The sequence below is a fragment of the Crocodylus siamensis genome, chromosome 1, assembly GCF_052110815.1.
Source record: "Crocodylus siamensis isolate JL-2025a chromosome 1, ASM5211081v1, whole genome shotgun sequence".
In the NCBI taxonomy this organism is placed as follows: Eukaryota; Metazoa; Chordata; order Crocodylia; family Crocodylidae; genus Crocodylus; species Crocodylus siamensis.
This window is the reverse complement of record NC_143395.1, coordinates 283,871,403-283,943,491: the sequence shown is the minus strand read 5'-3', so window position 1 is coordinate 283,943,491 and position 72,089 is coordinate 283,871,403. Positions and strand designations below refer to the sequence as shown.

At 41.4% G+C, this 72,089-nt stretch overlaps 1 protein-coding gene across 1 annotated transcript; it reads left to right on the top strand.

The window, feature by feature from the left end:
- Window positions 1-57,200: 57,200 nt before the first annotated feature.
- PILRA (paired immunoglobin like type 2 receptor alpha) lies at window positions 57,201-67,713 on the top strand. The gene is made up of 4 exons (XM_090031657.1): window positions 57,201-57,317; window positions 61,172-61,531; window positions 63,530-63,630; window positions 66,242-67,713. Exons 1-4 carry the CDS (start codon window positions 57,266-57,268, stop codon window positions 66,419-66,421), a joined length of 693 nt encoding a protein of 230 aa, XP_089887783.1. The 5' UTR covers window positions 57,201-57,265; the 3' UTR covers window positions 66,422-67,713.
- Window positions 67,714-72,089: the final 4,376 nt, after the last annotated feature.

Here is a 72,089-nt window from a genome sequence, read left to right as displayed (position 1 = left end):
CTGTGCAGTAAATTATTGCACAGTAAGTGGGAATAAGCCAGCATCTACACATGCAGGCAAACTGAGACAAATTTACTCCCAAATCAGAGCAGCCTTCCATATGTCCCTGTGGCCACTGGGGGTAGCTCCAGCCTCTGGCCACATGGCTGCCAGTAAGGCTGTGTGAAACACCTGTGTTTTGTTTTGGTTTCGGATTTGGCATTTCAGAGGGACAGTGATTCATTTCAGTGTTTCAAAAACTGTTCAAAGCAAATGTGTATCATTTGCTGGCAGCAGCAGCCTGCTGTCATTCTGCATGCAGATCCAGGGGCCCACTCCTCCCAGGAGGAGTCTGGTACAGCCTCGCAGCCCTCCCATCGGGCATGGGCCCCCAGATCTGTGTGTGGGATGACAGCAGACTGCCACTGCTGGCAAATAATATGCATTTGCTTTGAACATTTTGAGGTGCAGTTTCATAAATACTCCTGCACCTATTTCCTTGATTCATGGCCTCAGCAGGGTCTACCATCTCTGCAAGTTTCACCTGAATCAGGCACAAAAGGACAAAGTTATAGGCAGTTTTGTGATAGGCAGTGTTGAGTTCTTCCCGGCGCTTAGCATGACCTGCTCGGCAGACTCAGGTGCTGGCGCTGGCCCCAGCTGGCAGCGGCAACATGTTGTCATCTGCATACTCTGGAGTCAATGAGTGTGGAGTTTAAAAAAAAAAGCCCCATTGTCACTGGTCAGCTACAAATGTTAATATCAGAGCAGTCCTCTACCTCCCACCGTTTTCTCTACAAGCTCGCTTCTGAAATATCCAAATCAATTTGGAAAGTTTCTGAAACATTGTGGATGGCCCATTTCATTTTGCAGCTGTTTCATAGCTGTTCTGGAGGCCTGCATTTCATTTTACATTTGGTGTTTTGACTGTCAAAATGTCCGCATCTGAAACAAAATGAAACAGCTGCCAAAATGTCTCACAGCCCTCGCTGCCAGCACTTGGTAGCTGTGCTGAGACCAGAGGCAGCTGCCAGCATGTGGTGGCCATCTTAAGGGCTCATCCCCCCGCCCCCCTTCACAGCTGTGCCCAGCCCTCCCCTGCCTTGGAGCCCCATGCCCAGCACAGGGCCAGTATGCAGCAGCTTCCTCTTGAACCACCCTGGCTCTCCATGCTATCCCTGCCCCTGCCCCTGCCTCTGCCCCTGCCATTGCTGGTCATGGTGTTGGTCCTGCTGTCCTCACCTCTGCCTCCCTCCCATGTCCCAAGACAGGTGTGCACCTGCCAGCTGGGCCCAGGGCACTGGCTGCAAAACACTCTGGCTGACTTCTTCCGGCACTCCTTGCTCCAGTTCATCTGTCTCGTTGCCCACCCTCAACACCAGTCCAGGACACACACATAGGAGAAATAGTACAAACTTTATTAACAGAACAAAACCCCACCATTCCTCTCCCCTCAACAAACACAGTGCCCCCCTTACACACAGTGTCTCTTCACCACCCTCCCCACCCATCTAGAAAAAAGAACCCACCCAATTTTCCAAGACACTTCAGGTGTCTGACCCTGTCTCTGAATTCACCTGTGAGAGGTTCAGGGGTGGGGCCACCCAGGGAAGCATCCCAGTACCCAGGGCATAGGAAGTGGTACTGTGGGTCCAGGGGCCACAGTGGAGTCCAGGGATGCCTGAGGTCAGCAGGTGCCACACCTCAAGGGAGTTGCTGGGGCTATGCTGTGGAGTGATGGGTGGGAACCACGGGTCCTGCAAGGCTGAGTTGGGGGGCGTAGGCCCAGCCTCTGATGGGTGGCTTCAGCAGCACCATACATTGCCACTCCAGGGCCACCAGCTCGGCCCTGTGGTCTGCATATGCCCAGAGCTGTGCCTCCTCCCAGACAGCCTCCTGGGTTAGGGTCTCCACCTGCCACAATCACAGGTCTGCTACCCAGCCCTCCATAGCCACCACCAGCCACTGGAGCAGGTAGATACAATCAAGAACATGGCAATGATGTTGCTGGCACCTCTGGGTGGCTCCAGCAGTGGGTGGTGGTGACCTTGCAGCAGCAGTCCTGTGGGCCCCTTCAGTATCTTCCTTGTGTCCAGATGTTGGCCCTGCAGAGGCAATAGACATAAGGCTTTTGTGAGAGTTTGCAACATTTGAGAGATAAGATGCTCAGCTCCAGGACCCCTGCGCTTCCTGGGCTCAGATCAAAGGGCAGCATCGTGTGGTTGCTCAGAGAACATGGTAAGTTGTCTGGGCAGGACCTGGGCCCAGGTGGGTCCTGAGCCCTCCATCCGCACTTGGTCCCCAGAGGCTGGCTTCAGATTGCCTTCCTCCCCCATCCTCTTTCCAGGGTGGGCCAAACCAGGCTGCTGGAAGTGCCTGTTGCTGCAGCCCCAGCCCCTGCCAACCCTCCCTCTCCCCCTGCAGTTCCACCATTGTCCTCCACTGTCACCCAGCCCCTGGAGCCCAAGCTCAGGACACATGGGGCTCCTGGACAATGGGGGTGAGGTGCTGGCCATGCCCCTGCCCTCCCCATAGGGGGCCTCTCCCGGGAGGTATCCCAGGGCCAGCCTTGCACTGCAGTGCCACTGCACCTCGAGTGTGCCATGCTGTGAGCAGTGCACAATGGCCTGTTTGTGCAGGTGAAGGGCTGCCCCAGCCAATGTGCCCTGCTGCTGCTGATTCTGCTGGTGCCCTGGGCACAGCTGAACTCCTGCTTTTGGACCCTAAGCTATGACAGCATGGGGGGCAAGCCTGGCCTGCTTCACGACTTCTGATGTCACCTGGAGGGCTACCTGTCACAGTGCTACATGTTCCTGCCCCTAGCCATCAAAGAGGAGATCACCACCAGCACCGACTCATTCCTCAGCATGTGAGAGGCCTGTGCCCACCCATCCATGGAGACAGCCTACTCAATAAGGTTCTGACTTGTGTCCCACCTCCCTACATGCTGTGGGAGGAATGGGGCTGGGCAGGGTAAGGAGGTTGGGGGGGCAAGGGTGGGGACTGGGTCTGGGAGGGCCTAACCCCCAGTTTGGGATTTACCATGGTCTGGCGAGGCTGAAAGCTCAGTGCAGGGCTCCCAATGCCAGACAGTGTCCATCTGTGCCCAGTGTCTGCAGCCTGTGGTTGGTTGAGAGTTGGCACCAGCCTGAGGCCCCCCCAGGGAGAAGCTGGTACTGCTGACAGCTGGTGATGGTGTGACCAACTGTTCCTCATAGGTGGCAGTGGGGCAGGGCTGAGGTCAAGGTAGCTGCTGACCAAGACTCCCCAAGCTGCCAGCGGGCAAAACACCCAGGGAAGAGTACAGGGCAGGGTGCTGGAGGTCCGAGGTCCCATCCGCTGGTGACAAGCGGTCTCATCCGCTTTGGTGATGAGTCACCAGAGATATCAGGGTGAGGTGTGGACGCAGCCTCCTGGGGCACCAAAATGCAGGTCAGCTCCCACATGAAGGGCATGGTCCCAGGGGCCACACTGGAAGAGTGAATGTGGCTGGTCACAACCACCCACTAGGCCTGTAGGGCCTTGGCCTTCCTGTGGCACCGATGCACCAATTGGGGGTGGCTCTGTGCCCACATCCCAGTCTCTAGGACCTCATAAATGTGGGCATTTGAGTACCTGCCCTTGCCAAACTGCCTCAGGACCCCCTTCCGACCCCAAAATACCATAGGGGCATGCACCTCCTCCTAGGTCCAGTTTGCATCCCTGAGGCTGTGGAGAGTTGGGTGCATGAGGTTGGGGCCAAAGCTGGACATGGGAGAGGTGATGGACATTGTCCCCACACTGGCTGACTGGGCCCTCATGCAGCTGGCACTAGTGAGCTGGCAGCAGTATCCCCAATAGAGGCACATCAAGGAAGTCATAGCGTTGTGGCCAAGGCACTTCATCACACTCTTGCAAAAAGAGAGAGGTGGGGGGGTGACTCAGCCCTGTGGTGACTAGCAGTAGGCAGCAAGTATTGGCCCTGGTAGCAAAGCCAGCAGAGCCAGCATCCCCAGTGGTATCTCAGGGCTGGTCAAGGGATGCAGCAAATTGTAGCCCTTTGCAACCCTCCCATGTGGCCAGGCAGCAGCTCTGGATTGGGACAGATCTGGCAAACACAGCCTGCAGGCTGTCCAGGGCAGAATACAGGGTCTGCTGGGCTCCACCAGGGAGCACAGGCTCCTGGAGGCTCCTGGAGTGTGTGCCCCACAGAATGAAATGGCTGCAGGCTTTTCTACCCTGCAGCTATGGACTGCCAGAGAGCAGCCTGGTCCAGCAGCAGGAAAGGAGGGTAGGCAGGAGCCCTGGGGCTGGGGTTCTAGTGGCTCAGCAAACCTACCTGGGAGGCTACCACATTACTGTGCAGTAAAGCATCTACATTCGCACAGTAAATAATTGGGCACATCACACACTGTGGTGAAGTGCCTCGTGTATGTGTCTATGGCTCCCTTGCCCTGTGGATGATGCTGCTGCCAGCCCTCTAGGGTCAGCATCACAGGGCCGGCCGGCCTAGTGGCTGGGAAGACCTAGCTGGGAGGCTCCCACTTTACTGCGCAGTAACACGTCTACAAGTACATTACTGTGCAGTAACTAATTGAGCGTAAATATGATACCTGCATACAAATTTACACCCACATTGCCGCAATGCACCATATTTACTGTGCAGTATGGGCATACACATGTAGACATGTGCCTGTACTGTGCAGTAATTTAGGTTACTGTGCAGTAAATGTGCACATCTAGATGTGCCCATTGTTATTAACATTATATTTCAAGAGTTTTCTCCTTACTTGTCTTAGTTATTTTGACTGCATATTTCATGGTGATGTGTTTTAGCTCCTGTGTTTCTGACAGAACAGAAGGAGAGGTAAAAAAAAAAAGACTGACCAATTGAGAAAGATTCTTCTTTCTATCAGATTTGCTTCTCCTTGCTCTGACCTCCAATTAATCATGCATCATGATGTGCTGGTTGCATTACATAGGATCTAGTTTTCTTCCTTTTCCAATTTCAGTATTTCCTCTCTGCTTCAAGCACAAATATTTTCAAAATCATCCCTTGACATAGTTGCTTAAATCAATTAACAGAACTAATATCCAAACAAGAGCCTCCATAGCATTGGGGGACATATGTTAACCCTCCGGCATAATTTTTAACAGGTACTTCTCCCCAGTAATATTTTTTTTCTAGAAACTGTCCTAAAAGTAACATTTGTAATACATTTAATCTATAAGCAGAGTTGAATAGACTATTTTATAGCCTTTTCTGCCTGAAGCACTACTATCCAATGGTAAATAGAGTGCATAACACTGAATAATTAGTTTATCTTAATCTGTCAGGAGAATTACTGCTGTGACCTGTAGGCCTCAAGAAACTCACAGAAACATTCAGAATCATTTAATTCTTTTTCAGGTTGTACAAAGAAACAGGATAATGCTTCCTGAAGTGTGATACATATTTCTAGATGACACTGGCCCAAAACCCTACTGTGAGGTGCCTATCTGTTGTAAAAGTAAACTACAATTTTTTTCTCAGGGACCATTGTGTGCAGTGACTCTTGCAACATATGCTTGCTTTAGAGAATTGACAAAAAAGAAAAAAAACAATCTTAACAAGTATGAGTAGGAATCTTGGTGTTCGAACAATTTCTACCTTTTCAAAGAATTCAATCATTATTGCTTTGATAGGTTAATTGTAGTTTTACTTTGTGAAGAAACTAGATATGGTGACTCTTAATTAGTATGTGTTTCTATTTGGATCTCCTGACTTAAGTGATATAAAAAGTGGTAGTGATGATTTTACTCTTAGTGCTTCAGAGATAAGGTAGCTAAGTGTTTGTCACTTGAATTTCACTTGAATTTTCCATCATCAACATTTGAGTTTATTACTTTCTAACTGATAGTTTTTTGTGCCTCTTGACTACTCACATTTTCCCCATAGTCATTTGAAAACTCTAATGGTACAGTAGGGCTAATTCTGATAGAAAAACTCAGTACAGACCTCAAAAGAGAGGACACCTTAACATATGATACAGAGGAAAATTCTTTGAGACAGTATTTATTATTTTCTGGCCAGCCACTCAAATAGGGTCAGAGTCAGAAAAGATCTCATGCCATCAAGTTTCAGGTGACAGTAACCATTGATTTAATTGGAAACTCTAAAAAAATTAAATACTAATAAAATGTCACATCAGTTAAAAGGACAGTTATCATGCATACAGGCATTTACTAGAGATAAAATACCGGAAAAAAAAAGAAAACTCTAGGAAGCAGGTCACTGTAGATGACCCAAATTCTCCTGACATACTGTTCTGCTCTACTGGACATCTAGACTATTATCTCTAAGCTTCATCAAATTACTGATCACATGCTCATTTTTTGTCATCAAAACTGTACCTGATAACTGCTGATTTGGATCTGTGTTTGTGGTTTTTTACATGTCATTGGCAGTGAGACGGAATGGCCGAGTATGCAGAGAAATAAATGATGCCTTGTGCACCTACTTCTTTGCTTTGTGATTTGGATGAAGAATTAGAAAATGGCTTGTTACACAGAGGGAATGCAGTTGTTGTTTACCTATCAATTTGCTCAGTTAAAAAGTATCAAAGTGCCGTAAAAATGTAATTAGAAAACTTTGGATAGGACTCTGCTCCTTTCTACTTTTCCAAGCATTTACACATCACCTTTGTATTTGCATTTATATGCACTCATGCTTGTCAGGACTTCAGCTCATAATAATTTTAAGAATAATGATACATAGCATGTAATGTATATTATGAAAAAATGAATTATTCTTTAAGGAGTTACTTGTTGGTTGGTTGCTTTTCCTCGTGTGGAATCCATCTTGGACTATATATGACAGGGGAGAGCAAAGGGAGATAGGCAAAGGAAATATTGCTTCAGACCTTAGCCAAAGCTAAAATCGTTTAATTGAATATAATATTCTCCATTAGAATAACAATTCTATTGCTCATAATACAGAACTCTCAACCTGTTGTTATCAATTATTACAAGAGGAAAAAATGATATATGAGGGGTGGTTTTGGAATGAGGCTTTGTGTTACCCAGGTGTAGCCTCTGTTTTTTTGTTTTGACTGCAAAAATGGGAGGCCTTAGGGTGATGAGGCTGATCGTGTCCACCCAAACTCTTCCTCCTCATGCCTACTTACGTATACTAAAGGTGGAAGTTTGCTTAGGAGGCTGCTCTGGACTCATCCCAGTCTCCTACTTTGGAGGTCTCTGGCTCTGGCTCTGATCAGACACTGGCAACTGGTGTGCAGCAACCTTGTGGGAAAACTTCCAGCTCTGGCATATGTTTGCACATATGTGGGTGGGACCTGCTCAGTTCTGTCCTTTCTGTGGCCTGCCATTTATGTGGTAGATTCAAGTCCTTAGAGTTATTATGCTCTGCTAGAGGCCTGTAGTGGACCTTGACAAGGCTTATTACTAGAACTCTTAAATAAAGTCCTTTTCCGTGGTTGTCAGGGCATATGCAAATCCCATCACCTAGCATCCATCGTCAACCTTGTGAGTGAGAAAAAAAATATCAATATATATAAAAGTCTGGCTACCCTGCCTTCATCCCTGATTGAAGGCCCCTGACAGACATTACATTTAAGTGATTAACTGGTAAGCATATCTTCAGCAGTGACCTGGCCACACAGTCAATCAATTAACGGTGTGATAAAATAAGGAATAAGCCACAACGTTGTTTTGGGCAATAACTTTGTAGCTAGTGCTTATTGCATCTTTAATTGAATGTCAGTGCCCAACAGCTGGAACCTATGGGGGTCTTGGCTCTGTAGCATATGATTATGATACAGAGGCTAGGAGGCCCCTCAGCTAATTGGGTCTCCCAGCCAGGGAACACACCATATGCTCCCATCCACAGGACTGCATGTAGTGCTCCCATAGCTTGGAGCAGAGCTTGTTACTTGTCAGCACAGGGTGAAGTCCTGGCAATATGGCCCAATGGGATCTGATGCAGGATCCCACAATCAGGTCCTGCCATGCACATGTGGCACAGCAGGAAGCACAATTGATAGGATCCTGCATCAGATCTTATCACACCTTTAACTTTAACTTCTGTTGGGGTCTAATAATTCATCTCAAGTTATGTAGGCCTGATATATGCAGCATGATTGAAGAAAAAATTTGGTGAAAGTAGCAGTCATGTAATAGAGATGGATATAAAACTTTAGTGATCCAGTAACCGAGCCTCCTACTTTCTCACCAACATTGAAGCAGTGTGTGTGTGTGGGGGGGGGGGAGGGGGAAGGAGGAGGGGAGTTATTAATTATATTGGGATAATACATCACAGATATGCATACCAGATGTACAAATGGCAACTTCCAATAATATACTTCAAAATATTTGATTATATTGTAAATGACTGCTTAATATACTCCCTTCCTGGAAGAATAACAGAATTTCATAAGGCATGTCCTGCAGCTCTTGAATGATTATCAAAGCTCTGGTCTTGGATTATAATTATTGATATTTACTGGATAAGAAAGAGGCTAGACTGTAAAACCAGTTCCTGCCCTTATGTCACTCCCTTTCTGTGCAGTTTCCAGGATCTATTCCAAATTTTGTCCTTTTAAAATTCACCCAGTGTGTAAGATCAGCAAGATTTTTATACACACACATATACAAGCACACAAACACACACACTTCCATGTAAATGGCATGGCATCATCTCATTATATCAAACGCTATTTGATTTTCACTGTCCTTCAAAATCTACCTGGAAATTGTGGGACTTCAAATCTACTTCATTTCATACACACCACCACATATATGCAGTGTTCATCTGCAGAAAGACCAAAGGCTATGTCAGAACACTTTAACCTCTATGGACACTCCATTGCTGACCTCAGGCAACAACATTTTGAAAATCAGTTTGAACAGGAAATTGTGGAACAAGAAATGATCCACAGACTAGATTGTGTTAAGTATGGTTTAAACAGGAAGTGCAGACAAAAGTGACAATTTTCACCTGATCTGGCCACATAAAGTAACTTATAGCTGTGACCAAACACATGTGCTCAGCTTAAAAATGGCTGATTGGGTGAAAATCTGACCCCTCATTATGTGAGGTATTAAAGATGTTACAAAATGTAGCATCTTTTGTAATTTGTGTCTATGGAGCTCCCAGCCTGTCGCTGTTTTCAGAATGGGCAGTTTTCACCCACCCCACTCTTCAACACCAGCTGGGGAGCCCCAAGAATGAGCTCCCTCTGCTGCCTTTCCCCACCTCCCATTCTGAAAATTGTGAGCCCTGGGCATTGCTATAGGAACCTGATTGCAGGCTCCCAGCTCCCCTTCCCTCTGGAACCAGCAAACTTCTGTTTGCTCTGGGGTAAGGTTGTAACTCAGAACACTTTGCAAAAATCATTCTGTGTTATATCTGGGAGCTGCACTTCTGTTTGCAGCCAGGGACTAAACAGGTTAAATAGGGAATTGTTATCTCATTAACTGGATTAGCTTTTGCAACCCCTTTGTTCCTATGGGTTCTTTGCTTGCTTGCTTTTCTCCCTGCTTGTCCCATTGCCCCCCTCTCTCTTTCCTCAACTTTTGAATTCAAATCACTCACTGCACTTTATATACTGATCTAGGCTGTCATTTCACAGCATCTGATGATGTGAACTCAAGTTCATGAAAGGTTGTGCTCTATATGTATTCTTACTTAGGAAAAAAGAGTGTACTAGCAAAATCATATACCAGTGGCTATAACAGAGCCATTGTAGAGCCTTTCTATAACATTGCTTATTAAAGATTAGTAAATAATTCACAAACATATTATACATCCAATAATTAACTTCAATATATTTCATTAAATTTTAAACAAACAATATTATCAAAATATCCTGCTTTATCTCAGCTCTGGATGAAAAGCATTAAATTAAAATGCATTTTTCAATTAAAAACAATATTTTTTTTCAACCAGTTCTCATATCAGAATAAATTGCAATTCATGCATGGATGAGATTTCAGGACATTTAGAAGAAACAACCTGAGAAGAGGACAAACAACCAACGGATGAACTCGAGCTTGTCTTATTGACATTACTTGATAGATTATAAATTTTATATTGTACTTAAATATCAGTTTTGTAAAGATGGATGTAATGTATCCTGTCACTATGAACACCAGTTCTTAGTAAAAGGTTACAATTCCCTATTTTCACGCTTTTTAAAAAAAAAATCTTACTTTGGTTCAGATCCCTGCTATGACAAAGTCCAAAACAAGAGTGAAAAGGTGTTCTGCAGATGGTTTTGTGCCCAACTGCAGGTCTAGGTAGAAAATTTTGAAGACTTTTTTTACCTGCATCCACCAACAACAGTCCCCAGTAAAATGTCCACTAAGAGGAAACAACAAAAATGATATTTCCTGGTTCTGACATGCCTTCTTTTTACCTTGCTCAAAAGTTAGGTAGGGATCAATGGTCATGTCATAGGCTCCCCACAAAAGTGATGTTGAAAATGTTGCTTATTTTTCTTCATGGGCAAAGGAATTGTCTAGGCTTGGGGATTTGTATCTTTGCTTAGCTAAATAGAAGTGTTGATAAAATATTTAGAGCACAGATGTTTCCCAAGCTTCCTTCCTGCTGGTAGAAAGTTGCCTTGTCAATATAAATTTAGCTTTAGTGCCTTTGAGAGTTGAAAGAATTTGATTTCTTAGTTTTTGTGTAGCTGAACTGATATGCTCCTGGAATGAGAAGGATTCTGCTAGGCCAATGAAAATACAGAGTAGACCCACTTATGGCAGTGGTCCATCTCCAGTTTATATCACTGGAACTGAAAGCATAGTCTGGGCCATAAACTGTATTTCTGTAAACTCACTACTTTTCTATATTTTCTTGCATTCTTTCCGTTATTAATTTTTTTTCTCTTTTAAAAAGTCTCATATCAGCCTCTTTGAGACATAGTGTCACTTGTCTACACTTGACAGGATTAACATTCCATCTTGCTGCTTTTAAAATGAATTATCCCTACCATCTTGTAGAATAAAAATATGTACATGACCCTGTTGCCTGAAGCTTTGGATTTATTTTCCATTACCTTTTTTATGTAAATAAGTGACCAACCATTCAATAAAAGACAATACATACTGTGGGTGCATCTGCACATGTGCTTTACTGCAGAGCTGACTAAATAGCTCCACAGTAATGAATCACTCTCTACATGTGCACCTGTTTTAGTACTGTCTGGGACAAATACTATCCTATAGCAGAGTAATTTTCATTGCATCAATGCACGTGTAGATGGTGACCAGGGCTGGCTGGGGCACAAGGCTGTGACAGTGTGAGGTCTGGCTAGCCTCACACTGTAGCACCCCCATGCCCCGGCCAGGCCATCCACTGCCCTCTTCCATGACCTGAACACTTCTTTTTGTAGGAATCATTTCATAATTGCAACACGTTACACTATCCCATAATCAAACTGCTGGGGTGGGACCAGCTGTTTGGGAAACCTCATATCACCAAGGTCATAGAGCACCTGACAAACATTCCTACAAATAATATGGAGATGGAGGTCATGGGAAAGGCAAAGATGTTTTGGATTTGGAGAATCTGGAGAAAACAGAAAAGTCTTACTGAACTACCACTTCTTTTTTTTTTTTTTTTTCCTGGATCCCTTCTCCTAGCAAAGTGTATTTCCCAAGAAGTAGTAAGTTAATGATGATAGAGGGATTTTGAACTACACTGCTTTAAATTTATGATCTGCCCAAATGTAAGGGATAGCAAGTCATTGAACTACTTTTGAAGCATCCACTGTGAGTCACAGCTTCTTCCTGATTCACCTACTATTCTGAGATGGAAATAAGCTGAATAGCATCTAAACTCTGCTACCCAGTGCACTGTGGTGGCAGAACAAATCTGCCTTATTCCCATATACTTCACTTGCATGGGGATGGGAAATGTAGCTACGTAAAGCCTGCTAACCTCATATACAGGATACAAGAAAGCATGGTGCTCTTTAAACTCCTTACTCATTTGCATTAGCAGACAACTAGGCAAAATCTGGACTTGTAATATTAATTACTGTATATTATAGAATTTTTACCAATAGATCATCAACATTTTCAATATTGGCAAAAAGAAAAACGATCTATAACATTTGAGTTTCTTCTTTTAAGAAGTACTAGTTATTATTTTATTTCTTGTTCTTGTAACTGCACCACCCAAAAAGCCAAGTCAGGTCTCATGATGGTGGACGCTTCGCAAAACATCCAAATAGGCAGCTCTTGCCCTGAAGAGTTTGTAATGCAACAAATTTGTTGTTATATTTTATTTAAAAGTTAAGACAGTGTCTAGTCATAAAATGTGTGAGAGCAGACTAATAAATCAACTTGCTAATATGAAGAGGTAATTACAATGCAATTTACATAAAAACTTAATAGAATCAGAAAGGCTAAATAATTTGAAAGCTACCAGGCTAAGTGTCAAACAGATTCTAAGTTATGCATATAGCAGCAGCTGTCTACATAATTTAATAGAGAAAAAAATGGTTGGATTCTAGGATCATACAATACTCATCTTCAAAGCCATGAAATGCAGATAAATTATATCTGTATATAACTGTAATAGACTGTTTAAAAGAGGTAAGAGGTAAGTGTTCCTTGGGATGATACCTTTTTTTGGGACCAACTATATAGTTGAAAATACAAGAGCTGAAGAAGAATGTCTTGAATTTGAAAGCTTGTCTAATTCTGGGAGAACTGCACAGTTGGTCCAATAAAAGATGTCACTCTAAGAAGTCCTTGCCTCTCACATAATGCCTGGATTATCTATCACAGCTACAGCATCCTGGTAACACTACTAAAAATAGGTAAATACTAGAAGTTTTTCAACTTTTTAAATATCAGATGATGAAAAAAATCCACTACTAATTTAGTACTAGTACTGAATTATAGTTGGCGTAATAATTTGGTTAAGAGACTATCAACTGTAGGCATGTCTACACATGCACATTCACTACATGGTAACCAAAATTACTGCACAATATGCGTGCACATCTGTATGTGCACACCTGTATTGTGCAGTAAATATGGCAACTTATGCTGATTTGGGCATAATTTGATACCTGCAAATTTATGACCTATTAGTTACTGCACCGTAACACTGTGTGTGTGGACTGACTTGGGATTAATGTTAGCTCCAAGTCAATCTACACACAATGTTAGTGGACTTTAATGCCTGTATGTTTAGATGCCGACCTATTCCCACTTACTGCACACTAAATTTAAGCTGGCATAAATGCACATGTAGACATGTCCTGGTAATATGATACACAGAGAACTAACTTCTGCTGTCTGTTGGGTTGGGTCTACACAGGTACAACTTGATAGACTAAAATTGTGCCATTCTGTTTTTACAGTGCTATAAATAAGAGCAAATTGTGACCATCTGAATTTAATATTTTTTTAAAAAAGTAGAGAGAGAGATCAATTTCTAGATATATTTTTACTGATATATTTTAGCTACTCCCTTATCGCTGTAACTATTGGGATGCAATACCTTCAACTAGAGGACTTTATGGACTCTTTGTTTCTGCATGATTCAAGAAATCATTAGGTTAGGTGATAGTTCTTCTCATTGTAAGTCACATTGCCAGGGAGGTGAAGGAGCCTCTCTCTGTAATTTCTTTATGTATATTTTATTTCCTAAATTTATTTTACACATTGTATAATGGTTTAAAAGTCCATACCAAATGAAGGCAGATTCTAATCAAGAACTTCAGTGGGTTTTGGATTAGGTCTTAAACTTGCTGAAAACCTTCCCATTAATTTAAATGTGTTTTGGGTTAGAGACTTTTCTGTCCCTTCACCTCTTCCAGTGAAATGCATTTTTTTCCGTAACACACATGTCTTTCTCAGTGCCCCTTCATATGGAATACCCTCTTGACTATAATTTACTGAACTCTTGTCCCAGTAGATTCCAGCCCTTTTCATTAGTGTTCCTAGGCTGTCACAAGCTCCTCATGCAGTAAGCTCAGCTATCACACCATAACACAAAAAAGTTGTGCCCACTTCTTAACTGACAGTAAGGTGTTTTCAGTGGTAACTAGAATATTTCCTTATGTCTTATGCACTTTGTTCCCTGTAGACAAAAAAACATATATTACATATATATAAATATATTACATATATAACATTAAAAAATTTCACAAATCATTCCACGTAATCCTAATATTATAAATATTGAAAAAAAAAAACCCTAAATAAATAAAATGATTGACTGCAAGATGAACATGGGCCGGCAGTGTGGGGAGGCAGTTAGGAAGGCCAACCGCACCTTGGCATGCATCCACAGATGCATCTCAAGCAGGTCCAAGGAGGTGATCCTCCCCCTCTATACGGCACTGGTCAGGCTGCAGCTAGAGTACTGCGTCCAGTTCTGGGCACCGCACATCAAGAGGGATGTCGACAGCATGGAGAGGGTCCAGAGGAGGGCCACTCGCATGATCAGGGGACAGCAGGGCAAGCCCTATGAAGAGAGGCTATGGGACCTGAACCTGTTCAGCCTCCACAGGAGAAAGCTGAGGGGGGAACTAGTGGTCATTTACAAACTGGTCAGGGGGGACCAGCAGGCATTGGGGGAGTCCCTGTTCCCCCGAGCACCGCCAGGAGTGACTAGGAATAACGGTCACAAGCTGGCAGAGGGTAGGTTTAGTTTAGATATCAGGAGGTGCTACTTCACAGTCAGGGCAGCTAAGATCTGGAACCAACTTCCAAGGGAAGTGCTGCAGGCTCCTACCCTGGGGGTCTTTAAGAGGAGGCTCGATGAACACCTTGCTGGGGTCATTTAACCCCAGTACTCTTTCCTGCCATGGCAGGGGGTTGGACTTGATGATCTGCTCAGGTCCCTTCCGACCCTAGAAACTATGAAATTATAAAAAAAAAAAGCCCAAATCCAAAACAACCCACTCTAATCCTCTAGATTCCTTTTTCTGTTAAGAACCCTAGCTGTACCCAGAAAAAAACAAGAGCCGTTAGGTTCTTAAACATATTTTGTTTGTTTTTAGCATACAATATGTTACTATAAACCTTTATCATAAAATGACCATTCAAAGGAGAACTAAATACACTGAACCATGGCTTTGCATAGTATCATCTCTTTCTTTGTAAAGATCTCAACTTGGTTTCCAGTTTGGGCATATTCTTTGTCTCCCGACTTGCTGCAGAGCCCTCTATCCAAGCTTTGAACAGTGATTATTCTCTGTACAGAGAAACTATTTTCTGTAGACCTACTTCAAAATCAGCTTGTTAATCCTGAAATTAAAAATACTGTTTTTCCCTCACTCATGCAGGTGTGACGCCTACTTGGTTAGTTGAAGCTAAATAACTGACAACAAGATCTCTCTCCAGAGTTCTCTAATCTGATGTTCAGAAACTATGCACTATCAGTAACTTACAACCCAAAGGACTGGTTACATGTGAGAGCATAACATAACAGGAAGAGCAATGGGTGTAGCAAGATAAGACGAAGTAGTCAGTGAAGAGCTTCCCTTATATTTTAACACAACAACCTAATAGTCCCTTTGTCTGCTATATGTACAATCCCCAGGATCTTTCCTTCTTGGTTGCTACTTACTTTTTCTTGCTCAATAAATCGATCAATCATCACATGGCTGTTAGGTATGCTCCATAAATCATTTCTGCCCTCTTGGCCTAACTTTAAATCGATTTATACCCTAGCATCTCATTCTCAACTCATTTACAGCAGTGTAATTTCCCCTTCTTCACCTTCATTTAAATGGAGTTGCCTTCCTAATGAAGTTAAAGTAGAATCAGGAGTAGAAACTTGCATCTGTTTTAGTAGATTTGAATTTCCTCTATTGTTTTTAAATGATGGACACTACTTACTCTATCCAATTCAGCTATACTCAGAGGCCACACACCTAACATTTGCCAAATAAAAAGAAAAACAACATCAGGATGATATTATCATTAAATAAAATAATATGACATCATATTTAAGAAACTGCAAGAAAAATGTGGATAAAAAGACATTGGCAATTACTGGCCAGTGCTCTCACAGTTTTTGATTCAGGATTTACTATAGCCACTGGCACACTCTTCTTGTACTGCAGTATAAGGAAAATGAGTGATAGGGGTTAGGGGAGAGGCATGTGAAACAAATTCTCTCCTTATTAACAGAGTACAAGAAATCCTCTTGATAGTTGTGAAAGGAAACAATGGGATATTTCTTGTCAGATACATGAATAATGTATCCAAATCTTGCTAAAACAATAGGTATAACTGAAACTTAAAATTGGCCCACAATGCCCTTTTATAACTTATACCACCTCATTGTATCCAGCATATATTATTAACTACCAAACTCTACAGAAAAACTCCCTTGTTCTTTTATACTGCTGGATAGATCCTGAGAACTGAGGAGAGATCAGCTTTTATAACCATACTTAAGTTAATGAAGTCATTTGTTACGTTACCCGTTTGAAGGTGAACCCATCACATGGATGAAAAATTGATGGCCAGAGATAAATTCATTGCAACTGATCCCAAAAACACTGTGTAAGGAATGAATTTGACCCATACCTAGCAAAAATTCTAAATTAAATCTCTTGCGCACTTTTTTTAGTCTAAAATTATATTTCATTAAGATACAAGCTAAGGAGATTTAATTATATGAACTTTTTACTTCAGCTATATCCAGGTGATATCAGTAGTAGCTAAAAGATTTTCTTCTGCATGATAGTGAAGGGTGGCTTATGTGAAGTTGGTGATCTTAAATGTCACTTGAACAAATGTTGATATCAAACACAGCATGAGAATTAGCATTTACAAGTAATCATAGTAGAGAGGCAAAGGAGTCCTTTGCCTATGATTACCTGTGAATGCTAATTCTCACATTGTATTTGTGATACCAACATTTGCTCAAGTGAAATTTAAGATCACCAACTTCACATAAACCACCCAATCACTATCATGCAGAAGAAAACCTTTTAGAAGAGATTTAATTGAAATTTTTTTTATAAGCATGGGTCAAATTCATTCCTTATACAGCTCTTTTGGGATCAGTTGCAATGAATTTATCTCTGGCTGTCAAATATATATATATTTATACACACACACACACATCTAGAAAGGGAATTACTCTCTACCAAAAGGTTACCTCACCAGGTAATGATTGAAGAAGATAAGGTTTTCTGTTAGGAAGCCTTGCCCCGTCACTTCTGCTCATTTACTTGGGGTTTTTTTCTCTGGGACTAATGATCTAGTACTTTTAAATAAATTAAAATCACCAAAAATACTTTTTGTTTGTTTGTTTGTTTTTAAATTAGAAGGCAAGAATATTCACAAGATGTAATACAATATCCATTTGCTCTCAGGACAATGTTTTCAAAAAGCACATTCATTAATTATTTAGAGGGTATTAATATCTTAAGGCTGAATAGAAATTAAGAGGTATTGGTATGCAAATAATTTAGTATCAGATAAAAGATAACAGTGTTACTGCGCATAAGCTAGTTCACAGTACAAAACCATCTGAACCCCATGGTAAGCAAAAACTAAACTGCAGTTGTTTAGCCCTCATGGAAGAGGCAAGTGGAAGCTAACTTATGGCAAAAGTGTGCACATGCATAGAATAGCTGATGTATGGTAAAACTATGCGCCTTTTAATCCATGGTATATTGCGATTTTACCCTTAGATTCTTATCTTAGCATTCTATGATCAAAATGGAATTTCCTATTATAGAAAGAAATTTCATTTCTAGGTGGATGCAAACTTTTAAATTATAACCCAAAGAAAGAAGTGGTGCCCAATATATTTGGTATAGCTGAACTGATTTCACTTTGCTTCATATCAGCTGTGCTGAGATGCCAGACAGGTATTGCAATGGAAATATATCAAAACCCTTTCCCATAGCTCTGTTGTTCTGAACTTTAACAACAATAACCCTGTCTCACAAGATTCTTGCTGATCCAATTTGACTATGAATTTGAGAGATCAGAATAAAATTAGTTTGAATGCAGGCACTGTGTCACTAGTTAGTTGCATTTTTTTAATGAAAGTGACTGAATTCATTTAAGGAATTTATTAAGATATCGACTTGTTTAGTGAATCGTGCTTTATGAACAAATGCGACTAAGGTCTGGAACCTTTTGTAAGAAGGAGTCCCAAGTTGCTTTCCAGTGAGAAGTAGCTGATGAATTCTTTTTGTTTTGTTTTTTGGAGGCTTGAACATAAGATTGTAGTGGAGCCAGATGGAGTTTGTAAACAAGGAACCTCTCACAGTGCTGTACAATTATTTTGTTGTTGTAATTTTGACCCAGTTAACATCATAGGGAAAGACCCACCACTGATGGAAATTAACATAGCTCTTTTGAATTTAATAGCACCATGCTGTTCTGCACTAGCTCAATAAGCTAACAGCATGATTAGTTGATTGGATTTTGAGGCATCATTTACAAGATTGCTGCTGATGCACTTATAGGGAAACATACCTTTGGTCGTTAGTGCCTCATTGAGCAGTAGGGGTATAGTCATCCTACATGAATATCGATAGGGACTCAAGTCCTTGAAGATTTCCATCTGGGTCACACGTATGTACATGCACTATTTTATAAAGATATGGTAGGAAGAAAAGGATAATCAATGAAGAGGAATCAAAGTGATTCATCACAGCAGAGAGGGAGGAAGTTTTTCTTGGTAATGTGACTCTGCTTTCAGATACAACAGTCCTTCCCCCACCTACTCTGGTGTCTCATGCTACCACCCTGTCTTTACCTGCCACACTTTTTTGATGATAAATATGGATTTAAGAGACTGTACTCAGGGTGCCAAAATAAGTCCTGGGTGCTTCACTCTCCTCATAGGCTGCCTTGGTCTAGCCCAATCTCTTCCTTGAATAAGACATTTCTGTTCCTGATTCACCGTAGCCACCTTGTTATCCTAACGTCATTCTACACCAGGCCTTCCCTGGTCCTACCTTGATTCACCGGGCTGGGTCATACTTAGTACATCACCAGCACACCTAACCATGGTGTTGCAGGTCTATTACCCTCTGTAAGCCAAACCCCTCAACAGTGCTTACAGTACCTCTTCATGGCCTCTTACCTCCCTTTCAGCCATGTTCATGTCTCCCAGGAAAATGGGACTATAAACCCACAACAAACTCATTCTTGTACACACATCATGGAGCAGATCTTTTACTGTCTGTACCAGCTGGCTCCCACCAGCATCCTGGAGTACCTTAGTTCTCTGTACAGCTCTCTCCTCTAGCAAGATCAGGGCTAGTGTGACTTCCTAGTCCTCAAGTCAAGCCTGTATACCCACTGACTCCACCAATTTCTGTTCACTTAATCTTTGCTCCTCAAAGAGAGGCACAGTGGGGGTTACTTTACCTAATCTGCAGGTTCTGCTCTCCACTGCCTTTCTCCCTACAAGCAGTCGTGCAGCTCTGCTCTTTCTTCAGCAGTGGGTAGGGGTTTCCTGTTACATCCATCTCCCTCACAACTTTACAACTTTTAGGCAGCAATATTAAGGTCCTGTGAAAATCCTGCACCTTGGAGAAGGCGGATGAGTTAGGTGTAGGGCTTACTAGATGCTGGGAAATCATTTTTAATACATGACTTCACCTACTTGTTCTTGGAAAATGTTGCAGCTCTCTCCTTGTAGCCAGTATACACTGGCATCTGTATCTTAAGCAGTTTGGAAGTTACATATGTGTTATGCTATAGATGGGATGATATTATTGGGCTGTTTTAGGTAGTGTTTTCTGGTTACAGTCTGATGACTTCTAGATGAGAAAATCATGGTTTCTAAACTAAGCAGAACAGAAGTAGTCTATATCATCACTAATAGGATAAGTGCTGAACTGTTTCTTCCCCTTGAACTGATCCATATTTCACAGTAAAAGGCAATGCCCCGCAAGTGGTATTAATGCTATTGAAAAAAAAAGGAAAAACTTGACTATTTTATGCAGACTATATTTCTACATATACACCACATATCTAGCTGCTGCTGCTCAGTTATTAACTATATGGAAACATCTTTTTTTCTCTTTATTCTGCCATTCAGAAAGAAGGTGAATATTTTATTCCAGGGCATGTTGTATGCAAGAAGATATAGTAATCCATAAACAACTTTGGGCGCAAAGCGGTAGAACCCAAGGCTTTCTTCTTCCCACATCAATCACATTGTCTCCTGCTGCTCTCCTTCTGGTCTTATGCATTTTTCACTTTGGACTACCTGGTGAACCAGGACACTTTCATATCTGTCTAGCACATAGCCTTGTAGTTAGAGGGACTTCCTGGGAAGTGGAGGAATGAGGCTCAAAATCTCTCCAAGCTGAAAATAGATCCCAGGCTTCCCACTTCATAGATAAGGAGCCTAACCACTACATAATAGGATGGTTTCTTCTTTTCTATCTCTTCCTTGATACCTGCATGATCTCAGTTTTAAACAATCACTTTACATAATTTTTAGCTAAGAAGTTTAGTATTTATAGGGAACATCTTCATGTTCATTAATGCACTTTTGGTAATTCATATTAAATCTAGTACCTCCATTGTGAGATACTAGAAAAAGGTGCATTAGCTTGTTTTAATGTGCGTTAGCTAAAGAAAATGGGTTTTTGTGATACTTTAATGTGCATCAAAATAAGCCAATGCACATTAAAGTGCACATGTAGATGCTCCCACTGGGGTGTATGTCTCTCTACATACTGCAACTGAATCTAGTTATACTAGAAATCTAGGGCACTTTTTACACATGGTCCAGCATTGGGGAGGGGAGCGCTTTAATTGGAGTGGCTCTGAGATCGACTCTAATTAAAGCACTGCAGCATCTTATCTATCAGCATCCTCGTGCTTCAAAATGGTGGCAGGGGCACTTGAACTAAAGCTCGTTTGACAAGCTTTAATTCAAATGTCCCTGCTGCCATTTTGAAGTTCAGGAACATTAATACACAAGATGTGGGAGGCTGCTGGAGTGCAATAATTACCACCTTCCAGCAGACTGAATTAATCAAGTCTGCTCCAACATGTAATTAAAGAGCATTAGAACAACCTCTGCACTCATGTACAGGTACCTCTAGATGGCTTCTTTGCTATTTTTGAAGCATACACAGGAGTTCAAGTATAGACATATAGTGATCCTTTCAGACCAAAATAGAGGATCTTGGCAATTTGTGGCTCCTGGCATGGAGGAATCAGATTGTGCTGAGTAATGTAGACACTTAATGTCTATTTTAGACGTTGTTAAGGTAAAATAGTATCTGGGCTTGTATGGCTTGTATATGGCTTGTATCTCCATAATTAGTCTGCTACCTTCTCTATCCACAAAGTGATATAATAGAGTAGATATATTCTGAAAGAAGGCAGCTAGAAAGAAGTATGCTTTTAGCAACTCTTTTATATAAATCTCTCTCAAAATGGAAATGAGTTAGGTTTTGTACCACAACTTTTTAGGAGCTATTTGTTTGCTTTGTTAGAAATGCTTTTCCTATCTAATTTGTTTTATATAATGTTTAATTTTCCTCTGTTTTCCTTTTCTTTGCACACACCTGAATTATATCATACCCAGAGATTGCGTGGGTAAGTCACCATAACAACAGACAGCATAGGAATCTGAAAAAAATCAGATCTAGGTAGCATAAGTGATGAAAAATCTTTGTTTTGTTACAGAGTATCTGTTCAGCCATGAAATAAACAAAGCTAAAATTCATATACACAAATAGACAGACTTGCATATGCAGCATCCATCCTAATATTTATATTTTGACTATAGAATATATAATGTTTGTAATATGAAAATTTTATCTGCAAAGTTTGAGAGTTACTTTAAACACAAATAATGAAGCCATAGTTGAGTTGTCAAGATCATACCCAAACCAGGGTTAATAAAGCCTGAACCACTGCATTCTGCCTTTACTACAAAGTAACCTAGAGCTGGAAGCAACCTAATCCACAAATGTCTCTCTTCATTACCCACCCCAATCTTCCACACCTGTATAAACAAAACTGTACAATTTCCTACAATCCTTAAAAGGAAAGCTTGTCTCTTAACCCCCAGAACACTGCCAGACTACCACTGCCATGCACAAAACACCCACCTCTTTCTAGTGGTAAGCAGCCATGTCTCCCTAAAACCATTTTCTCTATCTTCAACTTCTGATATCAGATTTGTCCCCGATCATCCCCAAAGCCAAAAAGCCCCACTGTTAGTTACCTCCACCACATGGAAGAACACCTGGTGTCTTTTTTTTTTTTAGGTCTCTCAGTGGGATATTAAAAAAATCAAAGCCTCATCTCCTGTATTTTTCTTGCTACTCCAAGAACAGCTCTGCACTGTCACACCCTTGCTACTAAATACCATCTTAAAGTATTTGCAGTCAAGCTAATGGGCCTGTAGTTGCCTCAGTCTCTCTCCCTCTTTTCTCCTTTCATTATACAAATATATGTAACATAGAGCCAGAAGACTCCTATTACTTCACAAAAGAAACAGCAGCAGATAAAGCCCTGGCAGATGAGCAGGTACTAGCTGCAAGATGAAAGGCCAAAAAGAAATGCTACTATCTAGGCAGTGGGCTGCCCATTTATGTAGAAGGGCACACCTGTAGCCAGTCAAGGTAAGCCACCTGACCAGAGAGGGAAAGGGCTTAGGGAGCATATAAGCCTGGTCCCTGAGCCAGATCAGGTAGTCTGACTTTGAAAGCTGCAGGTAAAAGAGCTTCTGGTCATGAAGGTGGCAGGAGACTTGAGAACCTGTCTGATTCCACAGTGGCCCAAGGTAGAGGGTGAAGTTTGATTACTAAGGGTTTTAATCAAAGCCAGTGTGTGTTGTTTTCATTTTGGGTTTTATACTGGGGGACTGGACTAGGGACAGTATTGGGATTCTCAGGGGTAAAGAAGGTCCCAGTAGTGTGTGAGCAGGGTAGAGGTGCCCAGGCCAATGAGTTTCTATGATCAAGCAAATGCTGGCCAGCAGCATCTGTAAAGTATGGGTACAGCTACTGAGGAGCTCAGAGACCCCAAAATGTATGCCTTAATACACTATGTGCTAGAGAGACACTTGTAAGTGGATGAGGGCTCACTCTGGGACACCCCCCCCCCCCAGAAGCCTCCCTTTTCCAAGGTAAATAATTACTCCAGGGCATGGCTTGGAGGAGATCCCAGGTGTTTGGAAAAGGGAAAATATAGTGTCTATAGAATATAGTGTCTGTAAGAAAGGGAAGAAGGAGGATCCAGAAAACTACAGACCAGTCAGTCTCACCTCAGTCCCTGGAAAAATCATGGAGCAGGTCCTCAAGGAATCCACTTCTAAGCACTTGGAAGAGGTGATTAGAAATAGCATGGATTCACCAAGGGCACATCATGCCTGACCAACCTGATTGCTTCTATGATGATGAGATAACTGGCCCTCTGGATGCAGAGAAAGCAGTGGATGTAACATGCCTCAACTTTAAGAAGGCTTTGATACTGCTTCTTACAGCATTCTTCCAAGCAAGCTGAAGCAGTATGGGTTGGATGAATGGAATGTAAGGTGGATATAAAGATGGCTGGATAGTTGGGCTCAACAGATAGTAATCCGTGGCTGTCAGCTGGTGGGAAGGGCTGGGAATGGTGTATCCTCGGATGTTGAAAAAATGAAAAATAAAACATTTTCTTTGTCCGGATCAAAGTAATGATACCCTAAAATGACCTGGGTAAAGCAAATCAAAGATAACCATCTTTTGAATTGGCATAATTTAGGAATACTTAGCCTGGTTTAACACACTTTAACACGTAAATGGTCCAATTTTAAGTACCTTTTGGGTGGTTTAAATGTACCCTATAATAGCTACCCTATATCAAGAAAGGAAGGTCTCCTGTTGTACAGTTCAGCACTCACAGTACACCACTGTGAGTCAACACTTTGTCTGACATCACATAATGTACTGTAGGACATAATGTACAGTTGATTGATATGACAATGAAACTTTCCTTACTACAGCTGCAGTTCAGATGATTGTCTGATGGCTCTTCTAAGTGGACAATACACTCTATTTTCCCCATGTGACTTGGACAATATTTGGCTCTTTATATTTTATACAACTTTATGCATAAAACAATAGTTTAGTAGCATCTCATTTGTGATGCTGATTTTTTTACATGATAAGGGAAACCAGAAGATGTTTTGCAAAATTATTCAACTCTTCCGAAGTCAGGGGAGAGGCACTTGAACATCAAACAAAGTTGAGAAGGATTTCTTTTTCAAAGAACTTTATAATGCATTGATGTTTTTACATTAGATTTCTAAAATGTTACTGTAAGAATCTCTTCAGTGAGGTGAAAATGAGAATTTTTTTCCCACAAATATTTAATAATACACAGTTTTATTCGTAGGTGTTTTCGTCCCATTATAACTTTTTTTATACATGTTGTGCATAAATTTGTCACACTAAATCCAATGTCTTCTTATATAAACTAATAAAACTAGATTTTATGTGGAAAAACAGCAACAGATTCAATGCAGCTGTAAACAATCAAACCTCCTTCTGTTTAAATTTGATTTTAAACTAAAATACAAGGGAGTTTTTGGCCTATGAAAGTCATGTGTTTTGTGTACTTAATCAAATGTAACACTTTGCGTTGAAATGTAAAGTTGGCAGTGAGAAGTCATTTTTTACCACATATTATAATTCTAATGTAATAGAAGCTGTCGCACTTCCAGTTGTGTGTCTGGCTGTCCATAACACTTGGGGCCAACTGTGCATGTGCCACCCAAAGCCTTATTAACAGACACACAGGCCAGGTAGAGGTGAAGGTGACCAGGATGTGCTCCACAGTGCGGGAGGGAGGGGAAGCAAGGGCATAGCATGTGTGGGGGGGCATGGCACATGGCAGGGCCTGGTGTTCAGCCATAGGGTGCCACATAGGGAGTGAGCAAGGGTTGCGTGGGCAGTGCCCACTGGCTGCAACACGTAGCCACAGGATGGGGTGCACCCCCTGCATCCGCTCCCCACTCAGCACCCTGTGGCTGTGTGCCATGCCCCCCCGTAGCACGTAGATAGATGCAGAGCAGTGGCAGAATGGGTTGGTGCTGCTCTGTGTCTCCCACCCACCCATCATTCTTGATGGGCACTTTGCTAGTTATATTATCATAAACTTGCAAACCTCACTCTCTTGATATGTTGCTAAAACATTTAAATCTTGCATCACTATTGTATGTTATCTATTTTTATTTTCCCTAGAAAAAATACTAACTTAGGAGCAGATTCTATCCAGGCTGTAAGCAGCTGAAGACGAGCATAAAATGGCTGGCTTCTCTTCCCAACTTCTGCAGGAAGAACTATTATTGTGCATAGCCCTGTAGCTTGCCTTGGCTATGCCCTTCTACATGCTGTCCCTCAGTGGCATATCAAGAATGGAGCAATGGGGCAAGCTCCCTGGGCTCTGACTTGGGAAAAGCCAAAAAAATAAAAATAAAAAAGCTGCCACTGCAGCCACACAATCACACTAACAGCATGGTGGCAACCCAAAGTTGCTGCTGTCCTGGGCACCGGCCATGTCATTACACTTCTGCTGATCATGCCTAATTTCTTTCTTTCAAGAGCGAAGGAGGGATTGTATTTCTGTTTTTATTCTATTCTAGGTCTCTCATGCTACAGTTAAGTGAAAATAATTAAAACAGTATTCTTTTCTTTGTTCTGAGATCAAAAGGCAACCTGTCTCCTTTTATTTTGTCTTGGGCCATGATGATATTTTAACTCTTTAGGTACAAATTTATACTATTGTCCAGCTCTAGCTCTAGCACCCTAAGTATGTGGCTTGCACTACAAAACTGCTGAAATACTAGTTGATATTTATAATTTTTTTTAGTAAGTTTGTGTTGTTGTTGTTGTTTTTTGTTTTTAATAAGCATTGATTTCTTGAATGCCTATAATTGCAACAGCTACAATGTGAATCATTATAAAATACTAAATGGAAAACAGGGATATTACACCTCTGGGAAGAAAGCAGCTATTATAGATATTTTTCACGTATTGGGGCAGCTATATTATTCCTTCTTGTATACCTACCCCTCCTAGAAGCATCACCTATGGAATTTGTCAGTAAGAAAGCATTATCCCTCCTGGACTGTATAGTATTGCCAACTCCAAGTGTTCAAAAACCTTGAAAAACTCAAAATAATCCATCTTGGGGATTTGTTTTGCTTTTTTTAAAAAGTCATTTCTTTAAGGGGAAAAAAAATAGGTATATTTATATGGCACAAAACCAATAAATCAGCAGAACCTGAGATATGGGTAGAGGCTGTCTATGTGTATGAGGTTATTTTGTTTTCTAATACTTGAGCCTTTTGGGTATCCTGTTTTCATGATATTATCTGCAACCATGGGGGCAAGAATATCACTCAAAAATGGTATTGGAGCAGACCTTCAGCTGGCATACATTATCATCAGATCAACAGAGATATGCTAATTATGCCAGTTTATACTAGTTGAGAACTTGATGTACTATACTTGTTGTTCTTCTCTTTGGGCCATAGAGAGCATGTGAGTGATTTAATAGCCTGATTGTTACCACATATGCCTCAGAAACATGTGTTCCAGTCCCTGCTCCAACTATTTTATACAAACTAGGGACAGTTTCAACAGAAGAACTGGAGGAAAATTAACTACTGAATACCTAACAGTCCAATAGTGTGTGTGCCATCCTGGGAGGAGTGGGTCCTTTTGCTAACTCATATCAGTCCACGATTGTATTTAAATTTGGATTCATCACATCTCAGGTGAGTGCTCTAGGCACCCTAATTTCTATGGGGAATAAGAAGACATTTCATCACTTCTTCCTGCTTTATATTCTCTGTGAGGCTTTAACTGTTCTGAGAAGATTTATTATATCAGGCCTCTCAAGTAAGATGGGTGAGGGAATAACTTTCCTGCTAATCTCATCAAGCTATTTGGCACTTTCATGACTTGGGTGGTTGTGTACTGGCCCAGTGGCAGATGTGTCAAGGACTAATAGACATGTGGGTATCCAGGGGCAGATCCAGATAAGCTTTGTACACCCCCCCCCACACACACACACACTTAAACACCTGGATCCAAACTGCCAGATTTAAGGATGGGGTAGGAAGTTAGATGCATTTGAAATGCAATACAGAGTACACAGGCACTGAACAAGTACCTACATCTAGCCAATAGGAAACATTAGGTAGAGGGTGCTCCTGAACTTCTGCCACCTTCTGAGCTCAGGCCTGAACCAGTGCTGGAAATTAGTAATTTTGTCATCCCAGGATCCAGAATACCCAAAAGACAGCACCACTAATAGTTGTGATGCTCACTTTTTGCATAATATTGTATTTATTCAGGTATCGCATGAACTTTTTTTCCTGACAGTTAGTCATCCAAAATCAGGGTGCATGTCTTAAGCAAGGAAATTGGTTTCCATGGTGAAAAGGAGACAGGGGTATAGTGGAAGGATGGCAGGGGGCTGTGTTTAGCGCTGGCTTGGCCAGGGCTAAATCCAGTAGACTCCTGGTGCAAGATCAGAATCTTTTTGTCAGCATCATTTCTCTTCCCACTACCACAAGGCTGACAGTTACAAGTGTAACCTTCTTGCAGCTATTGTTGGTAGTTGTTGGCTGAGCAACTGGGGAACAGGGGGACGTGTTGATAATGAGACTCCAGCCCTGCTCCATGCAGTCAGAGAATTCAGCCCCAGTTGAGCTACTGCCATGGCAGGGAAGACTCCAGAAAGACCTTTATTGCTTCATTTCGTCTTCTCAAACCAACATGCATGTCTTATTGGGAGTGTATGATATGTGAATAAATAATAGCTTAGTAACTAAAACACTAAAGGAAGTTGTGGGACACTTGAGTTTAATGTTTAGCTCCAGCCTTGATTATAGTCTAGGCAGAGCTGGGGGGATGATCCTTTCCCCAGCCCTATCCTGTAGAAGCTGTTCCACTCTGTAGAAAAAAAAGTTTTATGGGGCCAGAGAAAAAGGTACACCAAGCAAGAGGGAGTATGATTGTAGTTTAGTGACATGGACATTTACCTGAGAGAAACTCTTGTGCTTTGGTCCTAGTCCATGAGCTGCTTTTTACATTAAAAAAATTAATGGATCAACAGCACCGGGGAAAATGGACCAGGAATCCAGAGTCCCCCTTCCCAAGTAAGGGAAGAGCTTTAGAGGCATTTCTCATCTGCTCACACCATCTGTAGCCCTATAATTCTTGCATCCTTTCTGAAAAGTGGCCCAGCTTCAACAAGCTGCAGCCATGCCTATAGCTGAAAACCATGGGGGTACGGCAAAGTTTCTAAAAGGAGAGATGAAAGAACTGATAAGGACCTAGTATGGAGAGGGAGCTGATAGTCACTGCCCAAAGTAACTACAATGAGCCAGAGTACTGAAATGATGTTAGGAGCCATGAGAACTTTGTAGATAGGGGAGAGAGGCTTAGGAAAAGTGGAATGGGTGGTTGACAAGAGTCTGGTCAGGGAGATGGCCAGATTGAGCTGTTAGGGGAACTGAAATTTTTGGGGTAGGGCAAACAAGATATAAGACCAACAGAAATTGGGTAGGATGGCAATCATACCTAGAACATGGGTATCAAAGAATAAACTTTTTAATAAAAGACAAGAAGAAAGATGAATGAGATAATTGCATTTTATATTCATGGAGGGGAACTGTATAAAGAAATGTCAAGTGTTAGCATGGATAAAGCAGAATATGGGTGAAAAATAACTCTGGCTAAAGATGGTGAACATGGTTCCATAGGTATTACATTGGGGTTTGCTGTATCCAGAGCTTCCAGGTTGGCTACAGAACTCTGTTGCAGGATGGAAGACATATTGGAGATGGTATGATTATAGGAGGCTTCCAAGATGAGTTGAATTAAAAAATGGTAGCAATAATAGAAGAGCACATGCGTTTTTTCTCATTCAAGAATACATTTTGAACAAAATCCTCACTGGAATGAGGACAGGCAATGCTATAACATGCATTGGAACTGGGAGTTGGCAAGAGAAACGACAACCGAAGATTTTCAAATTTTTGTTTTAGTACATAGTGAGCATGTTTACGTGTGATATTAATGCACTGTAAGTTTACTGTGCAGAAAAATAAGGCACAGTAAGTATTTTTGGGGAGCATGTCTAAACATGTACCCATTGGGAGCAAATTTGCTTCTGATGGCAGAAGTTCAGTGCAGGACTACTCCTGCCCTGCTTTGCTCCACTACAGCAGCCAGGGGAAGCTCCAGGCTCCCCCAGGCTGGCAGGGGGCAATGGGGTTAGGCCTGCACTTTGAAGAGGTGGGGGGAGATGTTTTACACCCCAATCTGCCAACCAAGGCACAGGGCTGGGAGGCAGCTGCCCAGAAGAGGGAGCAGTTTTCCATACCCCCTGCTGCCTGGGAGCAATTTGTTCCCAGTCAGCTGTCTACATGTGCTACTGTAGTAGCCTAATTTATTTTGCAATAAATGCTGCACACATGTAAATTGTGAAACTTTACTCCACAACAAATTAGTCCACTGAGGATCTTTAGACTTGTAAAAAATAAAAATAAATAAATAAAATAAAGTCTTGGATTAAGTGATCATGAGTAGAGTCAGTTCAGTCCATTGAAGAATGGGCAAGAATAGATTTATAACTAGCATTCTGGACTTCAAAGACAGACAAACAGAGAAACCTAGAGAATAAATTAGGGGCATCAATTGAACTCCAGAGCTCCAGGATAAAGTGCACAAGAGTCACGAAACTACTTTAAGGCAAAAGCACAAATACTGTCTGGAGCTTGCAACCTAAGCAAGAGGAAAAAATGGTAGAGAAAGGTTAAAGATCTAGTTGGATGAACAGGCATCTTAAACAGGATATTAAACATAAATAGATCACATACAAGGAATGGAAAAATGTACTGATTGGTAACGACAGCTATCTTCAAAGGTCAGAAAGTGCAGAAATAAAACAAAATAGCCAAAGGCTTAGGCAAGCTGGACTTTATAAAGAAAATCAAAATAAATAGCTAAAGGTTTTTCAGTCACATAAAAGGAGAAGTAGGAAGGAAGAAGCTGAATTGTTATACCTCATAGATATGGTAAAAATCAAGGATAACATAGATCTGGCACAAGTACTGAAAGAGCCAAGGACAAGGGTATATAGAAAAGGGTAGGATATTTAATGGGATCAGGATTCAGTAATGAGAACTGCCACATTTGAAACACATGCAATAATTAAGTTTACTGTGACAAAATTAGATGGCCCAGTTAATCTCCACTGCAAAACACAGAAAAAAATGGCACTTGATATAACAAACTCCCAAGAACGTAGATCTATAATTAATCTGTCAATTTGGATTTAGTACAAAATGACTGGAGAATAGTAAACATTGGCCTTTACTCAAGAGGGGTTGGAGCACAGGGGTGAGAGAGAGAGAACCAGGCAACTCTGAGCCTGCTAATTTTGGTCTCATTAGGATGCAGTCTTAAAAGTGATTTTTGAAGAAGAAAATAATGATACTGTGGTAAAAAGAGAAATGGAACAAACTACAACATGGTTTTATCTAGGGAAGATCCTATCAGACCAGCCCAATATCTTTCTACACAAAAACACTTGCTTTCAGAGCAATGAGGTGAAGCTAGCTAACCCATCTAGATTTAAGCAAAGCTTTGGATAGTGTGCATTACTGGATATGTCTTTTCCATCTTAAAAAGATTAAAGTTTAATACTGTAATTCTAAGGTGGATAAAGTGCTGGCCCACTTTGGCATTTGGTGTAGCTGCTTTTAGTTTTTCTTGAGAGTCAAGATTTCAGCCGTATTTAAGCAGACAATTTTAATAACTGGAACATGCACAGGATCTAAACCACTAAAACCCTGGTTATTCAAGTAATTTGCTTGCAGTAAGCTTCCTTGATCAGATCTTGGTCTCAGGTTAATTGGAGGATGACCGGGTATGTCTACACCACAAAAATTTGGACAGGGATCAGGAAGGAATTTTTACCCAAGTTTGACTGTCAAAGGTGGGGGCATGGAGAAGGAACCCTGATTCTGGTATACACAGTGGACAAACATGGAGACAGAAATAAAGTTTCACTGGCAACCCTAAATCAGCCTTTTTGGAACTTCTAAACACTTGACTCTGCAACCTAAATAATAATATTGATTTAATATAGTTTTCTTTTATGCAAAATTGTTTAAATTGCAGTAATTCTTCATCACAGTTGTCTGGCTTTGTTTGGAATTGTTTCACATGTAAAGAACCCCATAAGCTCCTGTTTCCAAGAGAATCAGATATGGAAAATCCTATATGCTAGGTTAAGATAGAAATCTATGCAGAAGGTGAGGTAATAAAGTCTACCATACCTAAATAGAAATTTTCTATGTCTCTGGGCTTTACTAAAGACTAGCGGTCCCACAAACTTGGCTACAGATGGGGAAAGAAAATGAAAAGGACTCTGTGTCTAACTACATACTCTCCCCTGAAAAACTTGAGCTATGGACAAGCATTACGTTTGCGCCAGGAGAAAAAGTCTTACTCCCAGCACAAAGATAGCCACTAAAGGGATTTTCAGCAGAAGAGAAGTGGGGAACCACCTATGCTTACCTGGAAGATTTCCCTTGCACTCTGGGAGGTTGTTTCAGAAGGTTTGGCACTGGGGAGAATAGCCCTCTATCACCCACTCCCTGTTGGGGAGAATGCCTTCTGGTCCCCACAATCCCCTGGAGGAGGATGGTGAATGGTAGGCAGCTGTGCCACAGTGGCAAGGTTCCCCAACCTTGGGAGGAGCCTTGCCACAGTAGCAGAATGGTCCCCAGTGTCCTCCCACCTCTGCTGGTTCAATGCAGAGGAGTGTTTGGGGGGGACTGGGAGACAGCTGCACTATGGCAGAAAGCCTCCCCACTGACCCCATGGGTAAAACGGTCCCTTGCACTCTGCACTCCTCTGTTTCCACCTGGAGGACTGCATAAAGCAGGATCTGCTCTCGTAGGAGGTGGGGAGGTAGCCACCAGGGTTTCTACAAGGGAAGAACAGCTGTCCTACAACTAGAAACAAATGCCTGTCTGGCCTTAGAGCCAGCCCTACGAAGATCAGTGGGAGTTGTACAAGTAGATTGAGGGCAATACTGTCAAGGTAAATCTAATAATATAGTCTGATCTAAGTCAAAGTAAGTTTACCTTGCCTAAGCTGCCCTCAATTGTTTTCTCTGCTGCTTCTAAAGTAAGTGTATTGTGGAAGTATTACATATTTTATTGATCACTTTTCATGCCTCAAAGGGTTACGGATGAACCATGCTGGCATTACTAGGAAACCTCTCAACACATCTCCAGATCAAAGGGAAAAAAAGGAAGCTATGCTGTACTAATTTCTGCTGTAAACACTTGATAAGATCTGACTGATAAAATGTGCACTTCATGTACTTCCTCAGAAAAGAGGTAAAGAAACATTTTGGGAGAAATGACATACAGATTTCATCTAAGGAGCTTGCGAATGAAGCTCTTATCAGGCCTTAAAATGTTATGTGAATTTTGCCAAGTAATAAGAGAAAAGACATTTCCTGGACACTGCAGTCTTTGGGTACTTTTTGAAAATGTTATCTTTTGTAAAATGAGAAAAAAGTCATACAGCAGGAGGTGTTTTCAAAGAAGATTTAGGTAACTTAAGGGCAAAATGTGTAATATCAAGTTTCATGGTTAAACAATCTACAAGTTCTAAGGTAAAGTTTTTATTTAAAGAGCTAAAGTTTTTATATTTGGGATGTTACCTTGGATGCTTCTGGGCCAGATCCTCTGGTCAATCAAGTGGAACACAGGGCGAGAGATAAGGTAATAAAGCTCACATGGGGAAAATACTGTGGCAAGGACAAAGACATAACTATTTAGTTAGATATGAAACAAGCTATAGTGGTTAGAGGGCTAGATGTAGAGATAGCAATTCTGCCTACCCATGTCAGTTTTATTGTTTTCTATAGCAGACTATTAAATCAATGTTTTTTTCCAAGCAACTGCCGAAAGCAGTTTATATACTAAAGCATGGAGAACCTTTGTACAGTAGCCGGGGGGGGGGGGAGGGGGGGGGCATATCAAAAGGATAGTTGGTTAAGGACTTTCATTGCCTTGGTGCTCGTTTATGTGAAGATCAGTAAACACTGGTTGTGCCTGTGATTTACAAAAATAAGTTACTTTTAGTTCTTCCAGACTGAAGGTAAAAACTGTTAGAATGTGTACCTAATGGAAATGGCAAGTATAATTTGCCCAGAATATCATTTCATGAAAGTTTAATACTCTTTTTTTCTGATGTGCAATGAAGAGAAGACATTTTGAAATTTTCTATGACAAAACATGAGAGGAAAAGGGAGAATGACCCCAGAATAGGCTTATGGTTAGGGCTCTCATTTGGGATGTGGGAAACTTCCATACAAGTTTCTCTTTATATCTCATTTGAAGCAGGGTCCTGAGCCTAGATTTTCCTATACACCAACCACTAACCCTAACCACTAGGATAGAGCCAGCATGTTATGCTCTCCAGCCCAATGAATATTTAATACTCTATGCACAGTGGTAGGGCTGCAACAGGAGAGACTGACGTAGAGGCTGAGCAATAGTTCCCCCTTATACCCTGCTTCTACCCGGGACCTGATAAGGGTTTGCTTATTTTGGAGCATTTCCATAAGGTTTTTATTTTTTAATGAATTGATGATTGTCCAGTGAAAAATACTGAGTCACAAAATTGCTGACCAGCTGTACTTAGAGTTTACTTTCCCTGCCTTCTTACTGAAATTAGAATTGGAAAAAAATTGGGGAAGAGACCTCAGGAGGTCGTCTATTCCAGAAGGCAGGATCATCCTCATCCGAACCATTCCATTCCTAAAAACTACCAAGGGTGGAGATTCTAGCACCCCCTTAGTAATCTCTCTCTCTCTCTCCTTTCTTTTTATAAACGTCCTTCAAGTATTTGAAAATCGTGTTTTGTCTTTACAAGCTGAAGAATTCATTCTTGGGCATGTGCCTGATTATGAAAGCCAAGTTTTCTACACTGTTGGATCTTTTGGTTCAGGAACTGTTTTTCAATTCTGTGTTGGTAAAGTGCCTAGAACAATAAGGTCTAGTTCATCATGGGTCTTCCAGCCACTACCATAATAATGGTCATCAGCACTGGTGGATAAGGTATAAGCAGTGCCTTAGAAATAATAATCAAAATAGAGTTTACAAAACTTGATTTATACACTGTAAACCAAAGTAAGGTTTTATACATGCAGCTAGGAAAGGGTACATTAGAAATATGATATATATAAAATGTTTCTTCTAATACTGCTAATAAAATCCATATGTGTAAGTAACATTTGTAATAGAATTACTAGCTTTCAACTTGTTTTTGTAACAATGACTTGGCATATGAGAATTTTTTTTAAATGACTCATTTATTTCTTTTTAGTAAAAATCACCATCATCTGGCAATTACATTATGGCAATATTCCCAAAGAAATTCTATCTGTATCAAAGTATATCTGCCAAAACTGCCTTGGAAAACTTGCATGCCTCTATAGGTGGTGGTTGCCAAATTAATGTGCTTTTTTTTCCCCTCTCTCCCTCTCACTGAACCTGCAACATTAATTTGATGTGTAAGAAATAAATATTTCATGTGCAATTAAGTGGAGATTATTATGGTCATAATAGAACCTTCCCATAAAAACAGATGCTCAGCCCTTTAAATTCATGAAAAGCACTTCAGAACACTGTAAACAAAATGAAACCATGGGGAAAGAAAATTTGTTAAAGACGTTCAATTAGTGAACAAAATTGATGCTCATTTAATAGCTGTGTCTTTGCTTAATTGATGCAGTGAAGAAAATATAAGTCACTATGTGTCTATATAGATTTGACAATCTACTTGCAATCATCTGAAGTTGTAGCCAATTGCAGTAACATACTCCCAACAAAATGTCTGCATGAGAACCTGAACACGTGAACACGTGATCCATAACAATGCCTTTTTATAATACTATAAAATGCTATATTGCCTTGATATATTTTTAATAGCTTTATTTTTCCTACTAAATTTACTGGAGAATATAGACCTAAATTTGCTGTCTTTTTCACATGTAAGACCTACATTCAAGAACTACAACACTGGCAGGTGCTCAATAGTTTTATAGTCTTCTTCAGCATTCCCTTATAGTTGAGGATGATTTTTTTTCATAATTGTCTTGGTTACAGTTGATTAAAATAAGGAAGATCCCACCTTACAAAAGAAACAGTGGGATGCAAGGCTGTATGAAACACTATCATTTCATTTGAATGTCTGTTTTGTTGTTTCAAAGGGACGATGTTTTGTTTCATTTTGAAGTACTGTCCTTTTCAGTTCATTAAAACTGTTTCGATGTTTCGATGTCTTGCCTATAATGCTATAATGGGGAATCTTGAAAATGCCTAAAATGTTGTCATTTCTTGCCTGATTTGGATGCAAATTGAAAGGATGGCAGCCCCTTCTGAGGACATTTAGCCTGACAAGTTCCAAGGATATTGAGGTGCAGTTTCCAAGAAACCTCTGCACCTAAGCCTTGAAAGCAAAACTTGCTGGCAGCAGCAGCCTCCTGTCATCCAGCATGCAGATCCAAGGGCTTGCATCCCCAGGAGGGCTGCAGGGCTGTGCTGGACTCCTTCCGGCCCCCAGATCTGTGCTGGATGACAGGAGGATGCTGCTGCCGCTGCCACCTGGGACCAGCGCTGGGCACAGCCCACACCCAGCTCTGGGGAAGACAGATACTGTCACTGGCCCCAGGCAGCAGTGGCAGCCTCCTGTCATTTGGGCACAGATCTGGAGGCTCACACCCGTGGGAGGAATCCAGCACAGACCCATAGCCCTCTTGGGGGTGTGGGCCCCTGGGTCTGCACTGGATGACAGGAAGTTGCCACTGCTGCCTGCGATGGGTGCTGGGCACCGCCTGTGCCCAGTGCAGCTCCACAGAGCTCAACTCAATGGCGGGAGATGGAGCGCAGCACTGCCTCTGCCCACCTCCTGCCACTGGGCTGAGCTCCATGGAGCTCCCCATGGAGTGCAGCCTGGAGGCAGGAGGCAGGAAGAGCCAGGGCTGCACTCCCCACTGGGCTGTGCTACATGGGGCTGGGGCTGTGGAGCCACTCGGAGCACAGCCCTGGCTCTCTCCTGCCTCCCACCACGGGGCTGCTTTAAAACTTGAAACATTTTCAAACTTTCGGAACATTAAGAGTGTCCTTATTTCATTTCAAAGCTGTTTCAATGTTTTTTGTTTCATTTCGATGTCACTGTTTTGAGCTTGAAATGTGTTGAAACAGCTTTGAAACGAAACACTCGGTGAAATGTCACGCAGCCCTAATGGACAGCAGTATAGTGACAAATAGGGTAGGGAGAAAAAGGCAGAGCAGAAGCTTGATGAAGGGAAAGGAATCAGAGTGGTACTTATAGAGAATACAGGGATAATTCGTAGCTTGCTTGCCAGAAAGTTGGCTCCCATTGCCTTAGATGTCTATGCTTGTCAAAGACTTGTTTGCAGCTTGTTTTACACGAGCTAAGTTGTGCGCTAACAGCAGCATATAGCAGCAGTAGCATGAGGCACAGTGCACTTACCTGAGGTTCCAAGCAAATTTTTCAGCCTGCAATTGGTCAGTCTATAGATGTATGGATTGATTCTAATGATGAAGGAGCTTTCATCATTACAGCTACATCAAATGCAGTTCAAGGAAAGCTATGAATTGTGTAGGATGCTCCTAGAAAATGACTCCTCTAAGGGGATTGACTTATTAGTGATTGGGATAACCTAACACAGTTTCATCTCCAACTATGAAATTGTATAAATGGCTTTGTGCTTTGTTCTCAAGTTTCATCAGATTGCCATGGAATCTTAAAACATTGCTTTCATGATTACTGTTGTTCTTTTAGAGGATGTATGAAGCAAGTCCCTTTTGGACTCTATATAGGGTTTGCACCTTTGCAAACATATTTGGGCTGCTAACAGGCATGCATCTAGCACAAGCCAGTGGATGTGGAGCAAGAAAATTGTTATTAAGCTTCTAAAAATTATTTTGATAAGGTTATTTCATTTTATTGTTGAACACAGGAGAAGATGAGATCTGATCTTTTCTTAGAAAATACTTAAATTCTCGATAAGATATAATGTTGGGCCTGATCAAATCGCACATTGACATATTAACACATATGGCTAACGCAAAGAAACTCTCCAATGTTTTAAATCTGTTGGGAACTCTGCCAAACTGATGTTTACTTATTTCTGTTGATGAACATTACAAACTGAGAATCCTGCTGAGGAGAAACTAACATTACATTACGTTAATTGTTTTAGATAGGTTTAGTTGCAATGAATCTTAAAGTAAGAGGTTTTGTGTCTGTGCATATAGAAAATATACTTATGACTTATGGCTTCAGTATTCTATGTAGATGCTACCTACTCACGCACAGGGTGGTTCTAGTCAATACTGGTACAAGGTAAGCTCCTGGGCCACATCCACACAAGCGTGCATGTGCATTTTACAGCACCTCAAATTCTGTTGAGGTACCACAAAACATACCCCACGCACATGGTTTGGTTCTGCGCATATTTGTAGTAAAAAACCAAATTTGGATGCCAGGAAATCCCAGTATCAAACAAAAGAAGAAGAAAGAAAAGCATGGAAAAAAAGTGGGGTGGCGCACATGGAAGCAGCATGTGCCACATGAAACCGGAGCCTAGCCAGCCACAGCCGTGTTCTGGCTGCCAGCCAGGCTCCACACACCTGAAAAACCACTACTGGAGCCCCAGGAGGAGCTCAGATCCCCGGCAAGGATTCTGGGGCCAGCCCAGGTGCTGGCCACAACCTCCCCTACCCTACCCGGAGCATTTTTCCCCACACTAACCCCATGTGTAGGGGTATGTGTCAGGGCAAAAAGCAGTGGCACAATTTTGTGCTGCTGCTTTTTTCCTCCCACAACAACCACACTCCCCTGCTTGTGGGGATACAGCCATGGAGTATACCTGACTTAGGAAGCTACCGTGTCACTGAGCTCTTCTGTGTACAGAGTGAATCATCAGGGTTCAGTATAATTTAGAATGAAGCATGCTATGGGTTCATTTGGTGGGTTGGCATACTGGGGAGAGGAGTTTGGGCTGTTAACTTGATTTGCCACTATGCTATGGAATGGTCTGTGTATCTTCTAAGCGCAGGAGCTTTGTAAGTCCTTGTTCAGGACATGCAGAGGCAATAGAAATATTTTGTCCATGTTCACTGACAGGCCTCTATAATTATGAACTCCAGTATATACTGTAAATATCTTATTACTTAGTTGCAACACTATAGTATTTATACTTTATTGATATTTAAACTTAAATGATTTGTTTTGAACTTAAGTGACCCAGTTACATGGATGTGGATGTGATATATAGATATCTACATATCATATGCACATGCTATTGTATGCATACATGTTCATGTACTGTGATATATATCACTTTCAGGTCCCCTTCTTACAGACGTAGGCTTTGTAGTTCTGATGAAGACATTCTAACATTTTCCAGAAACAACTAGGTGCCATTTTATACCATGGGGGAAGAAAAAGATCAGCATTAACACTAGTGGTAGTTCTAAGCATTGAAGACTGTCATCCAGAAGAGTAAACGATGATCTAACAGATTAAGTTTTTATGGCTTGCTATCTACAAATTCTGGAGCTATTTCAGCAGAACTTGAAACCAATAGGTTTCAAAATTTCTGGGATTTTAAAATCCCCCTTCCTCATCCTTAGACTGCCATCTGCATTGCTTATATTCTGGGAATGGTGCCAGCCTCTGTAGTCAGGCAACATGCAACATACCTGTCTACAATGCTGAAGCAAGTGATTTCCCTTGTTGACAGTACACAATCCCAATTTAGACGCTGAATTGAGACACACTAATGCAAAAATGAAACCCTTATCAGTTACTGGGAGGTGAATGTTTCCAGTTTTATGTGTCCAGGAGGCCATCAAGAAGTACTACCTTTCAGTAAAGTAATAACATCTCCCAGTGATTCCCAATCAGCAATCCAACACTTCAGCAGGTAAGCAGGCCAAGAAGGAAGTAGTTGAAGGGCGTTCATGTGGGGTAAGAATTATTCTTGTCATAGAGCAAACATCAAATGATGAGCATGAAAAAATAAAATTTAGGCTTGAGTATACAGAAAGGTTTGTGAGTATGCCCAGTTTCTGAACCATTCCCTGCTGACAGGCTGTGAAGAGAGCTAAGCTAAGGAACTATAAGAGAGCAAATGATGGAGCTAAAGAACATCTAAGAAATGGAGACAGTTAAGGAAACAGCTGAAGTTGAGGCAACAGAAAGGAGAGGATAAGAAATGGCTGTATGAGCCATGTTGATGTTAGGAGTGTAATACAATGGTGATGTGGAGGAAAAGAAATAGGATGAGAGGTTGCAAAAGTAGCACACAGTACTTCATGAACAGTAATCGTAACACCAGGGGAAAAAAAAGTGTAGTTGACAGAATAGAAATTCGTTAAAATGTGACATAGTCAAGTGTCATCAGAAATATGCACTGATTCTCACACTGTCTTATTAGTTAAGACATTTGTGATGTTATATCATTCCCGGCTGCCCAGGTTGTGAAAGCAGATGTTCCAGAATCATGCTGGCATCACAGAACAAATTGGCAGTACAAGTAGTAAACATACCCAAATTAGCACTGGAATTATCTTTGGTTCAGAACCTCCTAGTCTTTTCTGTTGACCCACTTATTTTCTACATCTCAAAAGCACATTTTTAAAAAATGCTGTAATAAAAATGTATTTAAATGAGAGAGAATGGGAAATATGTAGGACAACTTTGTCAGCCAAAAGTTTTGGATGTTGGACAGTTGCTTGCAAGTAATTACGCCGATTTTCAGTCGCAGGTGGCCCCAGGACATTCCATCTTAAAAACTTACCACAAAAAAAAATGTGTATTAATTTTTGAAGGTCTTGCTCAATAATTACACTGCAAGAATCTTATTAGGGCATTTATACACGTGCTCTGGGGTGGAGGTGGGGAGGGACTTTAATTAGAATGGCTACAAGAGCTGCTCTAATTAAAGCCCCCATAGCATCACATGTATTCAGTGTCCCCTGATTCAAAATGACAGTGGGAGGACTTGAGCTAAAGCTCATCCAAGCTTCAAGCCATTTTGAAGCGTGGGGACACTGAATAGACATGACATGGAGTCTGGTGGAGGGAGTTAATTAGCACACTCTGGCAGTCTTGATTGAGTCTATTCCAACTCATTTTAATTAGGATCCATTGGAATAGATATCTGGCACTTGTATAGGTGCCCATAAAGCCTCTAAAGTACAACTTGTAAGTGATTTGTAACTTTTACATAGCTCTTCTAAGTACTTGAAAATTGAATAATACTAAGGCTGGCTTGCCATTTTATTTTGTAGGATTCTGATAGTATCTTTGGAGTATGGTCAAACTTTGAGCATCATCAGAAAACAGTTTTGAGCATGCATTTGATGCAACTCCTACTTTAGAAATAAATAAGACACACCCGTAGTAAATGTTCTACATGGGGAGCACTTACTTGCAGTATACCATTTTATATTTTCATCACAGGGCATTCCATTCGTGAATTAACACAAAAATTTAAATGAGATTTTCTTGTATGTCAGCAAGCATTCAATAGCCAACACAGATGCTGTTCTGACCCCAGTTTATTGGAATCTGACAGCTAGTTTATCTACCATCTGCCACCCATTTGTGATGCTCACCTGGGAGAGTCAGATTGTTTATGCGTCATTATGCCAAGAGCTCCCATTTATCAGGTAAAGCACTCGTGGTTCAACAAATGAAAGCCAAGCTTAAATGCACTGGAGATTCTACTACAGTAGCTTGCAGAAGACCTTGTTCCTAACCCGGCAACTTTATAGACTGTAGCAATCTAAGTGAAATATTTCTCATCTGGAAAGTCTGATACAAGTTTCAAGGGTAATAATGAAGCCCTGCTTCTGTCTTCCAAAGATAAATCACAGGAAGCACAACAAGCTTTTGGGCCTTATGCCACATGAGGTACTTAGCATGTATTCCATTGAACATGTATTTCATGGTGCAGGACTGCACAGAGCCAGCTCAAGAATTCAGTGCAGTACCAGAGCTAGAACCACATAAGCTGATTTTTCAGTCCCAGCCCCAGCCCCAGCCCCAGCACTGCACTGGAGCCAGTTGTTAGTCCCCACCTTGGGAGCATACCAGGCCCAGTTCAAGGCTCTGGCTTGGTTTGGGGGCTAGGACTGACAGTCAGCTGATATTCACTTCTGTCCTACCCTCCAGGACTGCAGCAGAGCTGACTTAAGATACTGGTGCCGTGCAAAGGCTGGGCCAACAACCAACAAGCTATGTTGATATTATCTCTGTGGAGTGGTCAGATAATAACTGAACACATATTACTTAATATAATCTAGAGGTACAATTGTGAGGTACCCCTTCCCCAAAAGTCCTAACTTGCTATGATACGATCTCACTTTGTGTGATACAATCACACTTAGCACATGTTTTACTCTTTTTATGTGCAGACATTTGCATTTTAAGTGTGGTTAACAACTCTTAAGTGTAACGTGCAACAAGGTTTTATTAGACTATTGACTACAAAATTATGAGTTTCCTTTTACCAACTCTTAAAAAATGACCGCCAAAAGTACTGTGGTTTTTTTTCTTTTACTTGTAGTAGGCTTTAACCAGTTTGCATATTCTGCTGTGTGATTGTATCTTCCTTATCACTCAAAACAACTGGGAAATCTCTGAAATGATCTTTAGAAGTGTCCTTTGTCAGTCTCAAATACTACTGTTTTAACTTGAGATCTTAAATCTGTTTGTTTTCCCTTGACTAAAACAATGTAGGGTAACAAAGCCATTCTACATTTCATTTCTTCCATCTCTTACTACCTACTTTGACCTCAAGCAATATAAAGGGAATGGAAAAATCAACAAAATTAAGAATTCACCCTAAGAGTAGGATTAAACAAAGGCGCTTCTTCATTTGAAAATGGGGTCATCAGAACCAACTCTTCAAGAGTTTTGTCATGTAAAACAATGTTAAAACAAGAAGAAGTCTTATTTAACTTCATGTCAGATGATTGTGTATAAATTCTGGCTCTAGTAGAGGTTACCCATGCCATCACATTAAACATTTCTACAGCTGCTAGAGTCCATAACCAATATATTGTTCCTACTGTGCTATTCTCTGGATAAAATGCAACAATCCTCAGGCTCAAAAATGTATCTAGGTACTTTGTTGCATATTACAATTACTTTGTGTTATGCATTTAAAACACTGATGCCAGGATGTTCAAGTAGTAAAAGATGTGCTAAGAGCCATCATAGCATACTCCTCACTAGAAAAGCTATCTCCAGGTTGTATTACCTAATGTGAGCTACGTCGGCACCTCACTGGGTCGGTACCTTGTGTGTGTGTGCACTGTAATGACGCCAGACCTGCCTGGTCCGAATGCTCAATCCAGATTGCCTGCTTCTTGCCTGCCACATCTTGATGTCAGGAGGTGGTCTGCCAACCAGACACTCATCCTCCTGGGTCTGTCCAGCCAGTTTTTTTGTGGGGTTCCTTTCACTCTGACCACATGCTAAGCAGACGGCACCACGATGGTTAATCCCAGGGTCCAGGTCTGAGGTCAGCAAACATTCTGGCTTCCTGGTCACTCAGCTTGGAGTTATACCTGAGTTGGGTCCAACAGGCTATGCTGCTCACTCAGAACAGCCCCGTCTGTCTACTGGTGCTCAATAAAACTTCTAGAAATTAAATCAGGTGAATATCCCGGCCCTGGGAACCCATTAGGCCCAAAGATCCCAGCTCTCTAAAGAAAATCAAAACCCTAATTGAGTACAAGCTCTCTATTGTCTGGGATACATGTCATGATCAAGAAGAAAAGCAAATAAGGAATAATATAATTTTCAGGCAAGTCAGTTGACCCTGTGGTTTTTCCATCAGTTTCTTAACTAAGCAAACAAAGTTCCCTGAGTCTCTCACCGACCCTTCACTTGAGGGCAAGTCTTTAGCTGTGCCTGCAAGTAATTAATTCTGGCTCACCCGCATGAGGCTCCCCCAGGGTACTATAATTCAAAGTCCAACTGGTGAAACTGCCCACTCCCTTTCCTATAGGAGTAGTCAAGGCCAACAGTACCTGTTCTCCTCACCAGGAGTGGAAAGAAATAAAAAAAAAAACCTAAAAGAGAAAAAAACCTTTGCTTTTGCCTGGACCTGTTCCTTTCAGTGACCACCTTCTTCTCTGACTGACTGCAAGGTCTGGCGGGGTTCCCTCAGAGCCTCCAGATGTTACAGCCTTCATCAGGCAGCAAATTGAATTACCAGGGGCTCCTCCAAGCTCCTGGGTTCGGAGGCAGCTCCCTTCCCCATCCTCTGGGGTTCTGGCCTCAGGCCCAGGCTGTGCCCCCTGGCCCAGTGTCTTCATTTTGCAGTGCCACTGCACTTCCAGTGGAGCCACCACACTGGAAATACCACCATGGCTGCAGCAGATCCCAATCCTGAAAGAGCAGGAGCTAACAAAGCAGGGCTCTTGCTGCTACTAAGAGCCTGCCACTGCCTCCAAGCCTGCGGCCCAGGATAAGTTTCTCCTAGCCCTTACTGGACTTTCCTAGGAGGGGGTGGGGGGCTTTCCTCTCCCTCAGAAGCTGCTTTATGGAGGTTATAAAAGCAGAAGGCTCTGATGCAGTGGAGGGGTTGGGACCCACAGCACACCATCCTGCAATGGCTCCATCACTCATTATTTAGATCATTTGTAAGCATTACCATGCAACTGCTCAGAAAACGTTCTAACTTGTAGGTACTTACTACATTTGAAATAAAATACAATCTAACTATAACATGTGACAAGGCCCTAGATCAGTCTCTAAACCATGGATTAGGGACAACGCATTGCTTAAGAAACCCTCAAAACACAGCTTACAGCCATACAACATTTTACTTTCTGTAATTGCATCTTTATTCTAGCTGATGGGGATGGCAAAGTATGATGTTTCTCACAGGACATTACTTGCTCAGTTTTTTTTTCCCCTATGCTAGAAGAAGTTGGGGACAGCTGATTTAGAAAGACAAGACAGGACAAGAAAACATTACACTGCCTGTTTTACAAAAAATAAATTGAAGCACAAAATGAAGTGATTCAAAGATACGTGCTTTCAATGTATATGAATACTGATGACTAACTTCACAATAACATTTCCCCAGATACCTTCCCTAGATCATTATCTATAACTTTATAATATATTTTTGACAAGCAAACTGATAAAAAAATAGTGGAACTTTTAAAAATTTTTTTAAAAAATTTTTTTGGACCTTGTAATATGCATATAGTAGATGACAGTAAACTTAGAAATGAAGCATGATTATTAGAACTGAAACAAAGCTGAGTCAATTATGCATACGTAAATAGTATATAGGAGAGGAGTAATTTAATTTCCAAAAATATGTTGTGTAATGAAAAAGTAACAGGCCTTTTAACAGTAAGATTTTCTTATTGGGATCATTTTTTGCTCAATACCCAGGCAGTCAATAATACTGAAATGCTAAAATGTGGAAGAAGAGAGTAAAATGACAAGGGTGGAAAACTCCAGCTTATTCATCACAGTAACTCAGCAGTTCATCAGCTCAGAGAAGAGAGAACTGAATTACATAAAGCACAAAATGGAGGGGAAAGGTTGCTCATAGGGGAATACTATGCCATTTTCATCTTTCCAACCTCCTTGATTTTCCCCCAAACGACCATCTCATCTTTCATCACATAGGTCAGCCTTCTTCTTCTTCTCTGTCTCTTTTTTTTTTTTAACCTTTAAGTATTTTCTCACAGAATATCAGTGGTGTCCCAACCGTCTCTTGCAAAGTCGGATTTTCAAACTTCAAAGAAATCTGTGTCAAGACCTCGACTTCCACAGTACAAAGACAAAAGCACATGCAGTGGGTGATTTGCTATTAATGTAAGACACCCGTATGCTACTCAAGGGGAGAAGAGAGAAATTCTACAGCAAAGAGCCTCAGAACTAACCCATTATAATTCCTTTCAGGATTTCCCCTGTGCACTACAGAGCCAGAAACACAGGCTCAAGATCTTTACTAAATCAGGACCGGATTTTCCACTTTGAATCCACAGATTTACCTTGGTGTAACTCCAATAATTTCAGATGCCTCACACCAACAAAATAGTCTGCAGAATCAAGCTTGGAATTCAGCCATTCAGAAATACTGGCACATGTAGAAAAATTAGTACTGGTAGTAGTCTTAGTATTAATTAATTAGTATTTTCAGTTTTCACAGCCCTTATGCTCTGGCAAGCAGAGTAGTACCAATTAGATTATGCCTCAGTGTCTGTATCTACAACAGATGCCTACTGCACAGTAGCTCATTACTACTGTGTAGCAGCATCACATGGTACAACGCTTGATGCAATGCTATTGCACAGCAGTAACTAGCTAATGCACAGTCAGTGTCACCTAAAAGCCATTCAACACTACTGCGCAGCAACTCTGGTTACTGTGCAGTCATTTAGTACTTGTATATACCAGTACTAAATGAATGTGCAGTAACAACTGTGCAGTGAGTGTCTTCTGTAGATGTGGCCACTATGTGTTTGAAAATATACCAAAACGTGTTCAAAAACCAGGAAATTTATATTAATTTTAATAAAATTTTAATCAAAATTTATATTTAATTTTTTCTCTAATTGTCGGACTTGGAAGGCTATTTGTTCTGTTTACTGTTTATTCTGCTTTCTTACTATGATTGTTTTTAACTTGAAGTGTAGGTCCAAATTCAGTTTAAAATAAACAGGCAGGGAAAAATATGGGGCTAGTCTTTCACTCATTCTGAAACTGTCGTTCTAGATATAGAATACTGAAACAACTGACTCTTAATTTAACAAATAGAATTGGCCATTCCTGAGCACTCCTTGCTGTAAAAATTGCTGCAGATTTACAAAATAGCATTGAGAAGAAATGGGAGACAATATTACCAATTTATAAAAGTCTGGTCTGTCTCAGCAAAAAAGAACAAAAACAGAGATGCATTGAAAAGTGTCCTGTAAACAGTTTTACTGATACATAATCACTAAAATTCTAATAGCTCTCTCTGGTGAGAATTTAAATACGATACAAATGGAAGACATTGTCTTAGCCCTTAAAAATAGCCTTGTGGTATAAGCCTCTTGAAGGCATCTTTTTCTTTAAAAAAAGAAAAAGAAAAAAGGGAAATTTATTGCTTTTTAAAAAAAAACTTAAGTATATTCTGTTTTATCTAAAAATTAAAAGAAAAGGGACTATTGCAATCCCTGTAGCAATAGAAAAGTTTTTCATCTTTGAAATGCAGTGAGAACGCTCTGATTTTCTCTTGTTGGATTGGAATCATACTTGCTGTTTAAGTTTCAGGTGTTGTGTATAAGATTTTGCAATTCTTTTGCTAAATTTACTCAGAAACTACCTATTTGAAGTTTTATTTGATCTAACATTTGTACCAGAAGTCTTTCCTCTGCTAGCCCAACTGTTTCTTGTGCTGCTGACTGTTCTATGTAGCTAGAAAACAGATGGTTGGTTGGCCATAAACACCTATGGGTGACTGCCTCCTTGGTCAGGGAGGGTGCCCCCTCAGTGGACAGTCAGTGACTGGAGGGCGGGGGGGAAGATCCCACTGTAGCCGATTCTGCCAACCCACAAGTAGTAGCAGCGAACTATCCAAACCCACTGGCATGTCCAAGCCCACTGGCACTTCTGGGTGAGAGTGATCAGTCATGGGGAGGACCGCTTCTCCTGGCATCCCCACTCCGCAGCCAGCACTTTCAGGGTGGGGGGGGAGGCACCTGCCCCCCCTGCCCAGAAACACTGGCTGTCAGGGGGTGCACTAGCACTTTCAGGGGGTTCATGCACCCCCTATGTGTCGCCACTGTCAATACCTGTGACCTGGCCAGCTTAGCATAAATATGTAGCATTCAGAGGGGCTTGTACACATGATGATAACATCACATTGTATGGTGCAAGAGTCTTAAGTGTTTCAAATGAGTTTGCATTGTTGCAAACTAAACTATGTCCTGATGTAATTTAGTTTGTGACATTGCTGATTGCAACAATGCAGCCTTCAGCTTTTCCCCCAGCCATGGGAGAGGCAGGTAGGCAGGCTCCACAGGAAAAAAAGGATCAGGCCCCTCACTGCTTCTGCCTTCAGGGTCCTGCAGCTGGTAGGATGCCTGAGGCTGCCCAGGAATGGGCTGGTTTGCCCATAGGATAGCATGGGAAAGCAGCAGGAGGGCAGCTGACGAAGGTGGCAGGGATGATGCACAGGGTGCTGGAAGCTTGGGTGGGCTGCTAGCTGGTTGGGTGTTGCCTAGCTTGGAGGCACCCAATCTAAAACTTCCCTGAGCCTGACTGGGCTTCCAGTGCTCCATGCACTGTCCCTGCCACCTTCTTCAGTTACCAACATACATACCCTCCTGCAACCTCCCTATGCTGTTCCAGGGGCAAGCTGTGTGTATTTGTGGCCGGAGAATGTGGTGGGGACAGGGCATGGGGTGCTGGAGGCCCGGGCGGGCTTGGGGAAGTGTTGGATCAGGCACCTCTGAGCTAAGGCAGCACCCAACCAGCTAGTACCCTATGCACAGTCCCTGCTGGCAAATTTTTTTTTTTTTTTTTGGTGAAGCCTGCCCACCTCTCTCACAGTCAGGGAGTGAGTTGCTAATGTGGGCCTTAGTCCTTCCTTCTGTGGTAGTGGTGCCCCCTGGGGCTGCTTCAGTGGGCTGCTGGTGGTCTGGGTACTGCCCCAGCTCAGGGTTAGGGAACAGTTGGATTGGATCGGGAGCTGCCTCTGAGCTGGGGTAGCACCCAGCCCACTACCAGCCCACCTAGGCAACCCCACAGGGGCACCGCTGTCATAGAGAAAAGGATCAGGGCCCACCAGCGGCTCACCTCCTGGCTGTGGGCAGGCTCCAGCCCTAACCAAAAAAAAGAAAAAAGGATCAGACCCCCTTGCTGTAACATGACGGCAAATCGTTTTAATTAAAAACCCACCATTTCAATGTAGAGGTTATAGAATAAAATGCTGAGGACTAAACCGTTGTCAAGCACCCCAGGAAAGCAAGACTACTTCTCAAATCACTATTTTTGAAACGAATATAATGCTTGTAAAAGGTGGCGGATTAACACCAGTGGAAACCATAACCCTTTGTTTCTTTGTTTTACTCACAGACTGAGTACAGTCGGAGGTGACAGTATAAGCTTCCTTATAAACCTGCCAATATGCCTCAAACCTAGCCAACTTTTTTTCCTCCTTCATTCAGTTTTGAATCACTTTTTCCAATCTCTAAATCAGTTGGGAGGGCATTAGAAAAAGTTATTGCCATGAGCTTCTTTGCTTAGCGATCTGACCAGAATCTGAAGTCTTACACTGACTTGAATATGGAGTCCTGTGGGTACTTTTAAAGTCATTTAAAAAAAAAATACTTGTTTTACTTTTTTTTCCCAATGCTCTGAATTTTCAAAGGCCTGCCAATTGTCTTTCTTTCTTTTAGTACTTCTTGTTCTAATAAACAAAAATATTTTCTTCACCATCTTGACAGTAGTGAAAGGGAGGGAAAAACTCTCTCTGAAATATAGGAAGCCCCAGGCAAATAAAAAATATGGTTATTTATTCAGCTGTTGGAAATGCATTTAGGAGTAGACAACAAATGGAAAATCAATTCCAACAACATAGCTTTCTGTCTTAACTGGGTAAATCAAATTTCAGGACCAAACACTCAGTTTGACTATTAGTCACTTATTCTGGATTGATTGTGAGACTGCAGTCAAGAATGGAACCCCAATATCTCCTATAGATCTATATACTCAGGGATAGAAGAAATGACTGTATGTTTGCATGAATATCCTCAAATGAGCAAGAATGCTTTGCTCTTCCCCTTCAAACCTCCCATAAAAATGCTTTCTGCTTTTTATTCATCTGCTTCTGTGGATGCAGAAAAGTTTCTGGAAAGAGAAATGCTTGTGGCATGATTTTCACAGGAGCTGAACTCCTGCAGTTTCTACTGAATTTATTTTAACTTTAAAAGACTTCAGGCCACAACGATACACCTTTAAAACCAGTCTATCCGGAATTATGAAAGGTATCAAGGGCCAGGTCCAACTTTGTTAAATTGGGACAGTTACCATTTTCTAAAAATGAATCAGTTGCCTGAAATGTCTCAAATTGACATGCTAAAGTAATTAGAGCTGAAGAGCAGCACCTTGTTATCAGTTATCTTTGGCAATGGATGAAGAAAATGTAATATTGTTAGATCTGCTAGCTATTTTCAGTATTATTGATCTCAGTACATTAATAACTTGTCAAGAAACCTTGGTGGTAGTGGAAAGAGTCACTATCTAGTTGTTTCATACCTGCATCTGGGAAAATTCAAAATATCCAGAAGTCCTGAAGACTTACTTTTATACCTAAGGGTGCTTACACAAGTAACTCTTTTTATGTGATCACTGGTCAGGTCCCTGAAAATGCTCTACAGTCATGATATAACAGATGTGCATGACTGCTTTTAAAATAGCTGATCATATGAAAAGCACCTTAGGGAACTTCTGTTCCCTTAACGCTTAACTTCTCACTCGGGAGGTGGGGGGGGGGGAGTTGGGCTGTTGCTTGCAGCCCCCCCACAGCTCCATAGCTGTCAACAGGAAAGGAAGGGGAAAGGGAGCAGCCCAGAGCTGCCAGCTGGATGAAACAGAGCCCTCTTGCCTTGAGGGCCCAGACTGACTCCCTCCAGCTTTCTGAAAGGATGTTTAGGTGTGTCATTGTTGACCTACAAAGGTCTAAGTAGTCTGGGATCTCTCTGTTTGAAAGACTGCTCTTCTCCTACTCTCCTACAATGCAGCTGCAGTCAGTGGAGGCATTAGAACTGGAATCCCTTTTGTTTAATAGGGAAGGCAAAATATATTTGGAAAATATTTTTCCCAAGATGAGTCAACCACTTTTGAGTTCTCATCCCCCTCCTGATCTTAAATGACCCGCGTTCGTTAAAACTTAAGACATGTCAAATAACTAATATTTTCTAAAACTTGTGGAGGGAGGGGAAAGGTGAAGATGTGAACACAAAGCTAAGGGCTTTGTCACACATTTGCTTGCACATCATTGGGATGTACTGACCTTGTAAAGTTAGGACGTGTTAAAGAGAGAATGCTAACCTGAAAGGGAAAAACTTAGCAATGCTAAGAGGGCTCTTAATGCAAGATGCTTGAATGTGGGGCTGCTTGAGTTTTAACTGCACTTAGTAAGGGTGCAGGTATACATTATATTTGGACCATTCTAAATCTGTGGAATGTTAAGCAGTGTTAAAGCTGGAACATGCTCTACCAGTTACAAATTAAGGGTTAATACTATTTCTTGTCTGCACAACTCTGATTTGCCCCTAGAGGGCTGGTGAGCAGGGGCATGGGAACACTTAGGTTCTATCCCTGCTCTGGGTGATGGGGAGGGGGTTAGGAGTGGTGCATCCTAGGCTGCTGGAGGACTGCAATTTGCTCATTTTACCCCATAGAACAGATTGACGTTACCCTAAACCAAGTTAGTATGTCCCACAATTAACCCTTGCCTAAAGCGGTGCGATTGTGAAATTTTCAGGGCACGTAGCATGAGTTAACAAGCTTTAACAGCTTTAACAAGCTTTAAACAAGCATGTTTTAAATGCCCGTAGAAGGGTCTAAGTGTAATATTTAACTTTAAAAAATCATTATGCTGAATGTGTGACACCACCCTAAGATTTGCAAAACCTCTGCAACAGGAGAATCATGACTGATGAGTGTGATTTTTATTGAATGCTACAGCCGTACAAATAGTGAATAAATTAATAAAAATATTTCATAGCAGAAATATTTTTCCTCACTTGGTTAGTGTGAGAAAATTGCTATTTCATTTAAAATTTGTCTGACCAACAATATGCTGAGTGCTGCAAAAGACATATATCTTTTCTTCCAATAAATAAACAAGACTTTGAAAGTGAAAAGCTCGTGACTATTCAACCTTCAAGAAAGGTCATGACACGCAGACCTTTGCAGGTCACTTTAGAAATGTTTCCATAGGGGGACTTTATACATGCTACAGGCTACAGTGTGCTTTATTCTGAGAACCACTCTAATTAATTAAAGTGCCTGCACTATCTCATGTATTTAGCGTTCCGTGCTTTAAAATGGCACCAGGGGGTGCTATTAACTAAAGCTTATTTGATGAGCTTTAGCTAAAGTGCCTCCACTACCATTTTGGAGTGCAGGGACACTGAATACATGAGATGTAGAGCCTGCTGAAATGTGCGAATTAGTACGCTCCAGCAGACTTGAGTAATTCAGTCTGTTCTGATGTGCTGTAATTACAGCATGTCTACCAGCACCCAATTACACAGATGCTATTCTGGTCTGGAGCTGTTCCTTTTTGTGTGTGTGTGTGTGTGTGTTTAAATGATTCAAGTACTGTTTCATTCAGCATTAATATTTGTGAGCTTGTCTACCTGGGGAAGGAAAAACTTGTACTGAATTGCCCTGCTGTGAACAGGGGTTTGGACTAGATGACCTCCTGAGGTCCCTTCCAACCTTAACTTTCTATGATTTTAAATTCAGTTACTGCACGTTGAAATGGACTGTGTGTATATAATTCTTACTTTCTATAAATAGGGCAAGATGCTTGCACATCATTTGTATCTGTACTGTGCACTGTTTTGGTGGTCCTCTCACTATCCTCACACTGTTTTGTATTTTATTGGGACTGATCAATCTTTTTAGGTGTGTGCCTGCATCATTCTGGAGTATTTGTAAATGCTGAGATGTCCTCCCATATTTAAGTGCCTTAAATACTTATGCAATCCCTTTGCCATTGCACATTCATGGAGTCAGCATATAACTAGCATCCCTGCATGATAAAATTACTAAATCTTTTTGGTCATCTTTATGGAACTATGTGCAAAATCCTGAATCTCCAGTGTCTTGTAAAGCTGAAGTTTCAGAACATCGGAAAGAAAAAAACTTAGTAACTGGGACTTTTTTGAGCCCATTGCTAAAGGAAGTGGTCGTAATTGGGATACTATGCAACGCTAGATGAATAGTAAGGAACCAAGATTCTCTTACAAAAAAGCGAAGGACCAACACTGGTTCTCCAGCAGTTGTCATGGCACCTGTCCATATTATGAGGATTGATATGCACTTGGTTTTCTCAATGAACACCATTATAGAACCAGGCTTTGACACTACCACCACTGAAATAATCAATCATGACAGTGATTTAAGGACTGACATGGGTTCAGACAATGAAGTGCTGGCTGAAAGCCAAGACCTTTTCAGTACACATAAGATTTTTCAGCCACTCAGAATATCCTGAAATGTATCCCCCCACCTATATTGTTTGAACACATTGAAAAACCTTAATTATTTCACATGGACAGAGCCCAATATGAAGACAGATGTAAAATAATTATCCTTGAGGTTGTGTGGCTCTTCCCTCAGAATTTATAACCATTTCCAATGCTTCAGAAGAAATACAATATCCAAGTTCTTATTTGAAGCTGCCTTTAATATACTATGAAAGCTAATTGTATGTTGCCTTTCCTTTCAAGCATCTTTCCAGATGTCTGTGCCTTAAACCTTTTCATACTTGTGGAGTAGGATAAGGTTTCTGTTGGGTTTCTGTTGGGTTTTTTCCCCCATTTTTTATTTTAGTAACTGATGTTGTTAAAATAGTCCTTTTTCAGGAAACCAAATTTGCAGATTTCTGAAATGATATTAGAATAGGGGTAGCCAACCCACACCACGTTCCACAAGTGGTGTGGCCAGCTTCTGTGTGGCACACTGGCCCCAGATGCTCAGTAATGGAGATGAAGAAGGTGCAGAAGGAGACTCCAGCTGATGGCCAGGTGGAGTGGAGTGGGGGAGGTAGCTGTGATATGAAGGTCAGGTGTCACTGGCAGGTTAACCATTCCCTGACCCTGCTACCATCACCAAACTAAGGATTTTGGATCCTCACTCACTATACAAAACTGTGGTGACTGTGGAACCAGAGAAGACTTAACCTGACTCTTAGCAGTGACACCCCCCCCCTTTCACAACAGTGTCTTGCCCTGACTCTACTCCATGTGGCTGGAAGTTCAAGCCTTTCCCTCATTTCCCTCCCTCCCCCCGCCCCGCCTCTGTTGCAGGGTGCAAATTCTTTTAGGTACATCCTTGGGCAGATCTAGGAGAGAATTAAGGGAGGTGTAGCCACAACTCCTTTCAGCTCTGTGCATGTGCAGTGAGCTCTGTGAACTCACTAGCTTGTTAGCATCTATTTTTTGCTGAGGCCAAAACTTTTTTGCAGCACTGGAGTCCAGGGGCTGAGTGCTCCTTGCATTCCCCACCATCACCCCCTTTTTGTCAGTTAATTCAGCAGCAAGTAAAAAGGGGGACAAATAGTAGTAGTTTTTGCTGTTCAGGCTCTAGAGCAACACAACAGCAGTGGTTCTGGCAGGAGCCCATTCTGACAACTTGGTGCATTAGCTCATTATGCATGTCCTGCACAGCTCATGAGGGATGCTATTGTGCCCACCCTAACCCCCCTGATCACCTTTGGGTTCTCTTCTAGGCAGGAATCCAAGCAGCAAAAGGGGAGGGTGTGGAGCTTATTTTGTGGCCTTCCTGCCAAAAAGACCATCACTGTATTCAAAGTTAGTAGTAAGTGGACACCCAGGAGAGACACAGGGTCTGAATCTGATCTTGCTTACAGACTTTACACTGGTACCAGTCCATTATTTTAAATGGGTATCTTCTGATTCTCACCAGTGTAAGGGAGAGCTGAAGTAGTCCCACAAAACATGGATTCATCACCAGGTATCTCAAAGTTATACACTCCTTTCATTACGAGGGTAAAACTCATCGTAGGTTTGTTCTTACTTTGTGTTAAACTTAAGACTTTAAAAGGTCTTTTCTGGCAGCTATTTCATGCAAGAGGAAGAGTATAAAAGATTTAAAGATTACTATCTCCTCCAACGCTGTTTCATAGTAAAAGTACTCTTTGTGCAAGGACATTTTAATGGTTTCTATAGCCTGCCATAAATTAATACTTTTGGAATTGATTATGAGTGCTCTTCCCAACTCTAGATCTTTCATCATGCTCCTTGCTGCCACAAACTTCACACTAGCCTGATTTAGTGAAGTGTTTAAGTAAATGCTTACCTTTTAAATACATGACTAATTTCACTTTTCCTCAGCAAAGCATTTAAGCATATGCTATAATCTAATTGACTTCAAGGGGACTTCAATTCCTTCTCACCGTGCTTGGTAGAAAAGGACTGGGTTTAAGCACATGCTTGAAGTCACATACAAATGTATGTCATTTAGCATTCCTAAAGCAAGGCTTCAAAGTTGTGGGAGGATTTTTCACACAATGCATAATACCGTTCTACCATTGCTTCTGAGAACAAGTTGGGGAATCTCTATTTTTCTCAGCCACTCCTAAGAGAGGTTTTACATTTTTTTTGAACTTTTCAGTCTTAAAACAGATTTTAATACTGACTTTTCATAACAGTTACATAAGGTATACCTATATGATTCCTTTGGTATACATGTATGTATTGCTAAGGTATACATTATAATTCCTTTGAGTCTTCTGAGCTATCTTAAATGAGTTTACTGCTTAAAATGTGACCTCTACATTTCTCCACTAGGGTTCCTAATTTGAATGTACTTTACAAGGAATGTTTAAAATTATTTTAAAATCGGTAAAATTTGAGTTGATCTAAAATGAAAATATATTTTATAACTAGTGAGTCATATAGGCTTGAACTTCCACCCACATGGAGTAGAGTCATATATATTATTTTTGTTGCTTTCTGTTAAGAGAATTTTCAGAAAGATTCTTATGCTTTAATTTGAACACTTGCCTATATGTATTTGTGAATTCAAGATGGCTGCATTAATTCATAAGCTTTTGACTTTAATCAGATTTCTCTGAATGCCATTTTCTTTATTTAAATCTGCCTCTTCAAGAGCTTTTATTATACCTGCTCAAAATGTTATAATTCAAAATAGCTCTTTATTTCGGCATATCTGATAAAAGGTGGTTAGAAAAGGCTCTCACTTCATGTGTTTTGTTTTCCTCTTTACATTGAACACTATGAAATGTCATTGCTACCTGTTTCATGCATGTGCTTAGACGTTTCAACAAAAAATAACTCAGACTTGTTTTCTTGCGAAGGAAGTGCATTCTTTATAAAACTCTAAGCTAGACAGTATGACAAGTACTTTTTCTTTTCAATTTTTGCAATTTTCTTCCCTTAGTTTCTTAGACCCAGACCTTGTTCTGTCTCTTGTCTTCATGTTCATTTGGAGGGCCACTTGGATTATGTCAAGAATTTTTGTTGCTCTTTTATTTGGAGTGATAATTAATAAACTTAAACTAGACATGACTGTAAATGCCAGTTTAGACATGCCACAAACATTTATTCTGAGATGCATCCTTTAAATAACTAAAATAAATTAATAAACAAATTAATTGCATTGATTAAAATTCACACAATGAAGTAGCAATATAGCACACAGAAAATACAGGGTAAGAACTAAGTGACACATTGCAAAACGTTCTTAATGGGGATTAACAATCAAGTGGGATTGTTTCTAGTGGGGAATCTCCATGAATTCATACTAGCCCTAACATTATCCAAGGTTTTCTTCAATAATCTACAAGTGAATATATAATCACTGCTGAATAAAATTTGTGGATGACAGAAAAAATGATAAAATAGTGTGGACAAGGCAGTCATACAGAGTAACCTGGGTCATATGATAATCTCAGCTCAAACAAAATAATTTTTAGTAGATCAAGCTGAAAATGGCTATACCTAAAAAGCAAGAAATGCAGGCCACACCTATAAAATGAAGACTGTATTCTGGAAATCAATGATCTTGAAAAATTCTTAAGGGTTCTGTGGACATGAGCTTCTGTATAATGCTGTGTCAAAAGAACTAATGTGAACTATTGACATCTGAAGAGGAGAGAAACGACTAAGAGTAGGGAGGCCGTTTTATTTCTGTGTACAAGAATGGTGGTACATGTACTGAAATTGCATCTTGTCAGAAGTTTTTGTTTTTAAAAAGGATATTGAAAAGCAAGAGAAGATGCAGAAGAGCACCACTCAAAGATTCAGGGGCTGGAGAAAATGTCCCCAGTATGAGATTTAAGGAAATCATTCTGTTTAAGTGATCAGAAAGAAGACTGAGGTGTCCTGACTACAGTGTATAATTGCCTTCAGAAGGCGAAAAGACAAGATATTAACTGATTCTATAGTGTAGTGGAGAAAGGCATAAAAAGGATCAACAGCTAAGAGCTGTAGCCTGTCAAATTCAAACTAGAAATAAGGCACTAATTTGTAAACGTGAGGATGATTAGTTACTGTAACCAAGTAAGCAATACCCTCTCCATCTATTCAGCTGCACCTTTTTTCTGGAAAATACAATTTAGCTAAGGCAGGTCATGCTTTAGTCCACTTACTGGTTCTGTGAAGCAACAACTTAGCTGGGTAAAACATTAAAGGTTATGGCATGCAGTATGTCAGACTGGACTGAATGATTCAATGGTTCCTTTTAGTGTAAAATTTATGATTTTAATAGTTATTAAAGGAGTATCTCCTGGGTGCTGAAGTTTCTGGGTTCAGTGCCAGGCTCTGAGCCAGGATGAGTAGATGTGGTCATGCCAGAGGTGCCATCATTTTAGCAACAAAAAAAAAAAAAGAAAGGAAACCCCTTGAAGCATTTTAGTAACACATTTTAGTTGCCTAATTAGGCTAAAATTGAACAGAACAAAGGACTTCTGAGATGGAGACTAGTGGATGCAGTTCCTGGTTAGTCCCCATGGCTGTTTTATAGTTCTGTTCTCTGCTTATTTTCTATCTGGATAAACATCCTCTGGAGCTTCTGCTTCTTCTTAAAGAGCCTGCTTACCATTGAGTAAACTGTTGTGGGAGGGGGGATATAATTTTAGAGTGGCTCAGGATAGAAAGCTAGAGGCCTCACTTCAAACATGATTAAAACTCTTTATTTCTCTATTTAATCCTTGTTTTAAAGTAGAAAAATAAGCCCTGATGAAATTCAGTTTTTATTTTGTGAAACAAAAAGGTTACTGCAACACACTCAGAAGGATGGAACATGTTCAGATAGTAAACCACAAAGAACCTCCCTCTATACAGGGTGAAACTAAGTTCTTAAGAGAGCTTTATTTTTCCTGCACGAATTGCTGGCATCTACAGCATTAGGTGCTTAAACTGAGGTTTTAAATCCTAAAAATTAGGAATCTCAAGAAAATGATGAGGCTTGTCATATTAATGACAATACCCTATTTTATTCACTTCTCAGGTAAGATTTTTGTCTGATTTTTTTTTTTTCATTCTTGAAATTGATTAGTAAAGGCAGCATTAAATCTTAAGGCAAGAAATAAAAATAAAATGAAAGTGTAATTTGTTGACTCTTAAATTAAAGCACATTTTACTTATCATTATTGCTACCATTTACTTGTTGTTTTATGGAATGCATTATAATATAAAAGAAAAGGTAGCCTAAAAAGGTAATGATATAAAAAGAATTAATTTAAAATGCATTAAAAATAAAGGACTAATATTAGTAAATCCACCTGAAGTGTATTATTTGATACATGTTAGGTAATTAAACCACTTTTTTGTAGCCTTCAAACAATTGCTATATTTCTCTTGTATGTTTTAGTGCAGTGGTCAGCAATGTTTTTGGGCAGAATGCCAAAAACACCTGCAACCTTGACTTGTAAGAGGTTAGTGTGCCAGAGACAGACAGTGGGGGAGCCACAATCCTTGTTATGGCAACACAGCCTGCCCCATGGCACACCTGCCAAGCAAAATGCCTTTGCGTGCCATGCTCTGGCACCTGCACCGGGGTTTGCCTACCGCTGTTTCAGTGCATGATCAAAAAGAACAGCATGAGTTTTCACAGTTCACTATTGCTAGTAAACAGTTTGGACAGTCACCAAATGACCTATTTTTCTAAATGAATTAATCTGAAATAGGTTAGTAAACTGGAATATCATTAAAAGGTTATGCATTTATTTTTTACACATAGCATGTTTCTTATTTAAATGCATGGGCAAGGTGAGGCATTGTGAACGATCTGCTAGTTTTTTTTATTTTTGGTTTAAAATGTTGGACTTCAAGAAGAAGAACAGAGTCTCTTTCAAAGATAACACAGTAAATAGTACTTCCAGACATGTATTTTGAAGGGTACCTGAGGGTAAAAAGAAGGTACCAAGTAATGTGGGGCATTTGCAGGACATGTTTAGTAATCTGGTGGTAGCACCAGATGACAAAGCTAATCTTTTTAACAGATTCTTTGCTTCCATTTTTCTGAGCAGGGACAGGGACATCACCCCCCCTGGGATTCCGGACGGACCCAGGGGAGGCGCAGCCAGGCCCAGGGTCAGTGAGGACCTAGTCAGGGAACTTCTGGAGGGACTAGACATGTTCAAATCAGCAGGTCCTGATGATCTCCACCCAAGAGTGCTTAGGGAATTGGCAGAGATCATTGCAGGACCCCTAGAACAGCTTTACAAGCACTCGTAGTACTCTGGTGAGGTGCCAGATGACTGGAAATGGGCCAAAGTGGTTCCCATCTTCAAAAAAGGGAGAAAAGAGGACCCAAGAAACTATAGGCCCATTAGTCTTACCTCAGTCTTGGGGAAGCTCTTTGAGAAAATTATCCAGGAGCACATCTGCAAGGGGCCAGCAGGGGAGATTATGCTTAGGGGCAATCAACATGGGTTCATTAGAGACAGATCCTGTCAGACCAACCTGGTTGCTTTCTATGATCAGGTCACAAAAGCCTTGGATGCAGGTGTCACGGTGGATGTAGTCTTTCTGGACTTTAGGAAGACCTTCTAGACCGTCTCTCACCACATCCTCATTAAAAAATTAGGTGACTGTGGTGTTGATGCCTACACAGTCAGATGGGTCACAAATTGGCTGGAGGGCCACACCCAAAGAGTGGTGATGGACAGGTCATTTTCGACCTGGAGAGATGTGGACAGTGGGGTTCTCCTGGGCTCGGTCCTCAGGCCTGCGCTGTTCAATATCTTCACTGGCGATTTGGACAAGGGCGTGAAAAGCACCTTATTCAAGTTCACACATGACACCAAGATGTGGGGAGAAGTGAGCATGCTAGAAGAGAGGGACAGGCTACAACTAGATCTGGACAGGTTACAGAGGTGGGCAGATGAGAATAGGATGGGTTTCAACACTGACAAGTGCAAGGTGATGCACCTGGGGAGGAAGAACCAGCACCATACCTACAGGCTGGGGAACTCCCTTCTTGTCTGCACAGAGGCAGAAAAGGATCTTGGAGTCATTATTGATTCCAAGATGAACATGGGTCATCAATGTGGGGATGCGGTCAGTAAGGCTAACCGCACATCCATAAATGTATCACAGCAGGTCCAAGGAGCTGATCCTCCCCCTCTATGCGACATTGGTCAGGCTGCAGTTGGAGTACTGCGTCCAGTTCTGGGCATCGCACTTCAGGAGCGATGTGGATAGCATCGAGAGGGTCCAGAGGAGGGCCAATCGCATGATCAGGGGACAGCAGGGCAGGCCCTATGAGGAGAGACTAAGGGACCTGAACCTGTTCAGCCTCCACAAGAGAAGGCTGAGAGGGGATCTGGTGGCTGCCTATAAACTTGCCAAGGGGGACCAGCGGACAATGGGAGAGTTCCTGTTCCCCCGAGCACTACGGATGACCCCAGCATCCTTTCCTGCCCGTGGCAGGGGGTCAGACTTGATGATGTGTTTAGGTCCCTTCCTACCCTACCAACTATGAAACTATGAAACTATTTCTTCGTATAAAAATATATTCAGGTGAGTATTACTTCAAATATATGTACCATTTGCAAACAACTACCACTAATCTTTAAAAAAAAAGTCAGGTATTATAATTTGTTCTGCTACATTCTTCAAAAGCATCCTTGCATTACAGTTAGGAAATATGGGATTTGTCCAGTTTTATTCTTTTTACACTGAATATATAACTTCAGATATAAATCTAAAGGAGAATTGTATTCCATTCCAAAGCAAATGAAGGATGTACATTTATAGGATGCAAATGCAGGACGCCTCCACAGAATACATATCAATACTATTTCAAAACACATATGCTGAGATGCTCAACTTTAAAGGAGCACAATTAAACATCTGAAATGGAGAAAGTAGCATAGGTAACTGTTATTTGCCTCTGATCATTGTGAAAGCTGCAGAGCCATTTCAGAGAGCACCAGAAGACTGCTGTAAACTATACTACACTAACAAGCTAGTCCAGTAGGGCTGCCTACAACTTCAGGAATGTGTAAGCATGGTGCTTTCTAGCTATTTCCAATATATCGAATATATGATATGTAACAGTGCACCTACATTGCTGAAGAAAATGAAGGTGGCACAACCTGTTATGCTGATTTTTTTTTCTTGTACCTAGAGATTTTCCTAGGCAAATGGAATCTGAAGATATCTTGTAGTATACTGTTTCTAGATGTATTGCACTACTTGATATCAAAGAAGTTTCTTAAAGTAGAAAACTGTGTTATTACAAATAAATTATCTTATTTGAATTCATATTCTTGGCGTTTTTGGCTGTCCCAGAGGTAGTATATAATCACGTCTGGTATACCCAGACATGTTGTGTAGTTGTGTAGTCCTATGCACAATAAAACTGATTATCCCTCAGAGTATACGCCTTCATTGCACATTAAGAGGCCTAAAAAATAAAAAATCTGGGATGCAATGCTGTGAGCTATTCAAGATGAACACTGATAAAAGCTACTGCTTCTGTTGCCTAGATCGTAGCTACATGTTTGTTGTTGTAGGTCCAAATTGCCATTTCATGAAATATAGAAATTGTTATTAATAAAACAAAAAGGCAGCATAATACTACTGAAATGTATGAGAGAATGTAATGCTAATTACTATAACCATCATCATGTTTTCAAGATTTCTCAAACTACTATTGGTTCAAAATTTCACCACACATTTTCATGATTAAAACTCTTCTGTACCTTCAGAGTTTTATCCCACGCATTTATTGAGCTGAATCAGATTCTAACCTGGCCCATAATATTAAAAATAGGCAAGTGTGGTTTCTTTGTACACCAAAGTGAAGAATGTAACTTTTTACTATTATGTTCCCACTTTATTATTGTCTTACAGTGAGCAGTGGATCAGAACTTTCAGTCATACAATATCCTCAGGACATCAACGTCTCTCTTGATTCAACAGTTTTGATATTGTGTGAATTTGACTATCCAGATAAAACTACGGTTGACACAGAGGTTTATTGGAGAAAAGGCCCAGACTGCAATCGGCCTGGCCTCAAACCAAGCCCAAGCATCTCTCATTTTCAAAAATCACAGGTGCAAATTACAAAGGAAACAACCAAAAGGTTTTCAATCTTAAAACTGAACAATGTTCAGCTGGATGATAGTAACATGTATTTCTGTGATGTGACACTAACTGATCCACCACCACCACAGAATAAATGTGGAAAAGGCACCAAGCTGACAGTACATGGTAAGGAGCTTTGTGAGTCTCAGAAATGTATTTGGGTACATAGAAATCATCTAAATGTTTTTCTCTTGTAACTCCAAAATTCAGAACCAGGACTGGGGAGGGAGAAGACAGTCTGCAGTATGTCGAATAATGTGGAATAGTAATGCTATTCTGTCTTCTACCACAGGAAACATTTCTTACTTTGCTTTGCATTTTCTGTATCTAATCTGGTTTAACTGTAGTTCAAAAAGTCTCTAGGCAAGCAATTTTTTCTCTTAGAACAGGGCATCTCACTCATGTCAGACCAATAACTGTTTATTCAAAAATGAAACTGTCACTTGTCTTAAATTTACTTGCATTTACTCTAAAATATATATTGATGACAGCTAGGATGGGTGTATCCCCACTTACAGGGGTGTGCGGTTGTTGAGGCAAAAAGAGCAGTACCACAAATTTATGCTACTGCTTTTGGCTGCTGCACATGCCCCTGCATGTGGAGCTGGTGCAGGGAAAATAGTCCCAGGTCAGGTAGAGAAAGCTGGGGCCAGCACCCATCTTGGCTCCAGCATCCTTGCTTGGCATGCTGGGGGCCTCCCGAGGCAGCAGTGGGTGTGATTCAGCCCCTTGGAGCCTAGCTTTTTTAGTGACTTTTCTTTTTTTAACACTGGAGTCTCTCAGTCTCAAAAAAACCTGCTGCACTGCAACTTAGTGGTGCAGCAAACAGATACACATACACTGCATGCAGTTTACAGCACCTCAAATGGGTTTGTGGTGTGGCAGACCCATTTGTGGCACTACAAACCTCATGCACAGCACACACAGGTGTTTGCTTCACTGCTAATTTGCAGTGCAGCAGGTTTGTTTTGACACCAGATCCCAGTGGAGGCTGCTGGAGATCTTCAAGGTTGCTGGAGATCCAGGTGTCAAAAAACCTTGCTTCTGAAAAAAGCAGGACAGCGCATGTGTGCTGTCCAAAACTGGAGCCTGGCCAGCCAGAGCCATGCTCCAGCTGCTAGCTAGGTTCTGCATGCTGGCTCGCTCCTGCAGGACCCCAAGTAAGGCTGCTGGGGCCATGTCAGGTGCTGGCTCCAGGCTTCCCTACCCCACCTGGGGCAACTTGCCATGTGCCACAGCACACATACACAGGCATTCCCCAGGCAGCAGCAGCAGAGATACAACTATGTAAAGCTGCTATTTGTTCCCAGGAAAGCATAAGTGCATGCTCATCTGAACAGACCCAGTAAGTCTGTTTTTGTGTGTTTCAGGAGGTTGAACTTGAGAGTTTAAAGAGATGTGATGAGTAAGAATTTCTGGGTGGCAGATTACAGTAAGATTTTTCAGTTACTCACAACCCTCCTGTGAGGCCATGACTTACTGGCTGAAAAACACTCCCTTGCGTGGTGAGTGGTCCTTCACCCACCTGGATTTGCCAGACAAATCTGCCTGGAAAAAAGCCTAGATGATTCTAGGCATCATCCAAATACTTGATTAACAATTATACTCAGCACACACTTCAACTGCAACTTACCAAGGCCACAGCAACTTCTATTGAGTGGTGAGATTAAGTCTCCTGAATTTCACAGCATCATTAGATTACATTTCTTTCTTAAGAAAGAAATTGCCCGAAGTTTAATGAAGTGTCAGTTGCCATGTAAATTGGCTGTCTTCTTTAGGATAGTAGTTTGTTGTAAGTAACAAGAGATGTTCAGAGTTCCCACTACTAATGAACTCAGACCTGTTCGTTTTCTGTCCCTTTTATTAATAAGATTTATCAGGTTCACAAATTTAAGTTTTGAAGTGAAACTGTTCATAACTCAGTCTAATGAGTCCGCAGGAAAGACGCATCTTCTTAGCCTGAAAAAAAATAGTGAAAGCGGGGTGATGAATGTAAATAGAAAACCAGGTATGCTAATTGTCCAATACCCTCTAATCATTCAGATGAAAAATACATCTGACTAATAAACAGCAAACAATTATTTTGGTTTTTAGATAATTTAACTGTTCATCTCTTTATTTCAGGGCCTACATGCTATGATAGCAGATCTGATAAAAATATTTGGATGTGGCTGCTTCTTCTTGGATACAGCATTAGTGCCACCATTATTATAATAGCTTTCCTTGTAAGTAATTACTTAAAGGATAAATATCACAAAACTTCTATAATCTGGGGTACTTCTGATAGAAAAAGGAGAGTAAGTTTGAACCAGGAGCACATGTGTGAGCAGGTATAAAGGCATTCCTTAACCTCTATCACCTAAAGGGTCACAATTAAAACCCAGACTCCCTGCCCATGACAGTGCAGATCTGTGTGAGGCTTTCAAAGAAAAGCAGAAGTTGTAGCAGGGCAGATTACCTAGGAGAACAGTATGGTATGTTCTTTCCAAGCTTGCTGAAAACTAGGAAATCATTTGTTGGTTGTTACCAAATATTCTGTGTTGCTCTGATCCCATTTTGGAAAGTAATTGAAACTTAAGTAGAGTTCTGACTTTAATGGGATCCTTGAGCTAATGTACTTGCCTAGTGGTTCATAGCGTGGTATATTGATGCTTCATAAAATATGTTCCATTTATCCCACCCGATGCCAAGTGGCTGGGGCCTGACTTTTTTCTTTATCTGCTCCACCAGTTGGCTACACTGGTGTGCTGGCAACTGACCCACTGGCCTGACTAATTGTGACTCTTCTTCCAATATATTCAAAATCAAAACAAAACAAAATCCAGACATCCTTGCCCTTCATTTCTCAGTCCTTCCATAGGTTACAGAAATTTTCAGTCACTAGTTGGCACTGTGAGGGTCCCAGGGCATGTGTAGATGAAATGGGGGCCCTAAATTGAAGCAGTGGGTTTTGAAAAAGACTGCTTCAATGTGAGGCTAATTAAACCCCATGTCATGCACACACCCCACTGACTTATCTGTCTCTCTGGTGGGGAGACGAGAGTGAGCTGCTGGCAGGCAGAGTGGTCCCTGGGCTGTGGAGGGTCTGGTGCTTCCCTCTGTGGCAGCAACACCCCCCTTCCCCCCGCCCGCAGGAGACACCCACCTGCATACACCCAGCTTGGGAGGTCTTGGTGGGCACCACAGGTTTCCCAGGCTGCTTCCAGGCTGCCTGCATGGCTTTCTGCAGAGCCCCTAAGCTGCACAGAGCCTGGTGCTTTGCTCTGCAGCTGTAGGGGCAGCAAACTAAAACTCCTTTTGCACCACTTTACTAATGGTGGTGTTTGCACACCTCAGCAGTGTATTGCACATTCCAGCCACTGCAGGAAATTTGGTAGTATAATGCGCTTTAAATGACTTGGGGCACAGCAAACTAAAACTCCTTCAAGGAGCTCCCTCCATCTCCATGTGCTACTGAGCAGTTGTGCAGGGTGCCCTAGAGCAGAGGCTGCCTGCCAGCTAGCCCCACACTGAAGCACCCTGTGCCCCAGCCAGCTGGGGCAGCATCTACACATGCGCTGCTGCACACACACAGAAAAACCTACACAGAAGGTAGTACTTGTATTTTACAAGACTACCCTGCTGCAAAGTTTTAGTTTCATGTGCCATAAGAGGGGCTCATGTGTAGACACCGAGACGTTTACTGTGTAGTTAATTAGTCAACAGTAAACATCTCGTGTAGACATGCCAGTGGGAGCAGAGAGAGACATAACTGATGTAAAAAAGCCACTGGTTTGATCTAATTGTCACTGTACACAGTTGTGTGTGGTGGGCATGTTTTGTTTTCAGTTGATATTGTTGCCATGAAGCCACCTCATAACAACACTTCCTACCAAGATGAATAGCAATAGCAGAAAAATCTATGCTCAGTTCTGAAGTACAGTGGTTAAAAGCCATAACCCACCAAAATATTGCTTTTACTCAGAAATCTATGCTGAAGTTATAAAGAAGCTTGAAGCTTTAAAAGAGCTAATTTAGACACTACACTCCTCATTTTAAAGACAGTATCATTGACTGGAGTAATTCATGATATCGGAATTAAGACAGAAGAACAAGAACAGTGAACTGGAGAAAGCATTTGAAACTTTAAAAAGTTGTTTCTTTATTGTATGGTAAGTGCTGTATTTCATGCCAGGCAAATACGTGTACTTAAGATTAGGCTGTTGCTGTCTTGTGTATGACAGAGATATGAACTCTAAGGGTGAAACCCACTGTATTCCAGTACCACCCAGTCCCCTAAAGTTAGTCCTTTTTATTTTTACTTAAATATACTCACTCTCACTTTGTCTCTCTGTCTGTCCTGGAAGAACAGGCTATTATTGTGGCCAGTATGTTAATTGCCAAAACACTGAAGGAACCAATTGCTGGAGCATGAAAAAGACACAGCCCTTTAAATACTGCTTGGATAAACCGTTCCTATTAAAGGAACACATAGTGTAAAAAAAAGAATACAGGTTTAAAGGATGAGATATTTAGGATTAGAGTATTTAGCATATTATTTTAATAGAATTTAAATTAATTAATGTCATTGAGCCCCCCGCTCCCAAAAAAATCAATGACTGTTTTCAATGTTACCATGAAGAATAGCTTTTTGTCGTGTATAAAGTTATCACTTGCAGTAAATAATTTTGCATACTTCATTCTGTGGTGTTCGTGGGAACACTGGAAATCATACATAGTCCAGAAATAACTCTTGGGAAGCCAGCATTCTTAACTTAGGTAAACGTTCTCTAAGGATCAGTGTGTTTGACTAAAAAGTGTTTTCTTATCAATATGCTTTGTGCAATATTGAAACAGATTCATCAGTGCTGTAAAAAGTCCAGGATCAACTCAAGAAACACAGACGGCAACACTACATTGCCAAGTGAATGGACTTATGACAAACCACCCAGAACTGTTAATAATGGATTTAATCAAGAATATGAAGATATGACACTAATAAGGACTTTTACTCATAATGGACGCATGATGAAATGAAAAAGAAATGTATATACAGTAGTCATAACATTAGCCTGCATAGTGATGAATACTTTATTCTACCCAGTAGCAAAGTGTTTAAGTTAGAATTGCCAAGTGTTCAAGTGACTCTTCTATCAACACATTAATCAAAGAACAAAGGAATGACTATGTTGAACAACATGAACATACATGCTGGCCTCACTTTATCTCTGTTACAAGTTGACAACCGTCTATTGGAATGCCTTCTGATTTCCTTTCCTTTCCTTTCTTTTTCTTTCCTTTCCTTGATAGAGACAACCACAGAATGATGATCCAATTCCTCATATGCAAAAAAGTCCAGCCTAAATTCTGATTTTGGTTAGATTCAGACATCCACATGCATATTGGTTATTTGTGCATTATGATGACAGAGAGAAGGCTGAGTTGGAATTGAGAGGAATTCTCCACACCTAACCCTAACACACTACTTTGCCCCTCCTCTGTTTGTTCCCCTGGTTGTCTTTCTAAGCTTTCCCAGTCTCTGAAACCTGCAATCTCCCTTTACATGCTCATGTCCAACAAAATGAAAAGTAGCTTATAAAAAAGAATAACTTCAGAGGGAAAAACACTGTTCCTATTTAACAACTACTGGAAACATACCAATGTGCAGACAACATATATGAAAAAACACATGGTCTTATTACTTTGTGTCACCTTTGTCTCATCTTCCAAGTTTCTTCACATCTATTCGTGTGTTGTTTCTAAAATTTGATTGTAAACTCTTTAGGCAGAGACAATGGCTTTAGAAAAAAAGTGCCAGCAGACTTTTGGAGTCTGTGTTAAAATAATGAAGCTAGGTGACATGGGAAGAGCTTACCTTAATTTGCATGGTAATGAAGTACTCCTTGAGGTAGCTTCACAATGGAATGGGTGATGGTCACTTATGCAAGACTTGGAGCACATTAATATTACTTAAGTTGCCAGGAAAGGAAGAAGTTTTTGCATAAATTGATATCCAAAACTGTAGACATTGTTCTCTAGAGCGCTTCCTTTTTAACAAACTCTCAAAGCCCTGTGATCTCTGATTAGGGTGAAAAATTAAATAAATCCTCACCAAGCTACCTATCCTATGATTTTGCAATATTCTGTAACATTACTTTATCTTAGCAGCGCTTTTTGTGGTACTTTTCTAGGAAGTTACATGTTTACCTTTTAATCATAGTATCACAGATACCATCATAGGTTGTAAGGAATATCTGGAGGTCATATAGTTCAACCTCCTGCTCAAAGTAGGACCATCCCCAATTACATCACCCTTTCTCTACGTGTAAAGTTGCTATTAAAAAACATTTCAATTTATGTCAAATTGCATTAGGTACCTGGCTTTTTTTTTTGCAAGCGGCTGGATGATTCACATGAAGGAAACTGAACTCTGACTTTGGGAAACGGGTTGTGGGGGTGGGCAGGGCAAGAGAGAAAGGCCTGTGTATTGAGTAACCGATACACTGAGGCACCGGAAACCCTTACTTTTTCCAAACAAGGAGACTCAAAAAGATATTTTTTAAATTTGGGTGCCTGGTATTAAATAATAAATTGCCTGAATTGGGTCTTGAATGCATCTGCACAGTGGGTAGCTTAGATTTCCAAATGGCAGTAATTGTATCTATGGTTGTGGGATCAAAAAAAGGAACACCAGATAAAGGAAGTAAGAAAGTGGATTCCACAGCAAAGAGCACTAGCAGCACATTATTTCATTTCACCTCACAAGATGTGTACAGAGAGATTATCATAGCATCTGACAAAGCAGGCAGTAGCTTTCAAAAGTTCATGCCTCTCTGAATGAGTTGGTCTATAACGTGCCACCCACCTTGCCTCCAAGCTGTGTAGAACTGCAGAGAAGATTTTTTATTTATGTTTTTTTAAGTCATGGGTATGGAAATTTTCGGAGAGAAACCTGGCCTTGTGCAGGGGTGCAGTTATTCCAAGGTAGCATGTTGCATGGGGGTAGAAACCAGCAGCACACTTATAGATGGGAAACTCCCTTCTTGAGAGCACAGAGGCAGAAAGGCATTTTGGAGCCATTATTGACTCCAAGATGAACATGGGCCGACAATGCGAGGTCACGGTTGGCAGGGCTAACCGCACCTTGTCGTGCATCCATAGGTGCATCTCAAGTAGAGCCAGGGAGGTGATCCTCCCCCTCTATGCAACTGTGGTCAGGCCACAGTTGGAGTACTGCATCCAGTTCTGTGCGCCCCATTTCAGGAGGGATGTGGACAACATTGAAAGGGTCCAGAGGAGGGCCACCGCATGATCCGGGGACTACTGGGCAGACCCTACGTTGAAAGACTGCGGGACCTGAACCTGTTCAGCCTTCACAAGAGAAGGCTGAGGGGGGACCTGGTGACTGTCTATAAGCTCACTAGGGGGGACTAGAAGGGGTTGGGGGAGACACTGTTTCCCCTAGCGCCCCCTGGCATGACAAGGGACAATGGACACAAATTATTAGAGAGTAGGTTTAGATTAGACATCCGCAAGAACTACTTCACAGTTAGGGCAGCTAGGAGCAACTTCCTAGGGAAGTGGTGCTGGCTCTCACCCTGGGGATCTTTAAGAAGAGGCTTGATGACTACCTGGCTGGACTCATTTGAGTCCAGTCTTTTCTTCTGCCCAGGCGGGGGATCAGACTAGAAGATCTACAAGGTCCCTTCTGACCCTACTTCTATGATTCTATGAACTTCACCTAGTTATAGAGGTATAACTAGGGGTGTCAGGGTTGGGGAGGTGCCATTGGGCACCAGAGGGATGGGGTTCAGAGAACAGGAAGCACAGGAGTGTTTCCTATACTAGGAACTCAAAACCAGTTCCTGGCTGCTGTTGCTTATGGTGTTGCTGATGCTGTTGCCACCATTAAAGCTTCAGAGTGGCCTGTTCACCCCAGCTGTTTCTCCTAAAGCAGCAATGTGGTGTCCATGTACCTTGGTTGTTGCTGCTGCAAAAGCAACATCATGGAGCTACTGTTGCTGCCAAGGCACAGACTCCATGAGGCTGGGAACTGATTCTGGAAGCCCTCCTAGGTTGGCGTGCTGGGGCTGTTGTACCCTTCACCAACCCAAATTATGCTACTGCTTCATCCTTTAGGAAAAAAGATCAACTTCAAAACAAGCTCTCTTATAGGTGAAGAGACCAGCAGAAGCTGCCAAAAATCCTTATGGTGACTAGGTAACTGTCAGATGTTATAAAAAAGGATAGCTATCTGTACTGCAACATTTTATATATTATGTAAGTGGTGGTGAGGAGAGGGGGATGAAGTATTAAGTTTCTCAGTAAGACAAATCTCAATAAAAAGGTTATGGGTTGTAAGAACCACTTATTTACTTTCTGCATTCTGGGCATCATACAAAACCTGTGCAACTCAGCACAAATACACAAGATAGAAATGTGGACTCTAATTCTGAATGTACCGATTTGTGTAAATAAGAATTTTAATTTAATTTTACCAGTTCAAACATGCAACAAACTGTGTCTGAGCAGGCTAGGTTTGACATTTGTAATGTGTCAGTTTCAAGATTAAAATGTGATCTCAAATTATTTCCAATTTACTTATTCAGAGCGATACCTTAGGGCCATTTTAACACACTAGAACTAAGTCACTTTAAAATAGTGACTTCCATCACTTACAGCCACATAATGACCTCCCTTAGCATTCGTATGCTTAGTCAGACTGAAATCAATAGAACCATTTCTGTGCAGGGGTACGTGGAAGTGTCACATTTAGATTAACCTAACTCTGCAGATGTTCAGAAGATTTTAATCACCTCAGAAGGTGCACTTGGACTGAGAATCGATTAACCCCTTCTTCCCTTCCTAGTTCAAGTTAAACCTATCTAAAAAATGCCTACACATTCACAGCACAGAGCCAGGGTTAGGAAAGCCCAGCCACTCACTTCAGCTCCAGGGCTGTGCTGTTTCTACCCTCCTTTTCCTGCCCACCCCCAACTAGGCAACATACTCCCCATGGACCCACCATCCACCTTGACCCCTCAACCCCAGTATATATCCCAGGCCCTCCTGGACCTGCCAATCCTCCTCCCCAGGAATCCTAGTCCTCCTCAAGCCTGCCAGCCCCTCTGCCCACCCTGACCAGTTTACCTAAGGCTCCCCACACTGCTCCTGGCAGCAGTAAATGACTGTACTCCTGGTCTAGGTTTAGGCAGCTTAATGTAAATCACCTAAACCTAGACCAGGTATGGCAAATGTTTGCTTCCACCCACCAGTCACCAATGGGCTCACAATTTGATCCTTACTTAGGTTGCTATTAAACTGCACAAAGTTCAAAGCTTGTAATATAAACTGGGTATGATCTGAGTTTAGTCATTACATTCAGGCCAGGTACAGACATTACACATAAACTGGTAAAAGTAATCGGAAACTGGTCTACACCCACAACCGAACAGAAGTCTACTGTCCATAGACTGGTCTAAAAATGGCAGAACCCGGTCTAAGATAGACCTGGATCAATGTGGCTTAAACCTTAAGTGATTTAGGTTAATCCAGTCTATCGAACTTCTGTACCAAATCCTCTAATGACTCAAGTTAGGTCATAGTCCGCTGGCGTCCCAAGCGCTTTTGAGAGCTCCTGCTCTCCCCTTCTCACATGGAGGCATACATGGAGCAGAGGTCCCACCCCCCCAGCTGTACTGGTTCAAGTCTGGGAGGGCCAAAGTGGGGGCCTCCACTCCCCCCCCCCCACTGCTGATAATCAGCTGTTGGTGGTGGGGGGCAGGGATGGAAAAATGGGTCATGCTGGCCAATCAGAGGTGGCTGGCTGCTCAGATGGGCTCGGCATTTTTAGCAGCGTGCTAGGAGGCAGGGAGGAGTGTCCCCAGCCAGTGCAGGCAGCCTGCATGCCCCCTCCCATGAAAGGGTGAACATCTGTTCTGATAGCTCCCGACCTAGCTTAGGGTGCTTAGGGTAAAGTGTGAAACTTAGATCGATTCTGCCTCCGGCTTTTTGAATGTCTGTACCTAGCCTTAGTCTCACTTAATCCTTAAGCTGACTTGCTTTATTTAGTAGTTTTATATTTAATAGTTTTATACCTTTGTTACTAAAGGCTACTGTATTAAAATGTTAAGCCTGTGTGCACAGTTACAGGTCTACTTTTATGAATAATATATATAATAGGAAGCTCTGGCATTGAATGACATTCTATTTAGCATCCAAAGAAATTAAAGTTTTTGCTTGGGGGAGAGGTGGGACTCTGGTGTGGCTTACCTGTGAACCCATATCACCAGTAGTACTGTCACATGATAAAGAAGACGAGGCATTCTCCCACATTCCTTATCTGAAGATATCTAAACCGTTGACATAACTGAACATGTTTATTTGACAGACCCTCCTGCATCCTCAGCTTCAAACTCTGGATGACAAAACCGAGCTCATTTAAAAAATCTGATCTCCGTTACCATCAGTAACTCTGTCTATCTTACCAGGCCCAGAAGGTGGCAAAGTCAGCACGATTGTTTGCTCCCACATCTCTCATGCCACACCAGTAAGATAGCTAGAACCTTGCCTCTGTGATGCAAAAAAAGAATCTACTTGCACAGTAGAAAAAATCGACTTGGTCTTTGACCAATACTTGATCATTGCACACAGATTTTTTTATCCTTATTCCCAAAGGTCTTCACAGATCACCTGTCACATCTCT

What these genes read in the sequence shown, in the direction of transcription:
- PILRA (XM_090031657.1), top strand. Translation starts at nt 57,266, where the DNA reads ATGATGAGGCTTGTCATATTAATGACAATACCCTATTTTATTCACTTC. An exon ending in CTATTTTATTCACTTCTCAG is followed by an intron (nt 57,318 to 61,171) that starts GTAAGATTTTTG and finishes ATTGTCTTACAG; the next exon opens with TGAGCAGTGGATCAGAACTT. An exon ending in TTATTATAATAGCTTTCCTT is followed by an intron (nt 63,631 to 66,241) that starts GTAAGTAATTAC and finishes ATATTGAAACAG; the next exon opens with ATTCATCAGTGCTGTAAAAA.